The sequence below is a fragment of the Acomys minous genome (genome assembly GCF_964271855.1).
Source record: "Acomys minous genome assembly, chromosome: 17".
NCBI classification, from domain to species: Eukaryota; Metazoa; Chordata; class Mammalia; order Rodentia; family Muridae; genus Acomys; species Acomys minous.
In genome coordinates this window covers 25,033,345-25,096,947 of record NC_140500.1, presented here as the reverse complement: position 1 = coordinate 25,096,947, position 63,603 = coordinate 25,033,345, and the positions used below count along the sequence as shown (strand labels likewise).

The 63,603-nt window shown below is 51.5% G+C and overlaps 3 protein-coding genes across 5 annotated transcripts in view; 1 reads left to right on the top strand and 2 right to left on the bottom strand.

Moving 5' to 3' along the window:
- The first annotated feature begins 2,865 nt into the window (after window positions 1-2,865).
- On the top strand, window positions 2,866-27,294 carry IL17RA (interleukin 17 receptor A). Of its 2 annotated transcripts, none has more exons than XM_084766097.1 (13): window positions 2,866-3,143; window positions 9,857-9,881; window positions 10,912-11,058; window positions 11,930-12,042; window positions 12,583-12,709; window positions 14,487-14,534; window positions 14,690-14,853; window positions 20,300-20,383; window positions 20,794-20,878; window positions 22,016-22,027; window positions 22,235-22,336; window positions 23,871-23,912; window positions 24,726-27,294. In XM_084766097.1, the coding sequence occupies exons 1-13, from the start codon at window positions 3,006-3,008 to the stop codon at window positions 26,213-26,215; spliced, it is 2,577 nt and encodes an 858-aa protein (XP_084622223.1). In that variant the 5' UTR covers window positions 2,866-3,005; the 3' UTR covers window positions 26,216-27,294. The 2 variants fall into 2 exon arrangements, with proteins under 2 accessions (XP_084622223.1, XP_084622222.1); XM_084766096.1 differs by having other exon boundaries at window positions 22,016-22,132.
- An 8,378-nt stretch (window positions 27,295-35,672) lies between these two features.
- TMEM121B (transmembrane protein 121B) lies at window positions 35,673-38,773 on the bottom strand. The gene has a single exon (XM_084766099.1). The coding sequence runs from the start codon at window positions 38,607-38,609 to the stop codon at window positions 36,894-36,896; it is 1,716 nt and encodes a 571-aa protein (XP_084622225.1). The 5' UTR covers window positions 38,610-38,773; the 3' UTR covers window positions 35,673-36,893.
- Window positions 38,774-58,333: 19,560 nt separating this feature from the next.
- The window catches only part of HDHD5 (haloacid dehalogenase like hydrolase domain containing 5), a 22,796-nt gene continuing 17,526 nt past the window's right edge, over window positions 58,334-63,603 (bottom strand). Inside the window, exons 6-8 of one of the 2 annotated variants that reach the window (XM_084766115.1) lie at window positions 63,157-63,331; window positions 59,481-59,669; window positions 58,334-59,227 (exon numbers count right to left, since the gene is read on the bottom strand). In XM_084766115.1, coding sequence (XP_084622241.1) covers window positions 59,017-59,227; window positions 59,481-59,669; window positions 63,157-63,331 — 575 coding nt within the window. In that variant the 3' untranslated portion in view covers window positions 58,334-59,016. Of the gene's footprint in view, window positions 59,274-59,480; window positions 59,670-63,156; window positions 63,332-63,603 lie in introns of both variants that reach the window. The other variant, XM_084766114.1, reaches the window with a different exon arrangement.

The window sequence follows — 63,603 nt, the reverse complement described above, 5'->3', positions numbered from 1 at the left end:
CAACGCTCCTATGGATGGCCCCACACCCGTGGCCATGTGGAGAGCACTAATTGGACCCAGTGAGTCACTTTTGAAAAAAGAGGATGTGTGTGTGAAGGCGAGAAGGAGACAAATCCGGGCAGGGGCGCGGGGAACCGAGGTAAGAGAATAGGTTACATTGTATACATGTATCAAATTGGTCAAAGAATAATTTTTAAGCAAAAAGTAGAATAATAATTTAAGCTTTATTGATACAGCCACTCCAGATGCGTCTCTGGATATGTGCACTGTGTGAGCAATACTTGCAAACCACTCAAGTGTCAGGTGACGCTGGAGCAGTTCATGCAGGGGCAGCAGAAGAGGTGGGAGGTGGGCGCCAGACTAGCCGATGGCCCTGCCAAGTGGGCTGGATGATCAGGAAGGGAGGGACGACACTTCGCTGAGCACTTTCTCACGGACAGAGCAGGTGTGAACTCAGTCCTTAGACTGACCTTGTGACCTGGGCACAGTTATTACTGGTTTATAAATTAGAAAATTAAGATCCAGTTTCTGCTTAAAAGACTTACTTCTAAACCAGCTGGTTAGCAGTTAGATTGTGCTGCTGCTGGGGCCACAGCTGAGTCCCTTAGCCTCTTGTAGAAGCCTGTTCCTGTACTGGGAACCTCCTGCTGCCAGCTGCTCCTTTAGAAAGCTACCCCATGGGCTGTGTCTTTCTGGCCCCTGCCAGTCACCTGCTGGGTTGACCAGGCCAAAGGGAATCTAAAGATAAGCCTTTTGAGGTTTACAAGGTAGGGTTTAGGTGCCAGGAGCCTGATCTAAGAATAATCCAGGGCCTTAGTGTTAGTCCTGTCTGGATCTGTCCCTTTATTTCAATATGCACCTGGATTCCAAGGTCCCAAATGCCTGAATCCGGGAGAAACCAGCAGCGTCTTTACGGAGCAGCTTCTACACCTTTCTGATCCTCTGACTCTTAAACCGTGTCTCCTCTTCAAAACCGAAAGCACAGAGTCACCACCCAAGCAAGACCCTTGCTGTCCTTCCAAACTCACAAGCCTATTTTCGCCTTTTCATTTATTTATTTATTTATTTATTTAGTTAGTTAGTTAGTTAGTTAGTTTGAGACAAGGTTTTTCTATGTTACCCTGGCTGTCCTGGAACTCACTCTATAGACCAGGCTGGCCTTGGTCAGAGACCTGCCTGCCTCTGCCTCCCGAGCGCTGCTGGGTTAAAGGAGTGCACCACCACGCCTGGTTATTTTCACCATTTCTGTTCCCTCTCACATTCCCAGCAGTGGAAAGGCCGGTCTTTCCAGTGGGCTCAGGAGCTGGCTGTCTACACAAGCGGTCTCCACTTCTGTCCTCTGACCCACTTTTAACCCTTCACACTCAGCAATGTTAAAGGCCCCATCTGTTTGCTTTGCTCAAGCCATGAGATGACTAATTCCCTGGCCATGCTTTGTTTTTGGTTTTTCGAGACAGGGTTTTGACCCGACCTGCGGGGTTCGACTAAAACTCGGGATGGAGTTCACCTGTTGAGAATGTAAGACACAAAGAAGGAGAGCAAGTCTCATTGATCAGACTCTCAAACTTTATTAGTCAGGAAGCAGCTCTTATAGTTCAGAAGTCAGGGAAGCATATTGCTATAGCAACCCAGCTGCAGGCTTTTCTCAAAACACAGGGAATTCCAGGCAGGGTCATAACGTCCTGCCACACAGGGTATCTTGCTTTGTCTTCATCTAGCTTTAGTCTAGATGACTCACAACAGGGTCGCTCCATCTCTATCTGTCTTTAGTCTAACTGCTGACTCACAACAGGGTCAGCTGTTTCTGGTGAAATGCAAGCTCTGGGAAAGACAGAGACTTAAAGGTGCAGACTTGGACAAGATGGCTGAACCTATCTTGGCCATATGACCTATCGTCCCCAACAGGGTTTCTCTGTGTAGCCTTGGCTGTCCTGGACTCACTTTGTGGACTAGGCTGGCCTCAAACTCACAGCGATCTGCCTGCCTCTGCCTGCCAGAGTGCTGAGAGTAAAGGCGTGCACCACCACGCCTGGCACTGTCACATTTATTTCTTTATTTTTTTGTTTTTTACTTGCCTTATATCTCAAAGCCCTATACTCAGGGTAATTCTGTTAATGGTGCTCTTGGTGCTTTTACTTTTCAAATACTTTAGTTTAGTTATTTAAGGTCATAGATCATACTTTAAACTATAATGTCCTTGGATTTAACATTTCTAGATAGGCAAGAATAGAAAAACTTGGCTCAATTTATGTTTAACTTACTATGTAATTTCAGAGAAATGACTGTGTAAATCATACTGCAAGTGGGGGGGAAAACTGCATATAACCGTTTGGTGCTAAATCATCGGTGAGCGACATGAACAGATAGATCTAAGTGTTTGTTGAGTATGCGAAGGTAGGATTCAATGCTTAAAGGGAGAAACTACAGACTTTCATGGAATTGATAAATATGGCTTAAATTACATTGTCCAGCCATCAAAGACTAGAAAGAGGTACAGAAAAATGACAACAAATGAGCATTACGACAGTGAGACGGGCTCGTTTCCCTATTAACAGCGCTACAATGCATAAACACAGGATTGGGGAAAGACTGAGCAAACAGACTCCCTTGAATCCCGCGTCAGGTATTGGACTAAAATGACTAACTGGAGAAATAGATCTTGACAGGGTCAGTGTAAATGGGGAAGAAGGTACAATGGCGAGGGCAGTCAGGGCTCCACAGCAAGTTGACAGCGGGGCGGAGCCGACACACGAGGTGAGCCAAGGAGGTGGAGCAGCGCACCTAGGTGGGGACGGGGGCGGGGCCAGAGGAAGGACAGCCCAGCCCAGCACCCCCTCCCCGCCCCCGTCCCGAGCGGCCCGCCCTCGGGGGAGCCGGAAGCCGGGTGTAGGAGGCTCGGGGAAGGAGGCCCTGTGAGGCATACTAACTAGCCCAAGTCTGGGGCTGGGGAAGCCCTCGCTGTCCGGCGGAGCCAGCGGCCGGCGCTCCGCCACAGTGCCGGGACCATGGGGACTCCGCGCCGCCGCCCACCGGTGGTTCCCGGGCCCGCGCTGGGACTGCTGCTTCTGCTGCTGAGCGCGCTGGCCCCGGGCCGCGCCACCCCGCGCCTCTTGGACTTCCCGGCTCCGGTCTGCGCGCAGGAGGTGAGAACGAAGCCCGGCGGTGCGAGGATGCTGGGGCCGTCGCGGGTGGTGGAGAGGACAGCGGAGGGTGGTGGAGGACTGTCAGAAGGGCTGGGGTGAGAAGGACCGTCGGGGGTGCGAAGGAGTAGGCAGCCCCTACTCCGGTGGGCCGGGGGTGGGAGGGAGGGTGGAGGCTTTGAAAGTCCGCCCTCGGGACTCGGAGGAGGCCTGGACGTGAGCGCGACGTGGAGACTTACTGGCGACAACACCAGGAACGAGAGGGAGTTCTAGGGAAACTACGCGGGCGCCGGTGTCACGGGCAGCGCGAGGTGGGAGTGACAATTCCATCCGGGCCTCGGAATTGGGAGACGGAGACACCCGAGGCTGGCAGCTCTGGTTGGACAGGGACCTAGAGAAGGGACCTTGGCGGGAGCTGAACCGATCGGGATTAGCCCCTGACTCCATGCTGCCTGGGAAGCCGTCCTCCATTTCTACCAGGCTCAGACGCCTAGCCCGGCCCCCGGGTTCCCCTACTGGTTGGGTAGTGCGGGCGAGCCCGGTGCCCAGGGGAATCAAACAGGATGTGGTCTGGGCACCCGAGGAGGACTGAAATATATCGCCTAACCCATCTTTCCTCCACCACGTGTGTCTAGAACCGAGACTCTCAGAGATGAGTTAACACGTGTGGAAGTCGGCCCATTTGTGACTGCCACGGAGGACCCCACCCCTACTCACCCCCCGCTGTGCTCATAGGAACCGGACACACCCCTGCCTGTTGAACCTGATAGTTGGTCAAAAAACAAAACCAAAAAAGCCGAACCTGTGCAAAACATTGTGCCTATTCCACAAATAAACTCCCTCCCACCTCCCCCCAAGCCTTCTCTTTCTTCCACTAGTTTCCCCAGCCCCGTCCTCTCCACTTCCACCCCAGGAACTGTGTTCAGTAGCTGACTCAGAGCGGGTGCAACAAAAGGACAGTTCTTATCTAATTTTGTAGATTTACCGAAAGAGGGTGGAGAGAGGGTGACCATTTTACAGCATTTTACAGGGGGGAAAAAAGCATTTTTTTTTTTTTAAAGTCTGAGGGCTGTTGAGAAATGTCATAGTGATCCCATTTTGGGCAAATATCTCAACGTGGAGGATTGCTGTTTGTTTCTTTTGTACTTTCATGCAACACATATTTTATTCGTTTGCCAAGGGCCAAATACAAGTAAACTGAAACTAAAGAAATACTGCTGGGACGCCGGGTCCAAGGGAAAGTTGTCTTGGATGTAGGAACTGTGTTTCAAGGCAGCCGTGCAAGTGTTCTCTGTACAACCAGTGAGTGTGCAGAATTCCAGGCAGAAGAAAAATGATTTCCAGCTGGGCTGTTTTTCTTTGAAAAGGCTGTGAGCCACCGTGTGGGTGCTGGGGGTCTCCCCTGGGCTCTGCAGGACGCTGTGAGCCACCGTGTGGGTGCTGGGGGTCCCCCCTGGGCTCTGCAGGACAGGTGCTCTTCCTTCTGAGCCATCCATCTTTCTAGCCCCCCAAGGATTTGACTTTCCTTGGGGAGGTGCTGGTGAGTACATTTCTCTGCTGCCCTCTCCTCACTTGCTTCACACACAGCTCAGCTCCACAGGCTGAGAGCTTCCCTGCCTATTGGCTTGAAAGTCCTTTTTAAAAGAAGCTAGGGCTGAGGGTGTGGCTTAGTGGTTTCCGGGGCTCCATCCAGAACTGCACAGAGGAAAACCCACACTGTTCACACACACACACACACACACACACACACTCATACCCCCCCATGCACACTCAACACATACATACATATACACACAGACGCACAACACACACATACATATACACACACACACACAACACATACATATATGCACACACAGACACACCAACGTACATGCATACATACAGACACACGTGTTTTAGTGGACACAGTGCGGTTTATTTCCACAGTGAGGACTGGATGAGACATCTCAAGGGAGCCTGCCACTGTCTACCACATAAGTAAATGACCATTGGAAACGAATTGATTTAGCGGCCAGTGACTCCCTCGGATGATTGGAAGGAGGCTTCAGCATCCCTGCTCTGTGCCTTGTTCCAGGCTGCAAGCACGGTCTAGGGGCTTGATAAATATGTGATGCATGAAAATACAAAAGAGGAGAGGAGGAAAGAGGGAAGGTTCCCCTGTTTTTCAAGCAGTGGTAAACTGAGGCCATTGCATTTGTTTGGGCTGCCTGGAATTAGCCCCTCAAAACCTGGGTGACTCTAATTCCCTGATGGACACCAACCCCAGAGACACCATAAGTAATTAATTGTACTGCGTTGGCCTGGCTCGGCTTCTTGTGGTTCCGTTCCCTGTTAACTGCCATTCTTAAGGAAAGCCAGTGAGCAGCACCTGGGGTTTGTCAGCGGGAACACTCACCACTGTTTACAGGCAGGATGTATGTCACCATTATCAGTTCGTTTTCCTGAGTGCTTGTGGTTTTGACTTGTGGTAGAGTGACTGTTTGGCATCGCCCTTCTGTCTTGCGGTTGCCGGAAACTGCTCAGCCTTACCATTCTCCCCAAAGCTAAAGAGTTGTGCTCAGTGGGTTGCTCCTTTGATGGACACTCTCCTGTAGGCAAGGCTGCAGTGCCAGTGATGTAATCAGTGATGTAACCAGTCCTGGTCATACCTGGACCAGCTCTCACCCTGGCTGCCCATTGCCTTTGTTAAGCTAATCTGCCATCAGAAGACCCTAGCATCAATTAGCAACCAGCAAATAAGAGCCTGGTGCTCACTCAGTAGACCTGGCCCCAGGCAAGTCTCCCTATCTCCTGCACTGCAGCCCTCTGTCCTCATCTACAACGGGAATGGTCCTCTCCTCCTGGGTTGGGGGAGAGCCTCCACTCCATGTCTACGAAGACCTCAGGCTGTGTGCACTGGAGTGCTCCATCAACCTGTACCAGGCAGTTGGTAATGTTTGCTCAATGCCCAGAGCTAAGCAGTCTTTCACTTCTTCTTTTAATCATCCTGCCATGACTATAGAGGAGAGGCCTGTGCGTTGTAAACATCCCTTTGCTTCGAGGCAGGGTAGTAGTGCTGGGGCATGGAGCAAAGCAGGCTTCCTGCAGCTCTGGGACCTGGAGCCACTTGGCTCTAAGTTCCCTATGCCACAGATGTGACTCTCCTGACAGTGGAGAAATGTTCTGAGGTATGTCTTGGTGACCTCATCACAGAGTACACACATGCAGACCTAGGGCAATTCAGTAAGTATTAGCTGCTATCATACTTATCTTTTCTTTTTTTGGGGGGAGGGCACTGTTTTTTCGAGACAGGGATTCTCTGTGTAGCCTTAACTGTCCTGGACTCATTTTGTAGAACAGATTGGCCTCAAACTCACAGAGATCCACCTGCCTCTGCCTCCTAGAGTGCTGGGATTAAAGGCATGCACCACCAACAACTGGCAATAAATTATATTAATTTTTTTAAGCAAAGGTTTTTGTTTTTGCTTTTTAAATGTTCATTTATTTATTATTTATACAGTATTCTCCCCATATGTGTGCCTGCACCAGATCTCATTACAGATGATTGTGAGCTACCATGTAGTTGCTGGGAATTGAACTCAGGACCTTTGGGAAGAACACGCGGTGCTCTTAACCTCTGAGCCATCTCTCCAGCCCTGTTAAATTATATTCTTGTCCATCTGTTTTGGGGGAATGAGTGGTTGGTGTTGGTGGCTGGGGATGACCGCGTGTATGCTGTTGGGACTGAACCCAGGCTGTACATGTGCTAAATATTTCCTGTTGAATGATACCCTTAGTCCTAGGAGTAGGAATCTTGAAAGGATTAAGGATGCAGCTTGGGAGGAAATTATTGGGCAGAACAATATCTATATTAGTAGTGTCCAAAGATGATACCAAATACATCTTACATTGGTTATTAAAGAAGATTAGGAAGGCTGCGGAGGTAGTTCTCTGGGTAAAGGCCTTCGTACCTGATGACCTGAGTTCAGTCCCTGGCACTCACAGGGTAAAGGAAAGCCCCAAGTCCTGAAAGTTATCTCCTGACCTCCATGTGTATTGCATTCACACACACAGTAAATAAAAATGGAAAAAAATTGCAAGGGCTGAAGAGATGAGTTAGTGGGTAAGATGCTTGCTAAGCAAGCACAAAGACCTGAGTTCAGATACCTAGCAACCACATAAAAAGCCGGGTGTGGCAGCTGTGCCTATATCCCCAGTGCTGGAGGACAGAAGCACACGCATTCATCCTCGCTGGCCGGCGTGGAGGAGTGAGTTCCAGATTCAGTGAGAGACCTTGACTCAAAATAATAACAACAACAACAACAACAAAATAATAATAGTACAGAGCAAGTGAGATCCTGTCTCAAAACAACAAAAGGTAGAGAAATGATTGAGGAGGGCACCTGGACATCAGCCCCTGGCTTGCACACAGACCTGCACGCATATGCATATGCATACCCACCCCACTCACATTAGTGTAAAGTCTGTATTGGAATTCAATTATGAGAAAGAAAGTAAACAGGGCTGGAGAGATGGCTTGGTGGTTAAGAACACTGGCTGCTCTTCCAGAGGACCAGGGTTCGATTCCCAGCACCCATGCCTAACTTGTCACCCCAGTTCCAGCAGATCCTGCTCCGTCTTCTAACTTCTGCGGGCCGCAGGCGTGCATGTGGCACACACACAGATGTAGTGCAGGCAAAACACTCATGCACACAGAATATACTTCTTTCTTTCTTTAGTTGGTTGTTTGGTTGTCTGGTTGGTTTTTAGACAGGATTTCTTCTCTGTGTAACAGAACCCTGCCTGTCCTGGATTCACTTTGTAGAATACACTGGCCTTGAACTCACAGAGATCCGTCTGCCTCCCTGAGTGCTGGGACTAAAGACAGTAGCACTTGAACCGGATAGCTACCATCCTGCCCTGGATTTTAGCTAGCTACTATCCCAAATGGAGTGTATCTGTTTGTTGTTTCTGTAAAAGTTCCAGATCTCAAGACCAGTTTCTGTCCCTCTGTGTTACAGTTCACAGGAGATCCTGAGGGGTTGGTATATGGGAGTTAATCTGAGAAGTTAGTGGGGTGTGTGTCTGTCAGAGTGAGCAGAGACAGCGAGATAGGTCTTGTTCTAAACCTGCAAGGGATATTTGGCAGGCTGTGATGTGAGCCAGGGGACAGCCAAGGACAATTAATCAGAAAGAACTAGGCAGGGTGGGAGTACAGGAAGTCTGGACCCAAAGAGCACGTGAACTGTTGTCCCAAACTGGTAGGAAGGACACAGATGAAATAACAGACTCAGAATGGACCCTGGCACGACGTCAGAATTGTCCCGTGGCCCATTTTCTGAATGAACACCAGGACACCACATCACCCTAAGTCCTGCACTCTGCTCCTCCTGGGGAGGCAGATGCTGGCCAATGCCCAGCCTCCACGCAGTGCATCTCCTAGCTCTTCCCTCAGATCTGCATCTGATTCCCGCCACAGGGTAGCTTGGGCCCGTCTGGGTAGTTCAGAGCCTTGGAAGTGGCAGCACCTGAATTCCAGGGTTTCCTTGCCACATTGCCAGCACTGACCGTGGAGGTCACCCCTTTAGAGGACCAGACACCGGCTCTGGAGGAGGTCCCCTATCACCCGTGCCAGACACTGGCAGGGAAGGGGCTCTGTGAACCCCTGCTGTTCGCTGAGCTGGACGCAATTCTCTCAGGGTTTCCCGAGCTGCATATTGACTAGGGCAGAGCGCCGTGGTGCCTCTTACATCGGTGCCCAGTCTGAGAAGCCTGCCCAGTGATTGAAGGGTTTGTGAAGCAGAAGTGAGAAGCGAAGGATCTCCTTCGACACGTCCCACACTCACACCCCGCTCTGGTTCTTTACTCCTGTAGTTAGTGTAATTTCCCAGCAACACTCTGAAGAGACTAGTCTGACTTTATGTTGAAGAAGCTGAGGCTTTGAGGAAGGTGGCTCAGCCCAGGGGTGTGAGAGCAGGTAGTGTGTGCATGAGTGTGTGAGAGTGTGTGTGTGTGAGGATGTGAATGAGTGCCTGTGTGTGTGTGCGTGTGAGTGCGTGTGCATGAGAGGGGGCGGAGAGCCCCACTTTTCCTAAGAGGGACTTAGTACATTTTCCATAATTGATCTGTAGCAGGAACTGTAAAATTGACCCTTCACCTCTTAGGAAGACTGGAAACCTTGGAACTTAAGGACCTTCTGTGCTAGACAACCCTCTTTGTTTTTTGTGTTTGTTTTGTTTTGTTTGGCTTTACTTTGTTTTTATTGTTTACATTCCCAGCCCATAACAGTTACTCAGAAATCCTCCACTTCTAGCCCTGCATGGTAGCCCACACCTTCAGTTCCGGCACTCAAGAAAGCAGAGGCAAGCTGACCTCTGTGAGTTCTAGGTCAGCCAGGTCTAGGCTACATAGTGAGACCCTGCCTCAAAAAAGAAGCCAAAAAAAGATTTAAATAAGTAAATAAACCTCCAGTTGTGTCTGTTGTCTGCCTACCACACACCTTCTTGCTGGACAGAAAAAAATGTGGGAGCCATTGAGCTACCTGAGAGCAGAGAGTGAGAGTGAGTTGTGAGCAAGATGGGGGCAGGGGGGATGGGAAGGAGGGCGGTTGGGGTGAGGGGAACACACCACTACCATAACACTGTATAAACTGTTCCCTTGCGGCAGAACAGGCACCTGGGCCACTGTGAGCCTGGTCTTTCTCATCTGTAATCAACACTTTCTTTTTCCCACAGGGGCTGAACTGCAAAATCAAGAATAGTAAGTCCTCTTTTCTGTTCCACTTGCTGCTTGCTGCTCTGTTAATGCAGTGACAGCCTCCTGCTGACTTCCGCAGGACTGCTTCCTGTGTGTGTGTGTGTGTGTGTGTGTGTGTGCGCGCGCGCGCGCGCGCGCGCGCGCTCTCTCTCTCTCTCTCTCTCTCTCTCTCCAGATGGGGGTTGTCACTGTCTGCAGGGCCATCTTGGGTATAGGCATCAGTGCTCCTTGTGGAAAGCCTTCACTCATTATACAAAAGTCAGGCAGTACTCAGCCGCCATCTGGGTTTTGTGTTGCCAGGGCTGGTACCCTAGTCACCCACCTATGTCTGACCCATTCAGTTTGTCGCAGCATCCATGGTGCTAGCTTGGGTTTTTATTTTCTTTTTCTTTTTTAATTTGTTTACCTGTTTGTTCATTTGTCTATGAGAAGTTTTTTTTTTTTCCTATGCTGGATATAGAAACCTTTTGTTCAGACTCAGTAGACAAACTCTCTGCAGGGAGCCACCATCCCAGCCCCTTGTTTTGTTTTAAGGATGAGGCACATACTTCAAGTGTCACTGCTAATTAGGGGCTATGACAAATAAAAACAAAGAAGCTCTCACTACTGCCCCTCCCTCCTGTGCCCCTGTTTGTAGTGGCTGCTTCTTTTCTTTTCTTTTCTTTTCTTTTCTTTTTTTTTTTTTTCAGACAGAGTTTCTCTGTGTAACAGCCCTGGCTGTCCTTGACTCCCTTTGTAGACCAGACTGGCCTGGAACTCACAGAGATGCTCCTGCCTCTGCCTCTCGGGTGTTGGAATTAAAGGCGTGTACCACCACCTCTTTCCAAAACCCTTCTCCCCAAATGTCCTTTGTCCTTGGAGCTTTGCCAGCATCCCAGACCAGCATCAGAAAAGAGCAAGCTGGGCAGAGAGCTTGAGGGCACCGCTGGAAGGGTTGAGAACAGTTGCAGCCTTGAACCATGTTATAACTTGCAGCAGCTCTTGGATGCTCTAAGCAGATCTTACGGTCTCGGCTGGTCCTTCTCCCCTCCAGGTACCTGCCTGGATGACAGCTGGATCCACCTTCAAAACCTGACCTCGTCATCCCCGAAACAGGTCAATATCAAGCTGAACTTTTCCTCCACCCAGCGCGGAGACCTGGTCCCCGTGCTGCACATTGAGTGGACATTGCAGACAGACGGTGAGTGGCCACATCAGCCAGTGCCTGGGTTTGCCCTTCAGAGGAGACCGCTGCTGACTCCCGTTTGGTGCTGGAAGGCTCCATCATTTATGCAGCAAGAACTTTGAACTTTGCCCCTGTTAGCCGCATGCCCAGAGTACCTCCTGTTTACACTGCCTTTATGAAAGGCCTTCCCTTGCATGAGCTTGGTATCACATGGGAAGAAAAGGGCAGGTGTTTTTTGTTTGGTTGGTTTGGGTTTTGAGACAAGAGTTTCTCTGTGTAGCCTTGGCTGTCCTGGACTCGCTTTGTAGACCAGGCTGGCCTCCAACTCACAGCGATCCACCTATCTCTGCCTCCCCGAGTGCTGGGATTACAGGCGTGCACCACCATGCCTGGCTGCAAGTGGTTAATTTTATAAATAATCCCAAATATTTGCTAGGAAAAAAAAATGATACCAGTTTGCCAGCTGCTTTTTCTCTTGGCTTAAGAGCCAGAACTTTTCAAAACATACTCCAAACCTCTTAATGGGCAATTGACTGTAGAGTTTCTGAATGGGCCCAGCCCTAGATCTGTGAAGGGGAGTCAGCACGTGCTCTCTGTGGATCCCTAACTGGAGGCTCTAGGCGGATTGCTGCAGCCTCTGGGAGGATGAAGACTTAGCTGCCTTTGGCATTATGTCCTGCTGCCAGGGCTCTGACCCCACGGTCACAGAGTCTTTGCTCGCTTCCTGGTATAGAGTGTCCCTTGTCCTCGTCACATTAGAAGGTACTTTCTGCAAGGCCTAAGAGTGGGGAAGTGGGAACTTAAGTAAGAGGGCAGATGGGGAAGCGCCACGCCCTGGAGGGGGCTAGATCTGCATCTGTGTGCCCCTCTCCTCCCTGGCCTGCAGCCAGCATCCTGTACCTCAAGGGCGCAGAGCTGTCCATCCTGCAGCTGAACACCAACGAGAGGCTGTGTGTGGAGTTTGTGTTTCTATCCAGGCTACAGCATCATCGTAAGCGGGTAAGTAGGCAGCTTGACTGGACTGTGTTCCTAAGTGACACCAGCACAGGCTTCTGGCCCCCAGAGGGTACACCTAACTGAGAGGATTAGTTCAAAATGGCTGCCTGCTGTGAGACACAGTGAGGGACAGAGCCTGCACACCCACCCTGCTTATTATTATTCCTCTCACTTGACCTAGCATTTGTTTGTTTGTTTGAGACAGGGTTTCTCTGTGAAGACTTGGCTGTCCTGGAACTCCCTCTGTAGGACCAGGCTGGCCTCGAACTCAGAGATCCACCTGCCTTGCTTAGCAGTACTGGAATTAAAAGCATGCGCACTCACCCCTGTTGTTCTTCAGCAGGGAATGGCATGGCCACCTACTGATGGATTCTTAAACAGTCAGAAAGGACAAAGATAGCACGCCTCTAATCTTGAGATGCTCTGCTTATCTCTCTGCTTGTCTGCTTTTTTGGCTGATTGTGGGGAGGTATGAGATTGGGACTTGGGACACAAGTGGGTGAGGGTGTTGTATGCCTCACGCCATTCCCTCTCCTTCCTCAGTGGCGGTTTGCCTTCAGCCACTTTGTAGTAGATCCTGGCCAGGAGTATGAAGTGACTGTTCACCACCTGCCCAAGCCCATCCCTGATGGAGACCCAAACCACAAGTCCGTGACCATCTCTGTGCCCGGTAAGAGTGCCCTTCCAAAGTGTCCGCTCGGTACTGGGCCCTGGGTGAAAAAAGCAGCCATGGTGGGGGTGGGGTGCCCCAGACAGCAGAGTCCAACCCTGAGGCACAGTGGCTGCAGGTCCCGTGTGCCTCCAGCTGAGGCCGAAGCCTTTACATCTTGTGTCCTCTCTTGTGTGGAGACCCCAGGGCTGTGTTGGTGACTAGAGTCCCTCCCTTTGTGCAGAGAAGTCGCTTCCATCCTAGAAAATGCCAGATCCCTGAAGGGAAGTGATCTGTGTATTCAACCTGGACCAGTTCCCCTCACTTGGCTCACTTGACCCCCACGTCCCACCTGCATTTGCCTAGCACTCATCCTACATGTCACCCTCTTGCCCTACCAATCCATGCTGTCTGTGATCGTCACCATCCTAGCTCTTGGGAGCCACCATTTCTTCTGTGTCACTTTCTGTGTCTGCCTTTTCCAGAACCTTGGCCATTGCTGACATCATTTGTCCTTGTAGGCAGTCAGGTGATTTTTGTCTTTTGTTCATGTTTTTGTTTTACTGGTAGCTGTGGGGAGAGAACTCCGAGCCACACATAGCACGGGGCAGACACTTTCCTACTTAGTCACACCGCAGCCCAAGAAATGCTCCTTAAAGACGGCGATGACCCCTCCCCCAGAAGCACATACTCTCATGAGTGCACGCACATCTGCTTCCTTTCCCTCATAGCCTCTTACCTGACACAATATCAGATGCTTTCACTGCTCTCTGCTATAGAATTCATCTGCAAAAAGAAGTAGTGATTTCCATTGTATGTACAGTGCCCAGAACATCGCACACAGGATGTGCAGTAAGAACTTGCTAAATGACTGTTCTCCCTCCCTATCCCCGGGCATGTGTTAGAAATACCTGGTTCCCAGGTGCCTGTCTGGGTTTGATCCACAGATAGATGGGAAAAAAAAAAAAGAGAAAGAAAGAAAGAAAGAAAGAAAAAGAGAGAAAGAAAGAATCCAGGCGTGTTAGCACACGCCTTTAATCCTAACACTCCAGAGGTGGAGGCAGGTGGCTCTCTGTGAGTTCAAGGCCAGCTTGGTCTACAGAGTGAGGTCCAAGACAGCCAGAGATGTTACACAGAGAAACCTTGTCTCGGAAAAAAACAAACAAACAAATAAATAAACGCTGACTCTTGCCATCTGCCTAGGGCTTCTGGATGGGAACCTAATAAGAAGTGTGTGGAAAAGTCAGAGCGGCTGCAGTGGGGGGCAGAAGAGCTCCCAAAATATAAAAGGCAAAGCAGAGGCTCCCCTGGGCAGAAGGATGTGTGTGGGAGAAAACTGGAGTAAACCAGGAATTTCTAGCCCCGTGAAGCAAGCTCTGAGCTTAGGAGGAGTATGCTTGAGTTAGGAAGGCTCTCTAAAAGAAGAGGGTGTTGCCCCAGTGTGATGGGCTCTCTGTCCAGGGGCAGCTATCTCTGCCTGGAGCAAGCTGTGACGGTGCCTCTTAGAATGCATTCCCCAGGGGCACAACAATCTCCGCCCCCAGTGTCAGAAATCTGTAAGAATCGGCTGGGTGTGGCGATGCACACCTTTAAAACCCCAGCACTTGGGAGGCAGAGGCAGGTGGATCTTTGTGAGTTTGAGGACAGCCTGGTCTATAGTGAGTTCCAGGACAGCCAGGGCTATGTAGACTGACCCTGTCTCAGAAAACAGAACAAAACAAAAAACATCAAACTTTGCAAGAACAAACTCCCTAAAGGCCAAGACTTAACTGATTTCTCTTCTTATCATGGTTGGCAGACTGCGAGGATGCCCAGATGAAGATGACGACACCATGTGTGAGCTCAGGTAACTGGCTGGCCTAGGAGATCTCATCCTGGGCACATTAACATGCATGTAGTAGAGTAAAATTGGGCATGTGCACAGTCGTGTGCTTGCCCGTGTAACACACATGCCATGGAGACTCTCCTTCTCACTCCCCCCCTACACTGTGCCCTTGGCAGGCAGCCTGTGGGATCCCAACATCACTGTGGAGACGTTGGACACCAAGCATCTGCGTGTGAGCTTCACCCTGTGGAACGAATCCATCCCCTACCATATCTTGCTAGATAGTTTTCCACACTCAGAGAACCAAAGCTGCTTTGATGACTTTAAGGAAATACCTGCGGTAAGTAGTTCTTACCCCCTCCCCCCAGACACAAGTTAAAATGCCCTCTCCAGTCCTTAACCCTCCTCCCTAGCTAACCCTGTTGCCAGAGCCCAACACTGAACTCAGGTGCGCTGGCTGCTGTCTGCCCTCTCAGAAGGGAGAGGGTTCCCATACCTTTGCCGTTTGTTGAGAATAATAGTTTATGAACATAGGAATGATGGCTGAGTGAGCAGTTAGACTGTAAATCTAAATAAAAGGCAAGTCCTTTTTTTGCTAAAGCTTGACGTGAAGTTCATAATGAATTGCAAGTTGAAAGAAATAGGGAAAATTCTCTATAGAGCCCTGTCCCCTCCAGATTGAAGCCAGGTGTAAGGTATTGAGTTACTTGCCAGTTGGTAAAGTGGCAATTATATTCCCATGTTCCCCACCCATGTTCCCCACACCCCATCCAATCCATGTATTCCACACCTGTCCAATCTGTGTCCTCCACACCTGTCCAATCTGTGTCCTCCACACCTGTCCAATCTGTGTCCTCCACACCCGTCCAATCCATGTATTCCACACCCGTCCAGTCTGTGTCCTCCACACCTGTCCAATCTGTGTCCTCCACACCCGTCCAATCTGTGTCCTCCACACCCGTCCAATCTGTGTCCTCCACACCCGTCCAATCTGTGTCCTCCACACCCGTCCAATCTGTGTCCTCCTCACCTGTCCAATCTGTGTCCTCCACACCCGTCCAATCTGTGTCCTCCACACCCGTCCAATCTGTGTCCTCCACACCCGTCCAATCTGTGTCCTCCTCACCCGTCCAATCTGTGTCCTCCTCACCTGTCCAATCTGTGTCCTCCTCACCTGTCCAATCTGTGTCCTCCTCACCCGTCCAATCTGTGTCCTCCTCACCCGTCCAATCTGTGTCCTCCACACCTGTCCAATCTGTGTCCTCCACACCTGTCCAATCTGTGTCCTCCTCACCTGTCCAATCTGTGTCCTCCACACCTGTCCAATCTGTGTCCTCCACACCTGTCCAATCTGTGTCCTCCACACCTGTCCAATCTGTGTCCTCCACACCTGTCCAATCTGTGTCCTCCACACCCGTCCAGTCTGTGTCCTCCTCACCCGTCCAATCTGTGTCCTCCTCACCCGTCCAATCTGTGTCCTCCTCACCCGTCCAATCTGTGTCCTCCACACCTGTCCAATCTGTGTCCTCCTCACCTGTCCAATCTGTGTCCTCCACACCTGTCCAATCTGTGTCCTCCACACCTGTCCAATCTGTGTCCTCCTCACCCGTCCAATCTGTGTCCTCCTCACCCGTCCAATCTGTGTCCTCCACACCTGTCCAATCTGTGTCCTCCTCACCTGTCCAATCTGTGTCCTCCTCACCCGTCCAATCTGTGTCCTCCACACCTGTCCAATCTGTGTCCTCCTCACCTGTCCAATCTGTGTCTTCCTCACCTGTCCAATCTGTGTCCTCCACACCTGTCCAATCTGTGTCCTCCACACCTGTCCAATCTGTGTCCTCCTCACCCGTCCAATCTGTGTCCTCCTCACCTGTCCAATCTGTGTCTTCCTCACCTGTCCAATCTGTGTCCTCCACACCTGTCCAATCTGTGTCCTCCACACCTGTCCAATCTGTGTCCTCCTCACCCGTCCAATCTGTGTCCTCCTCACCCGTCCAATCTGTGTCCTCCTCACCCGTCCAATCTGTGTCCTCCTCACCTGTCCAATCTGTGTCCTCCTCACCCGTCCAATCTGTGTCCTCCACACCTGTCCAATCTGTGTCCTCCACACCTGTCCAATCTGTGTCCTCCACACCTGTCCAATCTGTGTCCTCCACACCTGTCCAATCTGTGTCCTCCACACCTGTCCAATCTGTGTCCTCCTCACCTGTCCAATCTGTGTCCTCCTCACCCATCCAATCTGTGTCCTCCACACCCGTCCAATCTGTGTCCTCCTCACCTGTCCAATCTGTGTCCTCCTCACCCGTCCAATCTGTGTCCTCCACACCCGTCCAATCTGTGTCCTCCACACCTGTCCAATCTGTGTCCTCCACACCTGTCCAATCTGTGTCCTCCACACCTGTCCAATCTGTGTCCTCCACACCTGTCCAATCTGTGTCCTCCACACCTGTCCAATCTGTGTCCTCCTCACCTGTCCAGTCTGTGTCCTCCTCACCTGTCCAATCTGTGTCCTCCACACCTGTCCAATCTGTGTCCTCCTCACCCGTCCAATCTGTGTCCTCCACACCCGTCCAATCTGTGTCCTCCACACCTGTCCAATCTGTGTCCTCCACACCTGTCCAATCTGTGTCCTCCACACCCGTCCAATCTGTGTCCTCCACACCTGTCCAATCTGTGTCCTCCTCACCCGTCCAATCTGTGTCCTCCACACCCGTCCAATCTGTGTCCTCCACACCTGTCCAATCTGTGTCCTCCACACCCGTCCAATCTGTGTCCTCCACACCCGTCCAATCTGTGTCCTCCACACCTGTCCAATCTGTGTCCTCCTCACCCGTCCAATCTGTGTCCTCCTCACCTGTCCAATCTGTGTCTTCCTCACCTGTCCAATCTGTGTCCTCCACACCTGTCCAATCTGTGTCCTCCACACCTGTCCAATCTGTGTCCTCCTCACCTGTCCAATCTGTGTCCTCCTCACCCGTCCAATCTGTGTCCTCCACACCCGTCCAATCTGTGTCCTCCACACCTGTCCAATCTGTGTCCTCCTCACCCGTCCAATCTGTGTCCTCCTCACCTGTCCAATCTGTGTCTTCCTCACCTGTCCAATCTGTGTCCTCCACACCTGTCCAATCTGTGTCCTCCACACCTGTCCAATCTGTGTCCTCCTCACCTGTCCAATCTGTGTCCTCCTCACCCGTCCAATCTGTGTCCTCCTCACCTGTCCAATCTGTGTCCTCCTCACCCGTCCAATCTGTGTCCTCCTCACCCGTCCAATCTGTGTCCTCCACACCTGTCCAATCTGTGTCCTCCACACCTGTCCAATCTGTGTCCTCCACACCTGTCCAATCTGTGTCCTCCACACCTGTCCAATCTGTGTCCTCCACACCTGTCCAATCTGTGTCCTCCTCACCTGTCCAATCTGTGTCCTCCTCACCCGTCCAATCTGTGTCCTCCACACCTGTCCAATCTGTGTCCTCCTCACCTGTCCAATCTGTGTCCTCCTCACCCGTCCAATCTGTGTCCTCCACACCCGTCCAATCTGTGTCCTCCACACCTGTCCAATCTGTGTCCTCCACACCTGTCCAATCTGTGTCCTCCACACCTGTCCAATCTGTGTCCTCCACACCTGTCCAATCTGTGTCCTCCTCACCTGTCCAGTCTGTGTCCTCCTCACCTGTCCAATCTGTGTCCTCCACACCCGTCCAATCTGTGTCCTCCTCACCCGTCCAATCTGTGTCCTCCACACCTGTCCAATCTGTGTCCTCCACACCTGTCCAATCTGTGTCCTCCACACCTGTCCAATCTGTGTCCTCCTCACCTGTCCAATCTGTGTCCTCCACACCTGTCCAATCTGTGTCCTCCACACCTGTCCAATCTGTGTCCTCCTCACCCGTCCAATCTGTGTCCTCCTCACCCGTCCAATCTGTGTCCTCCACACCCGTCCAATCTGTGTCCTCCACACCTGTCCAATCTGTGTCCTCCACACCCGTCCAATCTGTGTCCTCCACACCCGTCCAATCTGTGTCCTCCACACCCGTCCAATCTGTGTCCTCCTCACCCGTCCAATCTGTGTCCTCCTCACCTGTCCAATCTGTGTCTTCCTCACCTGTCCAATCTGTGTCCTCCACACCTGTCCAATCTGTGTCCTCCACACCTGTCCAATCTGTGTCCTCCTCCCCTGTCCAATCTGTGTCCTCCTCACCCGTCCAATCTGTGTCCTCCACACCCGTCCAATCTGTGTCCTCCACACCTGTCCAATCTGTGTCCTCCTCACCCGTCCAATCTGTGTCCTCCTCACCTGTCCAATCTGTGTCTTCCTCACCTGTCCAATCTGTGTCCTCCACACCTGTCCAATCTGTGTCCTCCACACCTGTCCAATCTGTGTCCTCCTCACCTGTCCAATCTGTGTCCTCCTCACCCGTCCAATCTGTGTCCTCCTCACCTGTCCAATCTGTGTCCTCCTCACCCGTCCAATCTGTGTCCTCCTCACCCGTCCAATCTGTGTCCTCCACACCTGTCCAATCTGTGTCCTCCACACCTGTCCAATCTGTGTCCTCCACACCTGTCCAATCTGTGTCCTCCACACCTGTCCAATCTGTGTCCTCCACACCTGTCCAATCTGTGTCCTCCTCACCTGTCCAATCTGTGTCCTCCTCACCCGTCCAATCTGTGTCCTCCACACCTGTCCAATCTGTGTCCTCCTCACCTGTCCAATCTGTGTCCTCCTCACCCGTCCAATCTGTGTCCTCCACACCTGTCCAATCTGTGTCCTCCACACCTGTCCAATCTGTGTCCTCCACACCTGTCCAATCTGTGTCCTCCACACCTGTCCAATCTGTGTCCTCCACACCTGTCCAATCTGTGTCCTCCTCACCTGTCCAGTCTGTGTCCTCCTCACCTGTCCAATCTGTGTCCTCCACACCCGTCCAATCTGTGTCCTCCTCACCCGTCCAATCTGTGTCCTCCACACCTGTCCAATCTGTGTCCTCCACACCTGTCCAATCTGTGTCCTCCTCACCTGTCCAGTCTGTGTCCTCCTCACCTGTCCAATCTGTGTCCTCCTCACCTGTCCAATCTGTGTCCTCCACACCTGTCCAATCTGTGTCCTCCACACCCGTCCAATCTGTGTCCTCCACACCTGTCCAATCAGTGTCCTCCACACCTGTCCAATCTGTGTCCTCCACACCTGTCCAATCTGTGTCCTCCACACCTGTCCAATCTGTGTCCTCCACACCCGTCCAATCTGTGTCCTCCACACCTGTCCAATCTGTGTCCTCCACACCTGTCCAATCTGTGTCCTCCACACCTGTCCAATCTGTGTCCTCCTCACCTGTCCAATCTGTGTCCTCCACACCTGTCCCACCCATATTCTCCACACCCCACATTCTTGCCTGGTTTTTTTATTTGGCTGTATTTATTCAACTTTCTCTCAAAAATTATTTTTGAAATTTAAAAAGAAATAAGGCGATTATGACAGAAGGCAAATAGGATGACGCCAGGTGAGAGAAGAGAGTGTGCTGAGTACCCTGTATGCCTGCTGCATATGCACAGACAGCAATGAGTACAGCAGCAGAGCAAAGAGGGACATGCCCAGCGCTGAATGTGCTTATACACCCGTCACAGGCTGGTCACCCTACAGAAACACCAGTTTCTCTGGACCAGAGATCAGAAAAGCACTTCTCCGTCTGGCATTTGTAAGGGGGGCACTGATCTACAAAGGGTCACTTTCCCAGCAGACAGCACCAAGGTCTTACCCAGCTGGTTTCTTCCACCTCTCTCTCTCTCTGCAGCCCAGAGAAGAAGAATTCCACCAGCGAGCCAACGTCACATTCACCCTAAGCAAGTCTAGCTTGTGCTGCCGCCACCGTGTGCAGGTGAGTGGTTCAGTGCTAGGAGGGCGTGTGCAGGTGGCCTTCCATTCAGATGGGTACGGCAGGCATGGTGGGCAGCTCCAGCCACTGCTGACTGACAGCTGCACATCTGCTTTTCTCCCTCTGGTCCTCCCAGCCTGGTAGGGGCTTTACCCTTTTGTATGGGTGGGAGGCCTGGCCTAACCACCACATTGAAGACTAAGGAGGGTAGGCTGCGTGAGATGGAGTCTTACTGTATTTCCCAGGCTGCCCTGAGGAGGCTACCTCAGCTTCCCAAGCAGCTGGGATACAGGTACCGCTGCCCCATGCGGCTCACCAGCCATGTGGAGACCCGAGCCTGGCCACAGGGTCTGTTACTCACAGATCGCCTCTTTTGCTACGAGGGTATCAGTGGGCATCTCCTGCTCCCCCAGGTCCAGCCCTTCTTCAGCAGCTGCCTGAATGATTGCTTGAGACATGCTGTGACAGTGCACTGCCCAGACATCTCACCGGACCCAGGTAGGAGAGACAGCTGTCCTTAGTGTAAGTGGGGTAAGCGTGGATGAAGGCTGTCCACGGGAGGAGTGCTCACATGGGGAGAGGGAGGTTCAGCTTAGAGCTGCTGTGACCCAACCAAGGCAGAGTGCAGAATAATGCCTCCGGGCTGCACTCCTTGCTGTCTTTCGCTAGCTTTGTACCCATAGGCAGAAGACTTAGCCTTTCTGTTCTTTTCTTTTTTTGGTTTTTCTAAACATGGTTTCTCGGTTACACAGAGCCCTGGCTGTCCTGGACTCAGTTTGTAGACCAGGCTGGCTTCAAACTCACAGAGATTATCCTGCCTCTGCCTCCCATGGGCTGGGATTAAAGACGTGCACCACGGCACCCAGTGACTTAAGCATTTTTTCAGTTTTTTGAGACAAGGTTTCTCTGTGTTATCTTGGCTATCCTGGACTCGCTTTATAGACCAGGCTGGCCTCGAACTTACAGCGATCCACATGCCTCTGCCTCCCAAGTGCTGGGATTAAAGGCATGCGCCAACATGCCCAGCGATTTAATGTCTTCTATCAACACGGTCTCCTTGGCTGAAAAAGCGAGATAGTTATTCTCAGAGTTAGAATTACGTACCACAGAAGTGCTTTAATATGCCAAGTTCATGTATGAAAAAAATTGAGGCCCAGATATTAATTTGCCTATGTTCACACATAAAAGACACAGCCCAGGGCTCCTACTTGAGCCTGTAGGGGTTGGCAGCCACATGTCCTTGGCTCTCAGCCTCTGCCATGTGCAGATCAGACAGGGGCAGATGTGTGTTGTGGTGGAAGGAGCCCACCGGAAGAGCAGTGTCTCCCAGCACCTGGGCTCCCAGCACCAGGCTGGCCTCGAACTTACAGCGATCCACATGCCTCTGCCTCCCAAGTGCTGGGATTAAAGGCTCCATGGGGAAGGCTCCACCAAGCGTAGCTACGCCTGACTACGTGTTTAAGGCCATCAGTGGCATCTCCGATGGGTAAAGGCGTCAGTGGGCATCTCCGATGGGTGAAGGCGTCAGTGAGTGGGCATCTCGGATAGGCTAATTGGTGGGCATCTGTGATGGGCGTGGATGACTGCTAATCATTAAGAGTAACCCTGTTCCTGTTTCCTTTTGTCCTATTACAGTTTCCATTGCCGGTAAGTCCTTCCTAAAGTCAAAGACATTCCCAAGGGATCACTGGAGGTCCCAGCTGATTTGTGACTCAGTGCAGGGAGGCATGCTGCACCCCATGGCCAGGCGAGGTGCTAAAATGATATTATAGTGATGATACCGTGATGAGGGCGGAGCCTCGGCTGGGGTGGGTGGGGCCCTTGCCCAGACTCACGTGGTTCTGTTTGTCACAGACTATATTCCCCTGTGGGTGTATGGCTTCATCACAGGCATCGCTATTCTGCTCGTGGGCTCTGTCATCCTGCTGGTGGTCTGCATGACCTGGAGGCTTTCTGGTAAGGAGCAGCAGGGCTTCCCCGTCCCTCCCATCCTCCTGGGCTTGTAGTCTAGACTTCTGCTGCTCTGGATTTAAGCGGCATCCTTCACTCCACCTTTCGGTGCCAAACTAAGCAGAGACATGGTGTCTGTCACACAACCTGGTGTGAGACTTGGAATTAAGGATGATCTCCCTGTGGGGCTGTCTGAGCCCCAGGCTTCTCTTCGACCAAATGGCAGTTATAAATATTACAAATATGCACGTCATGACACTGTGGCGAGGACTAAAGGAAGTGACCTGAATCCTTTCCTCAGAACCTGGCACGCGGTATTTGCGCAGTGCTGTTCACTACGGTGATATGTATTTTTTCTTGTTAAAGTTAGTGTTTCTAACATCAGCAGGAGGTAGGGTGGAGTTTCCTGCATCAGTGTGATCAGGCAAGTGGACAGCTTCATCTTCAAGTCCCAGGGCTTATGCCTCTGAGATCAGAGGCGATCCTGAGGGATAGCAGGCTGTAGTGGGAAAGGCTCAGGCTCCTGACCCTGAGCTCACAAGGGAAGACCCTCGCCCCTCACCTGCTTTGTAGTCACAGGAGCCCTAATCTTAGATTCCGTTTCCTCTTCTGTAAAATGGGTTGAAAATGCCTCCGGGGACCCAGAGTAACTGTCCATTTCCTGCGTTCCTTTCTTCTGGCTGAGTCTTAGTGGGGAGAGTGTGTGTTGACCGGCGAAGGGGCTCGCCTTTCCCTGACTTGTGACAGAGTGTGTCACCCGGGAAAGCTGCTGGTACCCTTGCCAGCGTTCATGGTTCATCTTGAATTGTGGGGTCCATAAGATTCTGGGAAGAGTCACATGACATCTCTTGCTAATGCTGAACCATGCTGCTGTTACATCCCTACTACCTCCTGGAGTGGGAGAGAGGAGAAACCTCGCCTCGTTAGAGCATCTTTGCCAGTTCTGGGCAAAGGCCTAAAGAATGAGGATTGAAATTAGATGCTAACCCTCTTCTTTAGAAGCTGAGATGTAATGCGGGCTAGAGCACTTGCCCAATATACCTGGGTTCCCTCCCTGGACCACAAAGAAACAACCCCCTGGTCACATGTCTGAGGGGAGCAATTACCTAAGAGTGTGGTTCCCCTTCCTCACCTCAAGACACCCGGAGGAAGTGTTGCAAGGCCCATGGGCTTGCTTCCAGCAGGCAGTGTTGTAAGATGTCTGCTGCTTGCCTTATGGACTGCCCTTCCCTCCAGTGGAGTCTCCTCACAGCCGCCTAGGAAGCAGAACTGCAGCAGGGGCCAGGGAGCACAGACCAGGCACTTCCCACGGAGCCTGGAGAATGTCCCTCCACAGACCCGCTCCTCAGAGAGACAGTGACCTGCCAAAGGCATAAATGGCTAACTGGAGCCACTGACTTGGGGCTCACACCTACAGGGCTGCTGGGACAGGGGGGCTGTCCACCTTTATCATTTAGCAGCCTTCCATCAGACACCTGTGAGCTAGTCACCCCTGTCTCTCCCTAGAATAAACCACTCAATAGATGTCTTTTCCTTGCAGGGGCTGATCATGAGAAGCACACTGATGACTCCAAGATCAATGGTTAGTAGCCCGTGCTCTGAGGGGTGGTCTGCCTTTCTCTCTGAAGCCTGCGGTGGGTTCTTGGGATGGATGGATGGATAGGCTGCGTTTCTGGTCACACTTCTGAGTCCTTTCAGAAGGCTCCACCCTTACTTAGGCCACAGGTCCTCACCTCATGCAGAGAGGGATTTGGGGGTGCCCTAAACGCAGAGGCTAGGGTTCCTTTTTTTAATTAATTTTTTTTTATTGATTGATTTTTTTTCCAAGTCAGGATTTCTCTTGTATTCCTGACTGTCCTGGACTCACTTTATAGACCAGGCTGGCCTCCAACTCACAAGAGATCCGCCTGCCTCTACCTCCCGAGTACTGGGATTAAAGGCGTGCGCCACCATGCCCTGCTTAGAGATTGGTTCTTTTTCATGAACGGTCCCTCACTGATTTTCCACACATCACAAGACAGTGTAGCAGCATCTGGCCTACCAGAGGGCTGCTTGCTGAAGATAAAAAGCCAAGCTCCGCCTTCCGTGCAGGTAGCTTGTAGGCTGCTCTAGAGCAGTGGTTCTCAACTCTCCTAATGCTGTGACCCTTTAATACAGTTCCTCATGCTGTGGTGACTGCCAGATGTAAAATTATGTTCATTGCTACTTTATAGCTGCAAATTTACTTCCTTAACAAATTGTGACATAAATATCTGATATGCAGGATATCTGATATGTGACTCCTGTGAAAGGGTCATTTACTCCCCCAAAGCGTTGAAAACTGCTCCTCTAGCGGATACTGCCTAGGTCCAGGCCTGGGCATGAGGATCAGCACATGTTTCCTTGTCTCTCACAGGCACCTTGCCTTTAGCTGACCTGACTCCCCCACCCCTGAAGCCCAGAAAGGTCTGGATCGTCTACTCGGCCGACCACCCGCTCTATGTGGAGGTAGTCCTAAAGTTCGCCCAGTTCCTGATCACTGCCTGCGGCACTGAAGTCGCCCTGGACCTCCTGGAAGAGCAGCTTATCTCAGAGGTGGGGGTCATGACCTGGGTGAGCCGACAGAAGCAAGAAATGGTAGAGAGCAACTCCAAAATCATCATCCTGTGCTCCCGAGGCACCCAGGCCAAGTGGAAGGCCATCTTGGGCTGGTCTGAGCCGGCTCTCCAGCTACGGTGTGACCGGTGGAAGCCTGCAGGGGACCTCTTTACTGCGGCCATGAACATGATCCTGCCAGATTTCAAGAGGCCAGCCTGCTTCGGCACCTACATCGTTTGCTACTTCAGTGGCATCAGCAGCGAGGGTGATGTCCCTGACCTTTTCAACATCACCTCCAGGTACCCACTCATGGACAAATTTGAGGAGGTCTACTTCCGGATCCAGGACCTGGAGATGTTTGAACCTGGCCGGATGCACCACGTCAAAGAGCTCACAGGGGAGAATTACCTGCAGAGCCCTAGTGGCCGGCGGCTCAAGGAAGCTGTGGTTAGGTTCCAGGAGTGGCAAACCCAGTGTCCTGACTGGTTTGAACGCGAGACCCTCTGCCTAGCAGATGACCAAGATCTCCCATCCATGGATGAAGAAGTGTTTGAGGACCCACCGCTGCCGCCAGGGGAAAGAATTGTCAAGCAACGGCCCCTGGTGCTGGAGCCCGCTTCTGACAGCTGCTTTGCAGTCGATGTCCGTGTCACTGAGGAAGAAAGTGCAGTGGCAAAGCTGGATCTCCAGCTGCGGCCACAAAGAGAGCTGGAGGCTCAGGCCCTCCAAACCATAGTGCTGCCGGCAGAACGGGTCCCCACAGCTCGCGTGGTGGAACCTGTCTATCTTCCAGATGGCAGGGCAGCTGCTACCCAGCTGGTTGTGGCAGAGGACAGCGAGGCCTGCCCGCTGCTGGGCGCCCATAGAAACAGCATCCTCTGCCTCCCCATGGACTCAGATGACTTGCCTCTCTGTAGCACTCCTGACCACCTCCACAGTGATGCCAGAGAGCAGCTAGAGAGCCTGATGCTGTCAGTGCTACAGCAGACGCTGAGCGGACAGGCCCAGGAGAGCTGGGTGAGGCCCGCAGCGGTCCTCAAGGACTACACATCCTCTGAGGAGGAGCAGCGGCAGTCAGTGCAGTCGGACCAGGGCTACATCTCCAGAAGTTCCCCACAGCCCCCTGACTGGCTCACAGAGGAGGAAGAGCTAGAACTGGGTCAGTCTGCTGAGCCTCCCTCTCCTGAGGTCCTGCAGAACCTGCGGAGCCTCCAGCGGCAGCTTTTCTTCTGGGAGCTTGAGAAGAACCCTGGATGGGACAGCTTGGAGCCACGGAGGCCAGCCACAGACGAGCAGGCTCCCTCCTAGGGCCTCCTGGGCCTAGTGCTTTCGAGGATGTATGTTGTACTGTCGTATGTTTGTATGTGTGGGAAGTGCCTGCTATGACATATGGATAGCTAAATCTGGCATAGTGTGGTATACCTGAAGTCCCAGCACCTAGGGACTGGAACTTGATCTCCTGAACCCCAGGCAGAGGCAGGCAGATCTCTGTGAGTTCGAGGCCAGCCTGGTCTATAGAGTGATTCCAAGACAACCAGGATTTACACAGAGAAACCCTGTCCTACAAAAATCAACAAAAACAAAACGAGAAAATCCAATAAGGATGGAAAATTAGCTAGGATGATAATCAGAGACACGAGGCTGCAAAAGAACCCCAATATCCCTGGGGGGAGGAGGTAAGGTCTGGGCAGCTGGGAGCTGCTTTCCCGGGAGAGGGGCAGCCTGTAGGTTGAGCTGGAGCTCAGGGGGGGGGGGGTGACCTTTGTGGGCTACGGTAGGAGCAGCTGGGGCCTCCTCTCATAAGTGGATCTGTTGCCCTGTGGGGGAGGAAACTGCATGCCAAATATACCCAGAAGCCTTCGAGTCAGGATAGAAATGGGTAATGCAGAATCCCGAGAAGCAGGAAGAGGCGTGTGAGATTCTGCTTTCAGGCGCTGCCAGGCTGTGGGAGGGCTGTGGCGTGTGAGTTTTCATGGGCTGATCCCAGCTGCTTGGGAGCCTGAGACCTCTCAGGTACAGTGATGGCATAAAGTAAGGTATGGGGGTAGTGAGGCTGGGGTTAGGGCCCGTGGCAGTGGAGAACAAGGCAGGCCCTCCAAGGTCAGAGGAAAGCATATCACCATATACCTAAGATGTGAGGAGAAGTGGTTTAAAGTAACCAGGGCGCCCTCTTGGGGCAGGTAGCAGGCTTGCACCTTGGGTCCCCGAGAAGGCACAAGTATGCATGCCCTGGGCCTGGGCCCTGTTTCTACCTGTTGCCAAATTTTCAGGCTTCCGTGGGAAAAGGACCACGAAATGCTGCGGGGAAAGAAAATAACAGCGATTTTGTGTGTGCATGTATGTGTACAATAATGAAGACTTAATAAAGTTGTTATGTTGGTAAAATCCATAGTTGTAATAGAATCACCTCTTACGACAGGTCAAGAAAATTTCTACTTGGAGAGGCCTTACAGACACATCTAGCCTAGCGCTAGCAAGCCCTTGAGTTCCAAGTCTCAGACAGTGCGTGGCCCATATCCAGCCCTGCGGGAGCTAAGGTGAGAGAGAAAAAAGGCCCCTCCCTCATGCCTGCACCCCCAGAACTCAGGAGGCAGAGACAGGTGGATCTCTGTGAGTTCAAGGACAGCCAAGGCTACACAGAGAGACCCTGTCTTGAAAACACCAAGGCAGAGAGAGTCTTTGGGTCTAGATGCCAGTCAAGCCTGTGACATCCCCCCCCCCCAGCTTTAAATAGGGATTAAACGTATAGGGGTTCTCCCAGCAGCAGGCAAATCAGCCCCACATGAGCACAGAACTGGCTCCCGCAGTGTGCTCGCCACCCTCACCACCCAGCTGCTGCCCACTAGATCACAGCACTAAGTTGGTCTTTTAGCCCTTTCCTTTTCCCCTAAGATGTTTAGTGAAACATTCACACACTGTACGGTTTACAGTTGATCCTGTATAATCAAGGGGTGTAGTATATTCAGAGCCCAGTGGCCATCAGTGTAATCACTGATTTCGAACACCTTTGTTACCTCAGGAGGAAACTTGGTACTTCCTCCTCAGCCCTGGGCAGCACTAGGTCTGCTTTCTCTCATGGACATATCGGCTCTAGACTTTCCATTCAGTGGAATCAGAATTCTCTGGGGCTTCTTGGCTATTTCGCGTTCTTCACGCCCCATTCCCCCTTAGAAGTCTTTGTTCATCGTGAGTGTTAGAAATGGTATAAACTGATGTCTGCTGACCAATGCCAAGAATAGCAAGAACATTAAAAGCATTCCTGTATGCTTGTGTTATTCTGAACCGGGCCCAATGAGACTGTTTTGGCCTGGCATGGTGGCACATGTGAGAGCCTGAGACAGGAGAGTTCCAAGCCAGCCTTGGCTATAGTAAGAACCTGCCTCAAAACAGGAAGAAGAAAGAAAGACATGAAGAAAAGATGACTCCACATGCTCCACCGTGCTTGCCACCAAGCTTGGTGTCCTGTGTTCAGTCCCTGGGACTCAGCTGGAAGGAGGGGCTCTGGTCACAACACGCACTCATGGCGCGCGAGCACACACACACACACACCACTAAATAGGAATAAATGGAGCCCTGTTTGGGGGCCAGGTGTGGTTCAGTGATAGAGCTCAGGCTTAGAGCTCTCGCCTAGCACACTTGTGTCCTCAGCAAAACCCGAAAAACTTGGGGCTAGAGATGCTGAAAACGCCTGATGCTCTTGCAGAGGACCCAGGTTCAGATCCAACACCCACGTGGCAGCTCACAACCACCTGTAATTCCAGCTCCAAGGCATCCAGTGCGTTCTTCTGGCCTTTAAGATACCAGACCCCTCCCCCCCACACACACACAGAGATACGTGCACGCAGGTGTGCATACAGCAAAACACTCATATATGTAAATCTTTTAAGATTTTATTTGCATCTATGCATACAGTATGATTAGATCACATTATAGATGGTTGTGAGCCACCATGTGGTTGCTGGGAATTGAACTCAGGACCTTTGGAAGAGCAATCAGTGCTCTTAACCTCTGAGCCATCTCTCCAGCTCATCATGATCATCTATAATGTGACCTGATGCTCTCTTCTGTCATGCCAGCATACATGCAATAGTGTGTTCATAGACATAAATAAATCTTTTTTAAAAAGAAAAAGAAAAGCCCCCCACCAAAAGAAGCCACTGCCCCCACGTTCTGCTCTCTTGGCTCTTTGCTCATCTCCTAGAAAATAGCAGGGGGAGGCCTGGTGAGTGCAAAGCACCAGTCAGCGTGTGACATGTACCCATGTGAGTTCGGTGCATCCCCAGGCAAGCTCCTGACTATGGAGGTGGCCCTAGCCTTTTTCTGTCTTGAGCCTAATCAAGAAAGCTAGCGGGAACAATAAATAAGGAAAGAATGAGGGACAATTCAATAGTGACCTGCGCTTGCATCACTTGATACAGTGTTTCAGTCTAGATCTGGTTTCCCGGAGCTGCTTTGGAAGGTCCCATGCTCAGCCCCTTAGCCGTGCTTCCAGCTGCACTCAAGGTGTCATCTGAATGGGAGACTAAGACGGACTGGCTTAGCTTTTACTTACCTTTGAAAGTAAGGCAGTGGTGCTGCACGTCTTTAATCCCAGCACTTGGGAGGCAGAGGCAGGTGGATCGCTGTGAGTTCGAGGCCAGCCTGGACTACAGAGAGAGTTCCAGGATAGCCAGAGCTGTTACTCAGAGAAACCCTGTCTCAAAAACAAAACAGAGCAAAAACAGTAAAATAGGAAAGGGCTGGGGCTGTAGTTCAGTGACAGGTGGCTCGCTTAGTCCGAGGCCTTGGGTCTCCGCCCCAGCACCCAAAGAAAGACATGAAAATAAAGTAGACACTCGACACCATGGGCTCCAGCCAGTGCAAGAGAGCAGCTGCCCAGGAGCCCGTCAGTGCAGTCAGTGCCCGGCTGGCACTGTAGCTTAGCGCTTGAGGCTCAAGTCACATGTGTTAGAAAGTTCCTTCCAAAGAGCGTCCCAGCCCCACTGTTCACCAGCCAAGCTGCTTTAGATCAACATCTTTCCTAGGTTTCAGGTTGCTCTGTCTAAAATGGCCAGCACCGGCTGGAGAGATGGCTCAGAGGTTAAGAGCACCATCTGCTCTTCCGGGAGTCCTGAGTTCAATTCCCAGCAACCACATGGTGGCTTACAACCATCTATAATGAGATCTGGTATCCTCTTCTGGTGTGCAGGTGTACATGCAGGGAGAACATTGTATAAATAAATAATAAACAAACAAAGAAACAAAGAAACAAATAAATAAATAAAACGTGCAGCACTCATTCCTCCCTCATAGCTGTCTGCCAGTGATGGGTGAAATTCCCATGAGGAACTGAGGTCTCCATACCCAGGAAGTGCAGAAAATCTGTTAGCCAGCCCTGGTCCCTCTGCGACTCCCCCATCACACTACCATCTCTCGCAACAAGCCCAGCGGCTCCTTCACTCTGTGCCTCTGACCTGATTCTGGGTTTGAGCAGCTTGTGGATCCTAAGGCGCTGTTTAGCCTCTTCTTCTGCTCTTTACTGGCCTCTCCCTCTACTGTTTTCTCTCTGAGATTATCAAAGCCATCTCTGTCCAGTATTGGCTCACACTGACTGAGTGAACATATCCCTATGGGAAAGTCGTCACAGGGCAGCGCAGTCGACTGTGTTAGAGGAGGTTATGCTATGGAGAATGTTACATACCCTTCCTCAAGTCTGTGGCAGGAGCTGCCAGGGTAGCATGCTCCTGGCTTTCCACATCACCTCATACCCAAGCGGCTCCCAGGGCCACCTCCATGTTCCTGCTTTTCCCCCAGATCTTTCTACTGAGGTCTCTCCTGGCAACAGGTCCCCACTCTAGCCCTGTTCATATTGGGCAGTGACGGTGAGCCTTTGTCTATTAGTGAACTTGACATCCTGTTTCTTGCTTACGGATGAGTAGAGGTCTGTCCAGCCTTCCCTGTCCACGCCTCACTTGGATACGTTTCCTAGAGGATCACCCTTGGGCTATGCACACCTTGGTGGGAGCTAGCATCCAGGATCCTTCGTCTTGGACTGGAGAGGAAGGTGATGTCACCTTGACCTGAGAAGGGTGTGACCACACCTTGGCAAGGTGCCACCATTGGTTGGCCTTAATCTCCTCTTCCCTGAGACCAGAAAGCACAAGTCAGTTCTGCTTTCAGCTACAGTTGAGCTTAAACCCAGGCAGGTTGACCCCACTGAGCAGCTGGCGCCTGAAGGCTCCTGTGGAATGAAGGTCTGCGAGGTGACAGACCTCGGCTTATGTGGCTTCTTTGCTGGCTGGCCTTTACCAGCTACTTATCTCCCAATGCTTCAGGAAAAGGAGCTGAAGCCACCTGGCAGGCGACTGCTGAGGAGACAAGCTGCTCTGTACCAAGGCCTGGTGCCCCAGGGTGTGATTTTGTCCTCTTCCTTGACACAGTACTGCAGCATCATTTACCCTGAGGTGGCCTCCCTGTCCCCACACTAAACCAGCCATCCAGAGCCCTCCTTTCGCTTTCCCAGGTGTCTCTGAGGAACTCCAGCTGGCCAGAGCCGACAGGCACCCCTGGCTTAGCTGGAAGATGTGTCTAAATAGGCCTATCCTGCCTGGACAGATTTAGGAAGACATGAAAACATGCCCTTATGTTGTCCTGTAAGTGTTTTCTGTACATATACATCTTGGCCTGTAAGATTTATCACAGACAGGCGAGCAAGATGGCTCAGAGGTTAAGAGCACCTTCCAGAGGTCCTGAGGTCCACTCCCAGCAACCACACCATGGCTCACAACCATCTATAATGTGATCTGTTGGCCTCTTCTGGTGTGCAGGCACACATGCAGGCAGAGCACTGTATACATAATAAACAAACAAACAAATAAATATTTTTTAAGAAAAGATTTATCACAGGTTTGAGAAAAGAACTGATTTGGTGCCGGGCGTGGTGGCGCACGCCTTTAACCCCAGCACTTGGGAGGCAGAGGCAGGTGGATCTCTGTGAGTTCGAGGCCAGCCTGTTCTACAAAATGAGTCAAGGACAGCCAAGGCTACACAGAGAAAACTTGTCTCGAAAACAAAACAAAACAAAACAAAACAAAACAAAGAGCCAATTTGGCATTTAATTTAAAAAATGCTTTTACTTCTGTGTATTTGTGTACCATGGGGGGGGGGCGGGGAAGGGCATGTGCAAGTGCCCTGGTAGCCTGTGGGGGTCAGAGAACACTGGGACAGCTTTCCTCCCATCATGTGGGTCCAGGAAAGTGAACTCAGGATGCCTGGCTTACAAGCATGTGCCTTGACCCTCAAAGCCACCTTGCTAGTCCACTTCATCTATTTCTTTTGTGTTTGTTCGTTTTTGTTTCAAGACAGGGTTTCTTTGTGTAGCCCTGGCTGTCCTGGACTTGCTCTGTAGACCAGGCTGGCCTCAAACTCACAGTGATCCGCCTGCCTCTGCCTCCTGAGTGCTGGGATTAAAGGTGTGTGCCATCACACCCAGCTGTTCGTTTTTTATTTTGTTTTTGTTTGGTTGTTGGTTTGCTTTGTTTTATTTGTGTGTGTATGTTTAAACATATTTATTTGATGTATATATCTGTACACCACATATGTACCTGATGCTCAAGGAGTTCAGAGAGAGCATCAGATCCCCTGGGACTGGAGTTGTCTCCAGAGACCCCCTATTGCTAGGACTTGAACGTGGGTTCTCTGGAAGAAGAGCCAGTATGTGGTCTTAACTTTTGAGCCGTCTCTTCAGCCTCTACAACTTTCTTTGGGCGAAGCCCCAATGGTCTGCCTGAGACTCAATAGTCTCCTTCCTGTTTTTCTGTTTGTTTGTTTGTTTTGTTTTGGATTTTTCAAGACAGGGTTTCTATGTGTATAGACTTGGCTGTCCTGAACTTGCTTTGTAGACGAGGCTGGCCTTGAACTCACAGAGATCCACCTGCCTCTGCCTCCTGAGTGCTGGGATTAAAGGCGTGTGCCACCAGACCTGGCTTTGTGTTTTGTTTTTAAACAATGATCTGACTTACATCCTTTGCTTCTGGTTAAGGAAAGATCACTCAGATGTTTTCTCGATGGACACGTCTCTACAGTCCCGGCCATTCAGGAGACTGAGGCAGGAGGATCCTCTAAATGTAGATGCTTGAAACCAGCCTGAGCAGTTACAGTAGGAGCTTGTCCTACACAAGCATTCATCTCCCTGGTAAGCTACTCTCCCAGTGAAAGAAAGCCCAGCACAAGGGGGAAATTCCTCTGTGGACAATCAGACCCCAGGCCCAGGCCACAGTGCACTGCCTCCCCAAATCCCACGGCAAATACTTTGCTAAGGTGTGCCCATAACACCAGCACCAACCTACAAAATAATGACAAATGTCACAATGACATTTAAGAAATCAGTGAGGAAATCAGGACAGGAATGGTTTTAAACCACACAGGAAGCTTGTCACAAGTCTCAAGTTTTTATTTTCAGAACAGAGTCTGGTTTTATTTTTAAAAAGAGAAAAAAAAAAGTGATAAATGCTAGCGAGGAGCTGCTTCTCTGTCTCTCCTGGGCTCGAGTTCCCAGCTCTGCGCCCCACACCCCCAGCCCTGTTCCCACAGCATGGTTAACAGGACCGGTCTGGGTCGGACACAGCAGTGTTTCCTTGGGAGGCCGAAGAGGACCATCTGAGCCCTGAAATTTTAGGCCAGCCCTGGGAACACAGACCGCCCCACCCCGCGACTCAAGTAAAAATTTAAAAGGCGGGGTGCAAGTCTTTAGAGAGAGCACAGTCTTTTGATTGAATCCGACTTAATGTTAAGTAAGGATGGAGCTTGGCAGCATTTGACTAGCATTTAACCAGCATGGTTGAAGCCCTGGATTTAATCCTCAGCACTGTAAAGTAATTAAGTCATTTTTAAAAAACAGGTACCATTTGGAACTCAAGCAATAGGCTCCCCCCTTCTGTCCTTAAAGGCTAGAAGCAGGCAAGGCTTCTTTTCCATTCTTCTGACTCAAGCCTCCAGACAGTGTACTATCCTGGCCATGATGCCCTGGGGACACCTCAAGTCTGATCCCTATCTACAGATACCCATGAAAGCAAGAAAAAAAAAAAAATAGGCCTTAAGGGTCGGTCATGTGTGAACGGGGACAGGGGAATGAGTGAAAAGACCCAAAATAAATACAATAGAAGGAAAGGACCAGCCCCTGGTCACAACACAGTCACAGGTGGCATGTTGAAGAGGGTGCTGGAGGTGTGCTTGGGCCCTCAGTAGACCCTCACCAGTCCTGGCCTCTGTCACAAGTGGCCGTGTGACCATGTCTCTTGATGAACCAGGGAGATCGTAACCTTCCATCCTAAATCCAGTGGCAATCTCTCAGCCTCAAACAGCAGTCACACAGCAGAGGGATGGCTATCCAAACAGTAGTAAGAGGGTGGATTGGGGGCCAGCCAGAGCTGGCCATGGCTCAGACATAATTTCTTTTCAGTCACTGAAAGCAGGTAGCGAGGAACACAGCAAAGCTGAAGAACAGGTATACAACACTGGGGGCAGCTGCAGCCCCACCCAGGCCATTGGCCCAGGACCTTGAGTCCAATCAGAAGAGGAGTCAGCCAGGGCGAGGAGAAAAGGCAGGTGTGTTGTGAAAAGCAGTCAGCCAGCACCAGCTGAGGGTGAGAGACCAGGAGCCCAGGGCTCACTGACGGTAGCCATCCTCCACGCGGCCTGCTCTAAGAGCTGGACAGGCCCACTAGTGTTCTGGCCTCTCATGTTTCTGTTCACATAGCTATCCTCAGCTCATAACCCCAGAGAGTTGAGAAAGAGGGGCCCTATGCAGCCCTCGGTTCTCAGAAGGTCCTGGTCAAGCCAAAGGGGATGAGGGACTCGGGCCTGGATGCTGAGTCAGTGCCAGTGACTCGGCACTTTGGGCCTGCCCCTGTGCCGCCAGCTTTAGAGGAGGTCGGCATCAATGGGCCCTGCAATGACTGTCCCCGCCTAGTTGGCACACCTCCCTTCTGCTCTCGAAGCCTAAGGCCAGGCACATCGTAGAAGCAGAGCCAGCCTCAAGTGCACTCTGGGTGGCTCCTTTCCTGTCCACCCTTAAGGCAGCACTATGACCAGAGCTTTCAAGCCCCACACTCAAAGAACACCACCCTAGGAAGGTAACTGAGGCCTAGGAAGTAAAAAATAACAGGGCATTCAAATCTAGCAGATAACAGGCAGAACCGTAGACCGTGTTTTCTGGTCCCTTGTCTAGGTCCGTTACACCACATAAAACTCCCAAAAATGGAAGAAAGGAGGGGGAACCAAAAGTCTTAAGTGTTTTTTTTTTCTCCCACCGAATCCCATTGTGGAGGTGAGTATATCCCGGCCTTGCTCCCCATACCTTCTGAACCTTGATTCCTTTCAGAATACTTGTCCTGCCTTAGAGAGTCCAAGACTAGAGTAGCCAGCCCTGACTTCCCTTGAAGGACAGTCCTAAGGAGAACCTTGCCAGGAGGACCCTGTGGGGGGAGGCCAGGCAGGAGGACCCTGTGGGGGTAGGCTAGGCAGGAGGGCCCTGTCGGGGGAGGCTAGGCAGGAGGACCCTGTGGGGGGAGGCTAGGCAGGAGGGCCCTGTCGGGGGAGGCTAGGCAGGAGGACCCTGTGGGGGGAGGCCAGGCAGGAGGGCCCTGTGGGGGGAGGCCAGGCAGGAGGGCCCTGTGGGGGGAGGCCAGGCAGGAGGACCCTGTGGGGGGAGGCCAGGCAGGAGGACCCTGTGGGGGGAGGCCAGGCAGGAGGACCCTGTGGGGGGAGGCCAGGCAGGAGGACCCTGTGGGGGGAGGCCAGGCAGGAGGACCCTGTGGGGGGAGGCCAGGCAGGAGGACCCTGTGGGGGGAGGCCAGGCAGGAGGACCCTGTGGGGGGAGGCCAGGCAGGAGGGCCCTGTGGGGGGAGGCCAGGCAGGAGGGCCCTGTGGGGGTAGGCTAGTCAGGAGGACCCTGTTGGGGTAGGCCAGGCAGGAGGACTCTGAGGCAAGCCTTGTCCCTGATGAGACCTGAAGCAGAGGACGGATGAAGGGTCGCCATCCTCTCTGCTCTATGCCAAGCTTTCTAAAGGAGCAGGAGATACTCCCGTGGGTCCCAAAGAGGTCTGGCCCTCACATACATTTGAACCCACTAAAGCAGTTGCTCTGAACTGGACTCCAACCCAGCCAGCACCAACACCGGAAGGATAAGGATAAGGATTCTGGTGCAGAGGGAGGAAGCAAAGGAGAGCAAGCCAATGGCTGATACTCCACAGACCCTGTAATATCTGGTACCAAACCCCAAAGGGGATCCAGTGGCCCTGTTGAATGCAACTTCTGACTGTTTCATCTTTTTTTTTTTTCAAGCAGCATCAGTGTATGATGCAATGAAAATCCAAAGCACGGAGGTAGAAATATGCGCTCACCCAAGAAAGGGTGTTGCTTGGTCCTTACAGCATAGACCCTCTCCCCTTGAAGCTGAGGAGAGAGGAGCAGGAGTGAGGAAGACCCTGGGGGAGCTTCTCCCTTGGAGTAGAGCAAGTGAGCAACTCCTGGGGATTGTGGTCATAAACTCAGGCAGGAAAGGAGGGTGGCGGCATGTGTGGTGTGCAGCAAGGCCTCCCCAGATCTCCTTCCCGAGGCAAGGGGAATGAAGCTGACACCCAGAAAAAAACACCACACACACACACACACACACACACACACACACACACACTTCATCTACCAAAGCCCACCCTCTTCCATTCTCCCCGAGGGGATTGGAAATCAGGATGAAGGCTAGAAAAGCAGGTGGCACATTTATCCCGTCCCTTGTATGTCAGGACAGGGAAGGCTACGGAGAAGGGACCATGGTGAACATGGATCCTCGTCCCCCACGACCTATTTCTGGTCTCCCTCCAAGTACTCTCTACCCATTGGGTGAAGACAAACTCGCTGGCCTCCAGCCTTATCAACAGTTAACCTCTTCTAAACACAGCCAAGGGGGCCAGAGACTTTAAAGCCACGATCAGGGCCGCTGCCCTTCCGCTTTTCAATTCTGAGAGGCCACAGCTAGGGTGTTGACATAGCCATGAGGGCCCCCTTCATTTTCCAAGTGACCCCGTTGGGAGCCTCCCTGAGGTGGCGGTGGTGGAGGCGGTGGTGGGGCCGAGGGAGGAGCACCATAGCTGCTTCTGGCTCGACTTGGGGAAACCCAGCTCCCACGGTCCCAGCAGCCCTCCAAGGCCTCCAGGCCGCGGCAGCCAAGGAAAAAGAGGTTCTTGAGCATGAAGATGGATAGCGGCTGTTGGTAGCTCACGACCAGGAGGCTGCGCAGCGCCAGCAAGGGAACGTCCACCAGGCAGCCGCCCAGCAAACGCAAAAGGCGGCTGCAGCTTCCGGGCCCGGAGGCCTGGCCCCAGGACGGAGCTGCTGCGGTGGTGTTCAGCTCGTACAGCCAGAGCACTGGGGATGCGAGTGTGAGGAAGTAGACAGCGATGAGCAGGTAGCGCAGGTGCGCGGGAAGCGGCACGCGGCCGTCCAGCATCAGCTCCACCAGCGTGAAGCTGTCCAGCAGATCCAGACACGTGCCCAGGAAGCAGCCCGCAGCGCGATGCTGCTGTGGCTGCAGGAGCAAGGGACCCGCCGAGCCCGGAGGCGCTCCCGCTTCGCTGATGGCACGCACCAGGCTGTAGAGCAGCGGCACGGACAGCGCCATGGTTAGGCGGAAGCCCGTGGTACCAAAGGGAGCGCGCAGCTCGATGAGGTCCAGGATGGACGTGCCTAGGATGAGCACAACCTTGGGAGTGAAGGCGATGGAGTAGATGAGCCAGGCCAGGTACGCAAAGGCGAACTCGCCCGCTGCCCCAGTCGCCCCAGGCCCGGCTCCCGAGCCGCTAGAACCTCCTCGGCTCCCGCGGGTCTTGGCCCCGGCCCCAGCCGACGCCGCAGCGGATAGGTGCAGAGGCTGTGCGGGGTGGTGGTGGAGCTGGTGGTGGTTGTGCGTGCTGCTCGCCAGGCCGCCCCGACGGCCCCGGCTGTTCTTGGCGAAGAAGATGGCCCAGCCCACCACCACCACCAGGTCAGTGGCGATCCAAGAGCACCAGTACAGGTCAGTGACAGCGATGAGGTACAGGTCCAGCAGACCGCCCTGCACCAGCAGCAGCACCACAGACAGCGCCTGGTAGCCCCAGCGGCACCCGGGACTTGGTGAGCAGCCCCGCCGCCGACTCCTGCGGCCGGACCGAGTCGGGTGGCGGCAGCAACAGCAGCAGGAGCAGCAGGAGGCGCCGCCACCTGTCCCGGTGCCGCCTGCGCCCGCAGCCGAGCGGCTCCCCGGGCCCCCGACGGCCCCGGCCGCGGCGCCTGAGCCGAAGTCCACGGCGGTCATGCTGCAGGAGGAGGTGGGCGTGGAAGTGGAGGAGGCGACGGCGGGTGAGGCGGCGGAGGCTGGGGCGCCCCCCTGAACCGGGGGACCCGAGAGCGCGGCGGCAGCGGGCACCAGTGGCTTGCTGATGCTAATGCTCTCGTCGTCGTCCTCTCGCTCCGCGCCTGTGCTGCTGCTCGGGGAGCCGCCGCCCCCGCCGCGTCTGCCGCCGCCCCCTCCGCGGCTGGTGCTGGTGCTGGTGCTGCTGTCGCCCGAGCCTCTCCGGCCGCGGGAGGAGCCCCCCCGGAGGAAGAGGGGCTGCAGCCGGGCGGCGGCGGGGGGCGGCGGGAAGGAGGCGGGCGCGGACGAGAGCGCGCGAGGGTGGCCCAGCGCCGGGTGCATTGTCCTCGAAGGGGCTCCAGGGGATGCCCGGCCTTTCTCTCCCCGCCAACCTCGGGCTGACGAGGCGGCAGAGGGGAACCCGGGCCAGCCGCTGCCACCTCCTCCCCAGCTGCTGGAACTCGCACCCGGGTCCGGCGGCAGCGAGATCCGGACTGGAGCGGCCGGACTGGGCGAGTGGAGCCGCGGGTAGCCGGGCTTGGTGGGGGGGGGGGGGGGAGAAGCTAGGGAGCCGAGCAGACCGCCGGGACTGGAGAGGCGGGGGCGGAGGCGGGGAGCAAGCCCAGCAGGCAGAGGGAGCTGGCAGCGGGGAAACCAGGACTGGATTCGAGGGGGAGAGGAGGCGAAAACAGAGGAGAAAGCCTGGCTGGCTGGATCAGCAGGAAGGAAAGGTGGGAGAAGTGAGCAGCCTGGGTAGAGCAGAAAACGCTTCGGGCCCAGGTAAGACAGGAGCCTAGGCTTCCTGAAGTCGCTAGCTTCGCAGCCCTAAAGGCTGAACTTGAACTGCTGGGTGGCCTTGGCCTCAGGGTAGACCGCACAGCGCCCATAGGAGAAAGCGCGGGCCAATTTTCCCTTATGTGTGCTACCGTCCGTCTGTCCTACATGTTCTTCCATAAGGCCCCAAGACTCAACGCATTAAAAAGTAAAATAAAAAAGAGCCAGAAGGAGACAGGGGAGGAGGTGTCTCAGGCAGAATGACCCTGCCTTGCATACACTCAGTCCGGGGTTCCAACCCATCACCAAAAACCAAACCGACCAAACAAAAACCCCCAAACTCTATTGTTCAGAAGGAGCATCCCCAAACAAGCACTATGTACTCACACATCCAAAACTGCCCCCCAATCCGGGGAACCCTCAGTTTCCATTAGATGAAAAAGCTCCTTGAATATAACCGCTGAGAAGACAGCTTAGAAAAAGGGGGGGCTGCGCCAGCACTGCCTAGTCCTGGGGTAGGGTTAGGGTTAGGGTGAGGCCTGGGGTAGGGTGAAGCCTGGGGTAGCGTGAGGCCAGGGTCCAGGCATGAAGCAGCTCTGGGTTCTGCCTGGGGTGAGGCAGTTCGGAGAATAGCCTTTGCGTAAGTAGCCAAGCTCATCTTCAGAATTCTCAAAGATTTTTACCCAGCGTGCACGAAGTGCTAGGGCCCTCTGCAACACCCCATAAAACTAGACATGGCGACCCACATCTGGGACTACGGTCCAAGGAGGTAGAACAAGAGGATCAGAAGTTAAAGATCATCCTCAAGGCCAGACATGGTGGCGCACACTTTTAATCCCAGCACTCGGGAGACAGAGGCAGGCGGATTGATGTGAGTTTGAGGCTAGTCTAGTCTACAAAGCCAGTCCAGGACAGCCAAGGATACACAGAGAAACCCTGTCTCGAAAAAATAAAAACAAACAAACAAACAAAAGGTTGTCTTCAACTACTTGAGACCATGTCACAAACACAAACAAACAAACGGTTAACAGGAGATGAAACAGCAGAGAGAAAATATGTCTGTTGAAGAAGAAGAAAGGATATTTTAAAAACATCTTTTATTCTTTTTTTTACCTTTATATATACATTTATATTATTACACATATATACAATAAACTACACATAGAAAGAAGGACCATGAAACAAGTAGGAATTATATAAATGTAACATTCATAGTGTTTTTGCCTACTTGTATTTGGCAACATTGAAGAAAACATCTTTCCTATCTTGGTGAGAAGAAAAGGATCTTTAGAGGTATGGAAGCCTGCGTGCCAGTAGCCTCCAGCCTCCTGTCTCAGGCCAGCGCCTCAGGAAGCTGAAACAGGAGCGTTGATGGTTCAAGGCTAGCCTGGGCAGTTTGGAGGGCTGAGTGTGCCCGAGGACTGCCTCCCCCAACCCCTAGGAGCCCTGCAGGGCAGGGATAAAGTGCTGCTTTTAGAGTTAGGGGAGAAGAAGACTACTGTAGCATTAGGAGGTTCTGGTGCTTCTGTGTAATTCCACTCCCAGCCCTTAGGAGCAAGTAAAGAAAGAGCTTGCCATGTCTCCCTCCTCCCCAATGTGGTCTGTACCACTTCAGCCCTGATTTCACTGCCTCAGAAGTGCTGCCACAGTTGTCTGCCAGGGCGGGGCTACCATACTGCTGGCCTAACCCTTGCCTTTGTCTGCCTTCTTGTTGTTGTTGTTGTTATTTGTTTGTTTGTTTTGCTTTCTTGAGATAGAGTTTCTCTGTGTAGCCTTGGCTGTTCTGGACTCACTCTGTAGACCAGGCTGGCCTCTCACAGAGATCTACCTGCCTCTGCCTCCTGAGTGCTAGTAAATCTGCCTCTTAAGTAGAAGAATCTGGAGCTATCCAGAAGGCTCCCTGGTTAAGAGCTCCTGCTGTTTTGCCAAGGACCCAGATCCCCTTCCCAACACACACACACACACACACACACACACACACACACACACACAGGCTCACAACCATCACTAACTCCAGTTCTAGGGATCTGGCATCCTCTTCTAACCTCTGCTGGCACCTGGCATGCAAGTGGTACTTTTTTTTTCCTTTCCTTTTTCTTTTTCTTTTCTCTCTCTCTCTCTCTCTCTCTCTCTCTCTCTCTCTCTCTCTCTTTTTTTTTTTTAGACAAGGTTTCTCTGTGTAGCCCTTAATGTCCTGGAACTCCTCTCCTCTCTCTCTCTCTTTCTCTCTCTCTGTGAATGTGTGTGTGTGTATCTAGACCAGGTTGGCCTCAAACTCACAGAGAGCCTCTTCTCTTTGCTTCTCAGGGACTGGTAGTAAAGGCATGTGCCACAACACCCCAAAAAGGAAATTTTTGAAAGAAGAATCTGCTTTGGCCAAACCTGTTTTTCTAGCTTCTCTGGGGTCAGTCCAGCTTCTGGGGCACAGAATTCAGAACTGATCACTTGTCGTCTTCTTCTTCTTCTTCTTCTTCTTCTTCTTCTTCTTCTTCTTCTTCTTCTTCTTCTTCTTCTTCTTCTTCTTCTTCTTCGAGACAAGGTTTCTCTGTGTAGCCTTGGCTGTCCTAGATTCACTTTGTAGACCAGGCTAGCCTCGAACTCACATCGATCCACTTGCCTCTGCCTCCCAGAGTACGGGGATTAAAGGTGTGCGCCACCACTGCCTGGCTACTTGTACAACCTTCGAAAGGTCCTAAATGTCCAGACAGCAGAGCAGATGTAAAGATGGGAGCCCACGGCCCCAGCCCCACCACACAGCCTGTGGGAGCTGAGGCCACTTGGCTCACCTCTCTGAGCTTCACACTGATCTGTAAAAAGGGACCAGTGGCTACTTTGAGGAAATGTTCTGTTGGGAGACCATGAGTCTACATGGCTTAGCCCAGTGCTGGCTCAGAGTGTGGCCTCAGCTAAAGAACCTAGTGTTTGCCCGGCGGTGGTGGCGCATGCCTTAATTCCCCGCACTCGGGAGGCAGAGGCAGATGGATCGCTATGAGTTCGAGGCCAGGCTGGTCTACAAAGCAAGTCCAGGACAGCCAAGGCTACACAGAGAAACCCTGTCTTGAAAAACCAAAAAAAGCAAACAAACAAACAAAAACAAAGAACCTGGTGTTCAACTAGTCAGCCCACACCCCAGCCTCCCAGGGACACTTGCCATAGCTTGGGCCGCTGGGGACTACCATCTGAACCAGGTTCCTGCTCAAGCCAGCAGTCAGAGGTCTTCTGCCCTAAAGCTCGACCCGTCACCTAGTCCCAGGGAGCAAAACTGCTACTTTAAATCTAGTCTACGTAGGTCTCGTGGTCTGAGAGCTTCAGCCATGTCAGCTGGTGCCAAAGCCACACACCCAGGGCACGGTGGAAACGACAGCTTCGAAGATATAGCCTCCGTTTGTGCCAGGTCCAGCAGATGTCTGGGTTGAGCCAGTCCAGGTAGAAAAAGGGGCTTGGGGAGCTGCCAGCTTCTAATGGGAGTGATTATAGCCAGTTTCCTAGTCTTCCCCGGGGAAAACGCCAGCCAGCAGTGAGCACAGCGGCTGGCCTGAGCCTCCTTCTTTAGCCAGTGAAGAGGTAAAAAGCAGCCCGAAGAGGCTGAAAACAAGGAAAAAGCACTGGGAACCCCTACCCCCCCCCCCCAGAATATGGAAGAACCAGTCGCCCTGCCCCTGGTGCCCTGCCTCAGACCCGCCCATCAGGTGCCCCGCCCCTGGTGCCCTGCCTCAGACCCGCCCATCAGGTGCCCCGCCCCGCGCCCTGCCTCAGACACGCCCATCAGGCCGAAGCGATAATTTTATTTCAGCTGTCCTTTGAAGTATCCTATCAGCCAGTGGGGTTAACTTTTTTTTTTTTAAAGATTTGTTTATTTAGTATATGGGTGTTTTGTCTGCATGTACACTTGCCATTGCACACCGAAGAAGGTATGGCATCCCTTGGGAGTATAGCTGTAGACAGTAGTGAGTTGCCATATGGGTGCTGGGAATTGAACCCAGGACCTCTGGAAGTACAGCCAGAACTCGTAACTTCTGGGCAATCTCTGCAACCCAATAGTTTATTGGGTTTTTTGTTTGTTTGGTTTGGTTTGTTTTGATTTTTTGAGATAGGGCTTCTCTGTGTAGCCCTGGCTGTCCTGGAACTCTCTCTCTCTGTAGACCAGGCTGGCCTCAAATTCAGTGATCCACCTGCCTCTGTCTCCTGAGTGCTGGGATTAAAGGTGTGTGCCAGCACTGCCCAACCTTTCTTCTTATTTTATCTTTTTTGTTTTGTTTTGTTTTGTTTTTTGAGACAGAGTTTCTCTGTGTAATAGCTTTGGCTGTCCTGGACTCGCTTTGTAGACCAGGCTGGCCTCGAACTCACAGCAACCCGCCTGCCTCTGCCTCCCACGTGTTGGGATTAAAGGCGTGCGCCACCACGCCCAGCTTATTTTAGCATTATTAACTTATTTTATGTGTATGGATGTTTTGATTGCATATGTCTGTGTACTGCGTGTGTTGCCTGGTGCTTGCAGAAGCCAGAAGAGAGTGTGAGGTCTCACGGGACTGGAGTCACAGTGGTAGATAGGAGCCATCACTTGGATGCTGGGAAAGCAGCCAGCACTCTTGACTAACGAGCCGCCATCTCCCCAGCCCCTGCACAGAGGTGATGCTCTGTAGAAGGTTCTTTAGCTGAAGTTCCTGTAGCCCCCAGGCCCTGAGTAACAGGCACACCAGTAATCAGGAGAAGACAGGGTAACTATGGAATAAGTTGGTGGCCAGAGCACTGGTAGCCACATCTGTCTGTCCTCTACTTAGATTGGATAATTTCCAGGCTTCTTAACATGCGCGCGCGCACACACACACACACACACACACACACACACACGGGTGTGGGAGGAAAGGAGTTAATCATAAACATTTCAAAAGGATCTAGAAAAGGCAACACAGGTGCCCGGCATGATGGCAGAGGCAGGAGGATCTCTGTGAGTTTGAGACCAGCCTGGTCTACAGAGTAAGTTCCAGGACAGCCAAGGCTACTACACAAAGAAACCATGTCTTGGAAAAACAAAACAAAACAAATAGCGGGGCATGATGGCACACGCCTTTAATCCCAGCACTCAGGAGGCAGAGGCAGGCGGATTGCTGTGAGTTCAAGGCCAGCCTGGTCTACAAAGCAAGTCCAGGCTAACACAGAGAGACCCTATCTTCAAAGAAAGAAAGAAAGAAACAAACAAACAAAAACAAAAAGCTGGGCAAGGTGGCGCACACCTTTAATCCCAGCCAAGACTACACAGAGAGACCCAGTCTCAACCCCACCCCTCCACCCCCAAAAAGGGAACAGCGTCACAGTGTCCCTTATAAGCATGTGGGGTCTGCGCTGGATGCCTTCCATACAACCCCTGGGAATGGAGTGAGTGAACTCAACCTATCCAAGTCCTATTTCTCGTAGAAGTGCAGATTAACTAGACTTCTCCAGTCAATCTGGCTGCCAACTCTCTTCACAAACTCAGATGTCAGCAGCTCAGTCACAGCTGTTTCCCCAAGCACTCCTTACAGAGTAGACCCTGGAGAAAGTTCCTCGGGCAGCCTAACACCCCAATGGCTCCTGGCCTTTCTGAGGAACAAGAGACAAAGCAGAGGGCAGAAGCGGCCTTGTCTAGCAATGAAGGAACGCTCAGTGGGGTGGGGCAGCCCTTCCTTGCACTGACGCGCTCCCACCGCCCCCCCCCGCCCCCCACCCCCCCCACCCCCGCCCCGGGCCCTGCTCCCAGCTGATTCGCCTCTGTTTGGAACCTCTGCCTCTCTCCGTTAGAGCAGGAGTGAAGGCCAGGTTCAAAGGGAGCTTTCAGAGCGTGTGAGGAGCCCACAGATGCCCCTTGTGTGAACATGAGAGGAGAAAAGACAAGTGGAACTCACCGCTTCTCAGTCACCATCAGCACGCACCGCACTCAGACAGAGCAACCCTAGCAGGAGAGCGAGACCAAAACGGGAGCCGGTGAAGATTCTGTTCACTGAAGACTTGACGCCTGAGAATGGCAGCCTCAGAGAACAGCGGCTGCATCTCCCCTGATGCCACCACCACCCGCAGAGACAGAGTCCCCATGCATCAGCCCTGAGCTAGGTGCTGGGGTTCTGCAGATCTGAAAAGTGGACGCAAGTTCCTCTTAGGAGTAAGCCAGAAGGCCACCAAGCACCAAGCCGTGTGGGTGGTAGACTAAGTCCTGTACAGGGTCCTGAGCCGCCTGCCTCTGCCTCCCCAGCGCTGGAATTAAAGGCATGTGCCACCATGCCCACCTTGATGAGAGCCATTCTGAAGATGATGTTGGCAGGAAGCGGCGGTTGGCATGCGGGATGGAGGTAGAGAATATTCCAGAAGCAAGGCAGAGAGTCAGGTCTCTGAGGAATGGCTGCTAGTTGGTGAACTATATGCTAGAGAAGTGTCCGTCTTACCAAAAAGAGCTAAGCAAAATATAGCCACCTTAAAAAAATAGATTTATCTATTTATTATTATTATGTATACAGTTCTCTGCCTGCATGTACACCTGCAGGCCAGAAGAGGGCATCAGATCACATGATAGATGGTTGTGAGCCACCATGTGGTTGCTGGGAATTGAACTCAGGATCTCTGGAAGAGCAGTCAATGCTCTTAACCTCTGAGTCATCTCTCCAGTCCAATATAGTGGACTTTTAATGTATAGATAATCTAATGAAAATGCAAGGGACATTTTTGTTTGTTTTGAAACAGAGCCTCACTTTGTAACCCTGGTTGTCCTGGAACTCATTAAGTAGAGCAGGTTGGCCTTTAACTCACAGCCATCCACCTGCCTCTGGGTACCAGGTGCTGGATTTAGCAGTGTGTGCCACTGCTTAATGTGTGGTGGCCTCCCTGTTTATTCCTAAGAGGAACTGCATCCATTTTTCAGAGAAGATCTGTGGAGCCCCAGCACCTAGCTCAGGGCTAAGGCATGGGGACACTGTCCCTGTGGGTGGTGGCATCACGTGAGGCCTTTACTGGGCTGCTTTGGGCATGCTCCTGGCTCTTGTGTTGTTGTTGTTGTATGGTGCAGGAGACAGAACCCCAGAGCTCCACACAGGCTAGGCAAGCACTCTACCACTGACTGTCTCCAACATGTGCGTCTGTGCACCCTTGGGCATGAATGTGCCCCAGAGACCAGAAGAGGACGCCTGAGGCCCTGGGACAGGAGTCACACCTACTGAGCTGCTGTGTGGTGAATAGCCTCATTTTCTGTATTGGTTACTTGTCTCACTGCTGTGATAAAATACTTTTTGTTTCATTTTGGCTTAGTTTTTCAAGATAGGGTTTCGCTGTGTTGCCTTGGCTGTCCTGGAACTTGCTCTGTAGACCAGGCTGGCCTTGAACTCATAGAGATCTCCTTGTCTCTGCCTCCTCAGTGCTGTGATTAAAGGTGTGTGCCACCACGCCTTGCTATGACAAAATATCTAATAAATCAATTTAAAACAGGTTACTTCTGTCCACTGACTGAAGGGATACAGGTCACTGTGGCGGGAAGGCAGGATGTCAGGGAGCCAAGGCAGCTTGCCATGCCCGCAGTCAGAGAGCAGAAAGAGCTAACACTGGGTCTCACCTGCTTTTATTCAGCTCTGGGCTTCCGTCCATGTGTCGGTGCTGCCCACAGTCAGAGCAGGGCTCCCTTCCTCAACTGAACCACTTTGGAAACACCCTCATGGACACACCCAGAGGGATGTCTCCCCTGTGGTTCCAAATTCAGTTAAAGTGACACGGAAAATTAACTGTAAAGTAGTGGTGGTGAGAATCAGCAAAAAACAACAAATCTTGGGTAGGGAAAGTCTAAATTTCCAGGTCCCCACCACCACGTGTGATTTTTCTGGGGGCATACAGTCTCATGTTGCTCAGCCTTGCTTCAAACTTGATATCGTATCTGCAGACCTGGAATGCCTAGTTTTCAACAAAGAATATGAGGCATGTCAAAACAAAATCACCAGGAAAGTATTTTCTGTACACTGCAAGAAAGCAGTTGATGGAAACTGGCTACGAGGAAATCCAAATAGTAAATTAAAACAGCTATTTTTAAATGTTTTTAAGAATTTAAGTCTCTCTTGCTCTCACCTGGTTTCTCTCCTTCTATCTGTCTCCGTCTCTGTGTCTGTCTCTGTGTCTCCATCCTCATGACTCACTCAAGCCCTAACTCCTCTCTCCCCTTTTCTGAACTCAAATAAATGTCCTTCTTTTATACTAAAAAAAAATAATAATTTAAGAAAATGCATTTATGAGATGAAAGGAAAACAAAAGCACAATCTTCCGCTAGTGGAGCCATTTGGGAAGAGTTGGGAGGCGTGTCTTTGTTGCAGGAGCTGTGTCATGGGTGGGGTTTGAGGTTTCAAAAGACTTGAGCTGGCCGGGCGTGGTGACGCATGCCTTTAATCCCAGCTCTCGGGAGGCAGAGGCAGGTGGATCTCTGAGTTCGAGGCCAGCCTGGTCTACAAAGCAAGTCCAGGACAGCCAGGGCTATGCAGAGAAACCCTGTCTTGGAAAATAAATAAAAGACTTGAGCCATTGCCAGTGTGCCCTCCCTCTCTGCTTCCTCCTTGTGGATGGAGTTGTGATTTCTCCAATGTTCCTGCTGCCGTGCCTTTGTTCTTCCATCATGGACTCCAGCCCTCTGAAACCATAAGCCCAATCAAACATTTTTGTGTAAGTTGCCTTGGCCAAGGTGTCTTGTCATAGCAACAGAACAGTGACTAAGATGCCCACCCACTTTGGGAGGCACCACTCCCTGGGCTGGTGTCCTGGGCTGTATAAAAGGAGTGTAGGCTAAGCACACAATTGTCCACTATTCCCTTCCTGACTGTAGATGCAGTGTGACCAGATGCCTCCAGCCCCTGATGCATGGTGATCTCCCCACCAGGATGGACTATGACTTCAAGCTGAGAGGCAGAACAAACCCTTTCTCCTGTAAGTTGCTTCTGCTGTGGCATTTTATCACGGTGAGTATATTTTTTTGTTGTTGCTGTTTTGTTTGTTTTTCAAGACACGGTTTCTCTGTGTAGTCCTGGCTGTCCTGCCTGCCACTCACTCTGGAGACCAGGCTGACCTGGAACTCATAGAAATTCACCTGCCTCTGACTCTAGAGCACTGGGACCTGGCTCACAACAAGTACATTCTAAAGCAGATTATCCAGGTTCGAATCCAGACTCTACCACATAGAAGCTGATTAGCTGCAATTCTCTGAAGGATCAGAACCAACACAGAATGAAGACATAGTAAAAGGGACTAATTAGATTGGCTTGCGTGACATAGTCTGGACAGCCTAACGGTGACTGTCTTCAGACTGAGAAGCTACGACCCTCCATCTTCTCAGTCCAGCCAGATGGCTGCCTCAGCAGTCAGTCTGGAACTGAACACTGAAGGGTTTCTGGAGAGCCGAGTGGCCTTCAGTTGGCATTGGGAGGTGGGACAGGATTGGCTCTGTTATTGGTTAAGGCTGGTAACAGGGTGGATGAAACTCACCAGCAAGAAGTGAAGGCAAGCAGGCAAAAGAGCAAGTGCTCCCTCTGGGCGTCCTTGTAATTGACTGGCAGTTCCACACACATTTAGTGTGACTCTCCCACCTGTAAATAACCCACTCAAGAAAATTCGTCCCAGACATGCCAAGAGGGTCCTGTGTCTGTCAAACTGACAAAAGCAACTATGGCAGAAGCCAAGTGTGATGGTTTGTCTGTCAATTTTGCCAGAATTAGAGCTAGTTAGGATCTCTAGATATGGCTGTGGTGGCATCTCCAAAGAGGACTGACATGGTGGACGGGTGACTGGGGTGTGTGTGCTGCCTCCACTGTGGATGGCATCCGGTGGGCTGGGCTTATGAGTGGAAAAGTTGTAGGAGGAAGCCATCAGATGCATGCAGGCTGCACTCTTCCTGAGCACGTATGTCTATTTCGGCTACCATGGCCCACAAATATCAGGTGCTAGCTTCTGTGCCTTACAGAGTGAACTCAATCCTCGAGACTCTCCAGGGGCTTCCAAACCCCACCCCTTTCATTTCTTCTTTTTAAGAAAACGAGTCCATTTTTATTTGGTCATTTCTTGCATCTGAAAGTATCCTTCAATGACATTGTTGGCCTGAGATTCTTCACCATAATCCTTAACCACTGCACAACTACAGCCAATCACTTTACAGGGTTTCCACTCTCTGCCAACTGTGCAGAGACCTACTCATTGCCCCAGTTTCTTTTTTTGTTTTTGTTTTGTTTTTCGAGACAGGGTTTCTCTGTGTAGTCTTGGCCATCTTGAACTCACTTTGTAGACCAGGCTGGCCTCGAACTCACAGCGATCCGCCTGCCTCTGCCTCCCGAGTGCTGGGATTAAAGGCGTGCGCCACCATGTCCTGCTGCCCCAGTTTCTTGTTGTCATTTGTCAGGTTGATTTGGGGTTCAGTGCATAGGGCCTCCTTGACATGCATAGTGTATTAGGGTTCTCTAGAGGAACAGAACTGATATCACACACACACACACACACACACACACACACACACACACACACACTGGCTTACAGGCTATGGTCCAGGTAGTCCAACAATGACTGTCTACCAACAGAAAGGCCAAGTAGTTGCTGGATGTCTCAGCTGGTCTTTGGTATATACCAGATCCAAAAAGAAGTGGGCTCAAATGCCAGTGAAAGAATGGACTTGTAGCCAGGCGGTGGTGGCGCACGCCTTTAATCCCAGCACTCGGGGAGCAGAGGCAGGCAGATCACTGTGAGTTCGAGGCCAGCCTGGTCTACAAAGCGAGTCCAGGACAGCCAAGGCTATACAGAGAGACCCTGTCTCAAAAAACAAAAAAGAATGGATTGTAAGCAAGGGCAAGAACAAGCAGGCTGTGTTGGTTTGAATGTCACTGGCCCCCATAGGCCGATAGGGAGTGGCACTATTAGGAGGTGTTGCCTTGTTGGAGGAAGTGTGTCAAGGTGGAGGTAGGCTTTGAGGTCTTACATATGTTCAAGCCACACCCAGTGGAACAGTCCCCTTTTTCTGCCTGAGGACCAAGATATAGAATTCTTGGGTCCTCCAGCACCGTGTCTGTCTGTACACTGCCATGTTTCCCACCATGATGATAATGGACTGAACTCTGAAACTGTAAGCCAGCCCCAATTCAATGTTTTCCTTTATAAGAGTTGCCACGGTCATGGTGTCATTTCACAGCAATGAAACCCTAACTAAGACACGGATGTACCCAGCAGATTGGGTTTTAGTTTATTCCAGATGTAGTCAAGCTGATAACCAAGAACACCCATCACACATAGGCTCATCACAAGCGAATGCCAGCACATAAAGGTGGCACAAAATCCATCTAAAATCAGATGCTTGCACAACAAATACAGGCTCAAGACTCAATGTAATATAAAGCTTGATTTGCTAGCTGAGTAATGAGTCTCCCGCCTACCCACCTGTGCCTACCGACCAGCAGCAGCATGGCCTGCTTGGTGCCCAGCAGCATTTGCTGGGTGAGTAAATGAAGGAGGAGCAAAGAAAGAAACAGACAAAGGGGAAGAGTGTGCCCCACCCTCCGAGGACAGGGCCTGAGGCTCGCTGTGGCCAGCAGGGTTGGGAGTCAGAGTAGGGGAGTGGCAGAGTGTCAAGCTAGACTTCTGTTCTCCAAAGATGCCACAAGGCTTTGGAAGCGAGAGTTGGAGGAAGCTGGAAGCAAATGCTGCTGCCAAACCTCTGTCAACTTCCTATCAGTTCACCCCAGGCAGAGGAACAGGCACACTAGCGTCATCTCAGCAGAGCAGAAAGCAGCGGGAAATGACAGAATTATATATATATATTCTCGCACACAAATTATTTTAACCGAGGTATTTTAAAATTCCTCCCTCAAGGCAGCATCTCGTTGCTGCAGCAACCCTGGCTCCACAGGGTGTCCTGATTACCAACATGCTCCCTGAACCTGCACGAGGCAGTCCAGAGGTGTTTCTCAGCAGCTCTGGGAGTTTGCCATCAGTGGGCTACCCACAAAGTGATTGTATCTGTTTGCTATGATGCCTCACAGAAGTTTGGCCCCAGACTGATACAGTCTTTAAAAAAATACGGGTTCATTAGGCATGGTGGCACAAGCCTGTAGTACTAGCACTGGAGAGGTAGAGACAAAGGATCCCTTGAGTCCAAGTGTTCAAGACCAGCCTAGACAACATAGTGAAACTTATCCCCCCAAATAAAATAAAAGCAAACTACGGGCTCATTGCTTACCATGTATGGTTCCTGGGTTTGGTCCCAAGGAGGGATCAAATGGAAGTGTAGTAGAGTCATGGGAGCCAGGTGTGGTGCGATATACTGTACTTGAGAGGTGAAGGGAGGCAGCTCAGGAATTCAAGGTTATCTGATATAAAGCAACTGATATAAAGCAAGTTTGAAGCTAGCCTGGGCTAAAAGACCCTATCTCAGCACAAACAAAACAGAATCGTTGGAATTCTTGCCTAGGATGCACAAAGCCCTCTTTAGCAATGTAACAGTAGTTTTTTGTTTTTCTTTATTGTTGTTATTTTTGGGGTTCTGGTTTTTTCCAAGATAGAGTTTCTCTGTGTAGCTTTGGTTGCCTTGGAACTTACTCTATAGACCAGGCTGGCCTCGAACTGAGGAAGCTCTCTCAGGTGCCTCTGCCTCTCAAGTGCTTGAGTTAAAGGTACCCTCTTCTGACGTGCAGGTACACACGTAGGCAAAATACTATATATGATAAAATTTTTTAAAAAATATTTTTTATTTAATTTTAATTTACATGCATTGGTGTGAGGGTGTCACATCTTGGAGTTACAGACAAAAAATTTTAACAAGTTTTTAAAAGGCTTACATGCTATTCAAGTTGATATATGGCCTTTTTTTTTTTTGTTTTCTTTTTCTTTTCTTTTTTTTTTTAAGACTTAATTTATTTTTATGTATACAGTGTTTTTGCCTGCATGTACACCTGCATGCCAGGAGAGGGCATTAGATCACATTATAGATGGCAGTGAGCCACCATGTGGTTGCTGGGAATTGAACTCAGGACCTCTGGAAGAGTAGTCAGTGCTCTTAACCTCTGAGCCATCTCTCCAGCCCTGTTTTTTGTTTTCAAGATAATGTTTCTCTGTGTAGCCCTGGTTGTTCTGGAACTCACTCTGTTAACCAGTCTGGCCTTGAATTTAACAAAGATCTGCTTGCCTCTGCCTCCCAAGTGCTGGGATTAAAGGCGTGCAGCACCACGCCTGGCTGTTTTTGTGGTTTTTGGAAACAGTCTATATAACCCTGGCTGTCCTGGAGGCCTTTTGTTTTGTTGTTCCATCAAAACACATACAGATTACATTTTCACTTAGTTTGAGATTACATTTTTACTTAGTTTGATATTGAGCAAATGAAGGAGCTGGTTTAGAGTTCATCTCCACTTCCCATTCAGCTACACTGGCCCCTCGGAGATAGGGCTGGCCCTGCAGCTGGGTGGTGGTGTCCTCATCGCAGTCGCATCCACATGAGTGTGCATTGCACACACGCTGCCATTCTGCACCTGGCCAGGAATAGTGTATGCTGTCTTTAGGAACACAACAAGAGAGAAGAAATGGCCGCTGCTACAACAGTTCCAGCACTCGCCAAAGGATCTGGGCTACAGTCCTGGTGTCCTCACATGGCCACAGCTGGTTTTGCCCCTCTGTTCCCTTGACTACTCAGCTGCACCACACACACACAGGCTCAGCATGCCAGGCCCAGGGAGCAGTTCCCAGCCTGTGGCTCCACTAGGCAATGTGTGTAGGAAGACTAAGGGAACCCACAGCCTGGCGAGGTCTTGGGGAACACACAAGATGAGTTAGTTGCCGGGCATGGTGGCACACGCCTTTAATCCCAGCACTCGGGAGACAGAGGCAGGCAGATTGCTGTGAGTTGGAGGCCAGCCTGGTCTACAAAGCGAGTCCAGGACAGCCAAGGCTACACAGAAAGACCCTGTCTCAAAAAACAAAACAAAACAAACAAAAAAACCAAGATGAGTTAGTTAGGAAACTGACTACAGGACTGGTTCCTGTGTTTGCCTGCAATTCTGTCTCTGCATCATGTTTGTGCGGTGCCTGGAGAGGCCAGGAGAGGGCGCTGAATCCCCTGAGACCAGAGTTGCAGATGGTTTTGAGTCTCCATGTAGTCCTGGAAAAAGAACAAGGGTTCTCTGGAAGAGCAGTTGGTGCTCCTAACCACTGAGTCATCTCTCCAGCCTCCCCTCTTAGCCTCTCTTTTTAGTGGGACGTCGGATGGTTAGCACTCAAGGGTGGTATTGCTGCCAGTATCTGGCTGTTACCATGATGCTGATTCTGCCTGGCCAAACGGCATGCCTTTGTGCTCCTGAAATGAATAACCGAATGGCCTCTGCCTTTCTTTGCACCTTATTTGTAAGGAGTGATATAGGCGCCAGGCAGTGGTGGAGCACACCTTTAATTCCAGCACTCAGGAGGCAGAGGTAGGTGTATCTCTGAATTTGAGGCCAACCTGGTCTACAGAGTGAGTTCCAGGACAGCCAAGGTTACACAGAGAAACCCTGTCTCAAAAACCAAACCAAACAAATGAAATAGGTAAAAAAAGAAAAAAAGAAAAAAGAAAAAAATGAAATAGGTAAGAACTGCCTCTGTCAAGCCGGGTGTGGTGGCGCACGGCTTTAATCCCAGCACTTGGGAGGCAGAGGCAGGCAGATCGCTGTAAGTTCGAGGCTAGCCTGGTCTACAAAGTGAGCCCAGGATGGCCAAGGCTACACAGAGAAACCCTGTCTCAAAAAACAAAAAACAAAAAAAAAAAAAAAAAAAAAACCAAAAAAAAAAAAAAAAAAAAAAAAAAAAAAAAAAGAACTGCCTCTGTCTAGTGAGGTTTGTGAGGTTCCAAACCATATGAACCCTGATGCTCATTTTAAAACACTGGGCCAGGGAGCTGGCTCAACAGGTAAATATGCTTCCCACACAAGCCTGGAAACCTGTTTCAATTCCCAGGACACACACAAAGGTGGAAGACAACCAACTTGACGAAGTTCTCTTCTGATCTGCACACACTTGTCATGGCACATGCACCCCTCCATCCCCCCCACAGTAAATAAAATTTGACAAAATTTGGAGCCAGGTGTGGTGCCTTCTGCCTATTATCCCAGCACTGGGAAAGTAGAGACAGGAGGATGCTAAGGCTCACTAGCCAGCTAGACCAGCCAAATCCGTGAGCTCCAGGTTCAGTAAGAGCCCGAGTTACAGAACAAGGTGTCTCAGAGGTTAGGAGCACTGGCTGCGCTTCCAGGTGACCCAGGTTTGCCATCCACAGGAGATTAGCACCTGTGATTCCAGGTCCAGGGGATCTGAAATCCTCTTCGGGCCTCCACAGGCACCAAACACAAATATGCGGTACACACACAGATATGCATGCAGGCAAAACAACCATACACACACACAAATAAATAAAATTTAACATTAAATAAAAATAGGCGAAGACACCAGACATTGACCTCTGGCCTCCAAATGTATGAGCACACAGGTATGCATGCACACTGATACCACCCTCCTCAGGTAGCCTCCCTGAGGTACACACACACACACACACACACACACAAGTTCAACTGCTCCTTGGGGTTTTTTGTTGTTGTTGTTTTGTTTATTTTATTTATTTTTGGTTTTTTGAGACAGGCTTTCTCTTTGAAGCCTTGGCTGTCCTGGAGTTGTGTTGTAGACCAGGCTGGCCTTGAACTCACAGCGATCCGCCTGCCTCTGCCTCCCGAGTGCTGGGATTAAAGACCTGTGCCGCTACCACCACACCCGGCTTTGTTCCTTGTTTGTTTGTTTTTTTTAATAAAATGGTTTAATTTTATTTCATTTGCATTAGTGTTTACCTAAATGTATGTCTGTGTGAGGGTATCGGATCCCCAGGAACTGGAGTTACAGAGTTTTGAGCTGCCATATGGATGCTGGGAATTGAGCCCGGGTTCTTAGGAAGAGGAGACATGGCTCTTAATGGCTGAGCCATTTCTATAGCCTTGGCTGTCCTGGACTTGTTTTGTAGACCTGCCTGGCCTGGAACTCAGATCCACCTCCCTCTGTCTCCCAAGTGCTGGGATTAAAGGAGTATGCCACCACCACTCGGCCCCCTTCATGTTTGAGGCAAGGTTTCATATAGCAGGGCTGGCTTTTAACTTGTTAATGCAGTCAAGAATCTCTGAACTTTGTGTCCTCCTGTCTCTACCTCCTGAGTGATGGGATTATGGTATGTACCACTATGCCTGGTTTATGAAGTGCTGGGGAGCGAGCCCGGGGCTTTGTGCATGCTGGGCCCTCTAGTAGGTGAGCTGTCTCCAGTCCTCGCTTAGATACTGCAAACGCAAACCTAACATTGAGAAAAACAACCTTGAAGAGATGAACAGCGAACAGAGTCAGTCACGCAGCTGGCAGGTGCAGAGCTGGGAGTCTGCAGGCCAACCCCAGCCTTCACTTCTGTCATCCTCCCCAGAGAACAGAAGAGCCTATAGGTAAACATCCAGGGTCAGAGCATCTGTTGAACATGTGTCTGCAACCGAACCCTGCCAGGTGCCAGCCTCGCCAGCCTGGAGGGATGCAACAATATGGCCCAAAGCCGCAGAACTTCTATTTTAGCAGAATAAAATAAGCAAGTACATATTTAGTTCAAGGAGTGTAAGCGCTATGAAGAAACTGAGCAGATTAAGGGAGTGAGAGTACTGACTTAGAGGAAGTCGGCAAGCCTTTGGGGTGACCTGTCACTAGCAGGGGGCTGGGGTGGGGGGAAAGGGATGGTGAGCCAGACGTAGAGCAGAACAGCAGAGGCCCTGAGGCAGGACGTGCAGGGGACTTCTGTGTACGCATGGCAAATGAGCCCGACATGCTGGAGGGAATGCAGCAGGCAAGGGCTACAGGGTGGTGGGATAGCCGGATGGAGTGGGGCCTGCACTGTGCTAAGAACCTGGCTTAGCCAGGCAGTGGTGGCACAGGCCTTTACTCCACGTGAGCATTGGGAGAAACTGTCCTGACAAACCAAAAGGAGGAGGAGGAGAGAAGAAAGAAGAGGAGGAGGAAGCCGGGCGTGGTGGCGCACGCCTTTAATCCCAGCACTCGGGAGGCAGAGGCAGGCGGATCGCTGTGAGTTCAAGGCCAGCCTGGTCTACAAAGTGAGTCTAGGACAGCCAAGGCTAACACAGAGAAACCCTGTCTCGAAAAACCAAAAAGAGGAGGAGGAGAAGAAGGTGGAGGAAGAAGAAAAAACTGTGGCTTTTTAGTTAGTGAAACAGAAGTCACAGGAAGGTTTTGATCACAAAATAGATGCAATTTATTTTATTTTATTGTTATTTTTGGTTTTTCGAGACAGGGTTTCTCTGCGTAGCCCTGGCTGTCCTGGACTCGCTTTGTATAGACGGAGCTGGCCTCAAACTCACAGCAGTCTGCCTGCCTCTGCCTCCTGAGTGCTGGGATTAAAGGCGTGCACCACCACGCCTGGCAATAGATCCAATTTACTCAACAAACAAACAAACAAACAAACAAAAAATACTCACTTTATAACCTGACTGATTTGTGGGCCAATGAGAGACTAGTGGAGGGGAGGAGGAAAGGGAAGAGATAAGGGGGCAGGTGGGGATGGAGGAAGCCTGAAAGTGTGAAGTTTTTGAGTTAATACATGTTGTGGACATGAGATAGCCAAGTCAAGAACCCCTACCTTACCCCAGACCCAAGGTGAGGCTGAGGGATGGCAAAGCCTTCCTCTGGTCCACGTGCAGATGTTCAGTGAGCTCAGAGAATGGCCACCATACAGTTCTCTGAGCTATTTACAGGCCCAAGACTGCTCCCTTATATAGCTAAAGCTGCCTCCTTGCTCAGCAGTCTGCACTAACCCCACCTCTCTGCTCAACTGGATGTAACAGACGCTGTGCTTACAGGGTCCGCAGCCTCCCCACCACAGAGCTCAGTTTGCCAATCCAAGCTTTTCTGGGTTTGTCTTTTCCTCACCCCACCCCTTGAGCCACAAGAAGCTGGGGACCTCAGTGGGGCAGGAGGTGAAGGCAAACACGGAGCTGCACTGTATGCACTAAGAGCAAAGCGCATGTGGGGAATGAGAGCAGTATGGCTTCAAGCCTCTGGCCCCGACAATGAGGAGGGAACCCCCGGGAGACAGCAGGAGAACGGGGTAATTTGTGAGATGCTAGAGTGCGCGTGCTTGGCTTTGGACACGGCTAAGCTCTGGTCCCCAGGAGTGGGCACAGAACAGTTTCATTCTCAGCTTCTAGGATGCCAGCTCTCCATTCTCTTCCACAGGTCACCCCCTCATTCTCCTTTGCTCCTTCACCTCTAAACAGCAGCGAAGCCTCCGGAGCTATCTGAGTCAGTCGGATGTAGCCAACGGTGCTTTAAGAGAAAGGAAAGCCTGGCATGGTGGTGTACCTCCATAATCTCAGCACCCGGGGGTGCAAGCAGGTAGATCAGGAGTTCAAGGCCAGAAGGAGGGGAAGGAAGGGGGCAGGAAAGGAGGGGAGCAGATGGAGAAACAGGACATGGACTCTTGTCCTATGCAAGTGGCGACCATAGTAAGACAAGGGCAGGAGCTGGCTGCGTTTGTTAGTCAGGTTTGCTTTTTTTCCCCTTGAGATGGTATTCTGCTGTCCTAGGTTGGCCTCAAGCTGAAAATCCTCCTGTGTCAGTCTCCAGAGTCCCTCCAGATTAGGCCCATGTGCTGCTACCAAGTCTAATTCTTAGGCCCCAGCTAGTAAAAGGTGGCAGGGACAAACTTTTAAGACATGGGTCTCTAAAAGGCAGTCAATATGCAAACCATAGCACCAAGAAATTAGGCAAAGGGCTGGAGAGATGGCTCAGAAGTTAGGAGCACACTGTCTGCTCCTCTAGAGGTCCTGAGTTCAATTCCCAGCAACCACATGGTGGTTCACAACCCTCTGTAATGTGATCTGATACCTTCTTCTGGCCTGCAGGTGTACATGTAGATAGAACACACACACACATAAATCTTAAAAAGAAAAGAAAAGAAAGAAATCAGGCAACTACCCTGGGTATGGAGGATTACTCCTTGGGACAGAATCAGGAGCACCCACTTTCTGGACTCAGCCCTCTACAGACATAAACAAGATTCTTTTTCTTTTCCACACCAAAGTTGCTAAGCATACACTGGATTAATTCATTCCTAGACAGTGCCCCGCCCAGGGGTGGGAGGAAGGGCAGACAGCAGGAGGAGACTCCACACTTATGAACTGCCTCCAGAAAGAGTGCCGTGCACACCACTCCCTGGACCCTCCCCCACAGGACTTCCAGTACATTCCAGACAAAGCTTTCACAAGACCTACTTGTAACAAATGTTAGGATAGTTTTTAATTTAAAAAAAGTCCTAAAGTCTCTGTGCAACACTCTGAAATACAGTAAAAGTTACTATGAGTGCCAGCCACACACCCCTACATGCAGTGCTCCCTGCAGTGAGAACGCAGACTCTGCGGAAGTTTCCACATTTTACACTGTACCCTTCCCTGCTTTTAAAATTCCCTTCTGAGCCAGGTGGGTGGCACACACCTCTGATCCCAGCACGTAGGAGGCAGAGGTAGGCAGGTTTGAGTTTCAGGTCAGCCTGGTCTACATAGTGAGTTCCAGGACAGCCAGGGCTACAATAGTGAGACCCTGTACTTTAAAAGTCCTCACCGAGAGGAGGACACTGAGGCACAGAGGTAAGGACTGGCATGAGGTCAGACTGCAAGACACACAGGAAGGGTCCAGAAATCTGCTGCTCCTCCTGAAACGCTGCCCAGGGGTCATTTTGTAGCTACTGAAGCTGTGGTCTTCATCCCAGGAAGCAGTGGCAAGGGACCAGGCTGTAACTTGCTGTGACCTGGACCACAGCCTGGCACACAGGGTTTCCTGAGGCGCACACCCCAACAGCCCCTTGCCTCTGAAGCAGCTCCTTCCACTCAAGCCCAACCCTCCTGGCGGAAAACCAGCTGCACGGCTTCATTCACATCCTGCACAACGTGGGATGCCTCTAGGAGCTCTGGACTGAAGCTGAAGTCTCGGTGCCCATGGAACGGACGGTCTGTCCCTCCAGGGGTAGGCACTTGGGAGCCCGCGTCCTGAGAACTGTATATGCCAGTGCATACCAGGATGGAGGCACAGCTCTGGGTTGCTGAAGGCCGTTGTTTCTGCCATCCACCAGTCCCGTGCTCCTCCTCTCCATGCTTTGCCATTTGAAGGTACTGGTGGAACAGGTTGGCACCATAGACATCAGACATAGGGTTATCTCTGGCAGGGCAGCAATATCACCGGAAAGCAAAGAGAAGAAAACCCAAGTTTAATGTTGCAAAGCCAGCAGAGAGAGATCAGCCTTGGGGCGGTGTGACTCAGCAGCGGGGGTGGGGGCAGGGTGGTGTGACTCAGCAGCGGGGGAGCCAGGGTGGTGGGGGCAGATGAGAAGCAGCAGCAGCGTGAGAGATGGAGACAGCGGCTTACCCTACAGCATAGAGCTTCCTGATGGGGGCGGCCCAGCCCCGCCTCTCAGCCTGCTGTCTGATTATGTCCTCTGCGTACTGGTAAGTGAGGATGCTGGGCTTGCCCATCAGGCCCTCGTATTTCAGCTCCTTGCCTGTTACTTTCCGGTAGATGGCTTCCAGGCATAGCAGAAAGGTGCCGTGACCAAACCTGCCCAAGAAGAGACCTCACAATCTAGCCTTCAGGCCACCAGCCATCCTATGTTGTCTCCACACACCCAACCGGCATTCCCTTCCCTGCAGTCATGTCACTTGAGGAAACTGAGGCAATTTCCCCACGGTGGTAAAACCAGCTTGAAAACCTGAGAGCTTCACTCCCAAGCCCTAGTTGTTTTTTTAACTATTATTATGTCTGCACACGTGCCACTCTGAACATAAGGAGGCCAGGACACAACTTTATGGAACCAATTCTCATCTCACCTTTGTATGCTACCAAGCCTCACGACCTGAGGATCACACTCGGGTCCTCAGGCGTGGTACAGGCATTTGCGCACTACGCCATCTCACCTGGCCCCCAATCCTAAGACTGGGTGCTGGTCTACAACAGCTGGCTGCCAGAGTGTGCTCACTGTCAACTGCCTCCCTTGAAGCCAGGTGCTGTCACTTGTCTATACACTACATGAGTAAGCTCCACTGAATGCTCAACAGAAGTGGAAGTGCCGGCCTAGCTGTGACTCAACGTTCTGTGAACACTCTGCTATGGTCTGGATCTTACATGGCCCCCCAGTGTCCACGTCTTGGTCCCCAGCTCATGAGACCTTGGGAGAAGGTGGGTTCTTCAGCAAGCAAAGCCTGACAGGAAACCAGTCCCTGCTCTGCCTCACTGTCTCCCAGCTACCACAGAGGGAGGAGCTGAGCTTCACATCAGTCTTCCGGTCAGCACAGGCGCCAAGTCAACAGCGCTGAAATGAGTCTTCCTCCTTTTAACTTGTTTACTGGGGTTTCTGTCAGCCCTACTCTATGGCTTCCTGCCACCGGAATGCTAACATGACGGCTGACATTGGGCAGCCAGTCTGGATTATAAGGGAAGACTAAGGATTAAGCTGCAGAAAGGTGCTTATGTCCTTAAAAAGGAGATCCTGCACACAGGCCCCAGACTAACCTGTTTTAATGAGAAAGCAATACACACCTTGAATAAAGTGTTCTGTCATCCACTCTCAGTGCTAAGCCAACCCCTAATAGACAGGGCACTTGGTGTCACATTCAGTATCACTCATTTACACACAAACTCCATTTTCTGGCTGGATATGGTGATGTACACCTTTGATCCCAGCACTTGGGAGGCTGAGAAGCAGGCAGATCTCTGCAAGTTTAGGTCTACCCTGGCTTATACAGGGAACCTCAGGCCAACTGTCAGAACACGCCAAAAGACTGACCTGGGATGAACATGCCTTGGGGAACTGTGGGAGAGGCGCCAGGACAAAAGGCAGAGGGCCTTTTACCTCAGGTGCATTTTGTTCCCTGGATTGTTCTTGGACGTGATTTTGTGCCTTCTGTGACAAACATTTGCATTCAGTTTGCAGACATGGTCATTCTTGCTGGATGTCGGAACATAGCTATAGAACCCAATCTGGCCAGTGTGCCCTGAGCTGGGTGTGGCTTTCTGCTTTGCTTTTGTGCTTTCCCAGATATAAGCTATGGTACATACCAGGCAATTGTGTTTAAATTGCTCTGTCCTGAGAAAGTGCTGGGAAAGGACTGCTCTGTTAAGATTTAGTATGTGCTTTCTGACGTTCATTTACACGTTTCTCTGAACTTGAACAACCTTCCTTGGACCACTGCTTCCTTTACTACATCAGTGTATAAAAGCACACTGAGCCAGGCGTGGTGGCACACGCCTTTAATCCTAGCACTCGGGAGGCAGAGGCAGGTGGATCGCTGTGAGTTCGAGGCTGGTCTACAAAGTGAGTCCAGGACAGCCAGGGCTTCACACAGAGACACCCTGTCTTGAAAAACCAAAAAAAAAAAAAAAAAAAAAAAAAAAAAAAAAAAAAAGCACACTGACACTGAAGTCAGGTTAATTACACTGTAGTCTGCCCTGTTCTTTCAGGTCTCCAGACACAGATCTGCTTTGGCTGGTGAAAGTCCGTACCAACCAAGGCTAATCAGGGAGACCTGTTCCAAACAAAACAACCCAACCCAACAATTCCATTTTCTTGTTTCTTGTCTTCGTTCTGTGAAGCAGAACTTTGCTGTATCCCAGGCTGGTCTGGAAGGATGAAGCTCAGGTGCTGTTAAACATGTGCTGCTCCTGCCTCAGTCTTTTCAGTGCAGAATTAGCACTGCGCACTACCACGTCCAGCTAACTTTGAGATTATTGAGTAAATAAAGCCAGACATGTGGGGTAAGGATGGGGAGGGAGGTCTCCAATATGGCTTCTTTGTATAAAAGATTTAGCCAGGCATGGTGGCGCATGCCTGTAATCCTAGCACTCAGGGAGGCAGAGGCAGGCAGATCTCCATGAGTTAGAGGGAGTCCAGGACAGCCAGCCCTACACAGAAACACCCTGTCTCAAAAAACAAAACAGAACAAAACAAAACGAAAAAGAATAAAAAATTCAATTCAAATTCATCTATGAACTGTTTTCCCCTTGCTTTTCATCTTACAGCCACACCCCTAACTCCTACCTGACCACCATCTAGAATCAACATATTCCAAATGTGGTAGTTGGAGTAGGTACGGCTCCACAGGCTCATGTGTTTGAACGCTGGGACCACAGGGAGCGGCACTGTTAGTGTGGCCTTGTTGGAGGAACCGCATGACCGTGGAGGTGGCTTCCAGGTCTCCTGTACCCACTGAGGCTCAGTGTCCTGCTGACTGCACATGAGTTCCTTCTCCAGCACCATGCCTGCTGCAGGCTGCCACGCTTCCTGCCATGATGATAACAAACTAAACCTCTTAACTGTAAGGCAGCCCCAACTAAATGTTTTCCTTTATAAGAGTTGCCTTGGCCATGGTGTCTCTTCACAACAATAAAACAGAAACCAAGACACTAACTCAGAGAAAATATCAAACTTCAAGCTACGGAATAACTCTATTCAATGCACCAGGAACTAGAGGGGAACTGAGGCAAGAGGGCAATGAGCTGAAGTTAACTTGAGCTGTACAGTATGGTGCGAGCCTAGCTCACAGAGAGAGAACGAAAAGGAAGGGAGTCACAGGAAGGAAGCTCTGGCTCTTTGAGGTGAGTCCTGGGTGTAGCCCACCCTCTGCTGACCACACACGGCAGGGTGGGAAGACACTCCACCCTGTCATCAGCTGGCTTCCCAGCAGACACCCTGAGAGCCAGAAAGGGTTGGACCCAGGTGCGGCCCAGCTGGTCTGCTCCTGGCTCTACACCATGGGAATAGTCCTGTTTACAGTCCCAGCTTTCTTCATCCCGAGGGCTCACACATGAAAGCAAACAGAGAGGTGACAGAGCCAGTACCAGAGGGAAGAATTTGAGTATACGCCCACTGATGTGCTTGCTGGGGTGCTCTGACAGCAGCAGCGTGGGGCGCACCCTCATGCTCAGGAATCTGTACTTTTAGTTTAATAATTGACAGGAAGTAACGCTTGGGAGCCTTTACTCTCAGGGGTCAGGCTATGGTGGCACCTACAGGGCCCACGAGATAAAAGTCAGGGGTATGTGTCCTCACCTGGGCATCTTAGCTTCGGCCATCCACAGGAGATCCATGTTGCTAGCCAGGATGGGGAGGTGGGGATAGGGAGCGGCTGCCAGGCCGGCCCCAGGGTCCCCACCGCTAAGGAGGACATCCATAATCAGCTGCAGGCTTGTCTCCCAGCGGACTGGCTCCCCAAGAAGGAGGACCCCTGAAAACCAAAGGCGCAGGGCTGGGGAGGAGCAGGGCTGGGGAGGAGCAGGGCTGGGGAGGAGCAGGGCTGGGGAGGAGCGGGGCTGGGGAGGAGCGGGGCTGGGGAGGAGCGGGGCTGGGGAGGAGCAGGGCTGGGGAGGAGCAGGGCTGGGGAGGAGCAGGGCTGGGGAGGAGCAGGGCTGGGGAGGAGCGGGGCTGGGGAGGAGCAGGGCTGGGGAGGAGCAGGGCTGGGGAGGCGCAGGGCTCTTGGCCTGCCCCTTGTGGTGGGTA

Bases quoted from the DNA above. Each gene is read 5' to 3' on its own strand.
- IL17RA (XM_084766096.1), top strand. From the start codon at position 3,006: ATGGGGACTCCGCGCCGCCGCCCACCGGTGGTTCCCGGGCCCGCGCTG. The intron at 20,879-22,015 runs GTAGGAGAGACA...GTCCTATTACAG, and splicing joins AGACATCTCACCGGACCCAG to TTTCCATTGCCGGTAAGTCC. The intron at 22,337-23,870 runs GTAAGGAGCAGC...TTTTCCTTGCAG, and splicing joins CATGACCTGGAGGCTTTCTG to GGGCTGATCATGAGAAGCAC.
- TMEM121B (XM_084766099.1), bottom strand. From the start codon at position 38,609: ATGCACCCGGCGCTGGGCCACCCTCGCGCGCTCTCGTCCGCGCCCGCC.